Source organism: Cinclus cinclus, chromosome 13, assembly GCF_963662255.1.
Source record: "Cinclus cinclus chromosome 13, bCinCin1.1, whole genome shotgun sequence".
Lineage (NCBI taxonomy): Eukaryota > Metazoa > Chordata > Aves > Passeriformes > Cinclidae > Cinclus > Cinclus cinclus.
Genome location: NC_085058.1, coordinates 8,112,728 through 8,181,123, shown reverse-complemented (window position 1 = coordinate 8,181,123; position 68,396 = coordinate 8,112,728). Strand labels below are relative to the sequence as shown.

Genomic DNA, 68,396 nt, shown 5'->3' with positions numbered 1-68,396 from the left:
TTAGTCATGAGCATTGGGCTATTGGGAAAAAGGTATAGAAATTAATAGAAAGGGGTTTTTGTATTACAGGTTTTTCTTTTAAAATGTAAGAAAGGAAAGACTTAAGAAGAAGGGGAGTGCAGTTCAGCAGACAAGGCCAGGTACAGAAGTTAGTTTGCCTCACCTACCTCAGTAGCAGCATGAGAACCCTTTAATGGTTGGTACCAGTCCATCTTACCTGAGGTCAGCAGAGACTATTTTATGTAAGCTGGAATTTGATCTTTTCTCCACCTCTAATAACAATTTACTGCTTTATTTAGATCCTGAAGCTTCATGCCATTAGCAGAAGAACAGACAATAAAAAATGTACTTAAATTCAGAGCACAGGTGAAGGATGAGAGTTTAGGCTCTCCAAGTTGTCAGTAGGAAAATTGTAGGAGCGCTTCTAAGTGAGCGGAGGGGAGGAACTCATTACAGGTAACCTGAGTTTTGCTTTGCTTTCTGTGTACTTCTTCAGCAGAATGGGCTATCTGCACAATGCTTCATGTGTTCAGTTACAAAGCTATTTTCACTAGTTTCAAGTACTCCTTTCATCTTGGTTGCATGCAGGCTGGCTAGGATGGACCCTACCAAAAGGCATAATGGGAAATAAGGAAGAAATACAGACACCAGGAAAGATTCAACTCAGGATCCAGTTCTGATTAATTTGATTTTGACCTTCCCTTCACTTTTAAGGATCTTGGCACACATCTGAGATTGAAGGTCTGGCTCTGCAGTAACAAGCAGGTTCTGTGGAGTGTCTTTTCTGTAGAACAACAGCCTTAAGTATAGATTTCCTTGCTTTATGGGGAGTTTAAAATCTGCTTTTCTTCAAAGAAGAAAATGGTTTATTGTGTAACTGGTAGAATGGCTATGAAAAGTGGAAAGGAAAAAATAATAAAGTGAGTCAAATAAAACTATGTAAAAGCAGTAAAATCAGCCAACCAAAGAAAGGAAGCTTCCTGAATTAGGTTATGTGTACTTTAAACACAGCCCACTGTGCCTTGCTATTTCAATACATATTGTGTCTGGTGTCCAGCTATTTTAGAGATAAGACTAAATTCATAATTTAGGTCAAAATGTCCCTCCCAAATGTGAACTTAAGTCACAATGGAAAACTGTGGTCTGTGTGGATGTAACAAACCAACTCGAAATGCTTACAAACTTGGAAATTCAGTTTTCTAAATGAAATGGGTTTCATTTAGAGACCCTGCTGGGCCAGCTGCTTACAACACAGCAGCCCTGTAAAGGTGCAGGTAAGTGTCTCAGGACTACCAGTCTGTGCTGTGCTGTGATTTCTAACACAGTACCTGGCTGATGGTCTCTCTTGCCCTTCCCAGCTGTGGTTCTTCATCAGTGACAAGTACAGATTCTGTTGGAAGACCCAGTGCATCAGGCAGAGATGAAGTGACCTGACCACCAGATGCCTGGGAAACAGAGTTAACATTAGCTTATTCACAGCAATTACAGGTTCCCAGATGCTGACAGAAAGCTGTGGCTGTTTGATAGGTGGCTGTTGGAACATTCAGCTTTTTCTAGCAGCTTTGGGATATTGTGGTCAGAGAATAGGAAAAAAAAAAAAAAAACACCCCTGTCCTGGTTATACTCTCCATGTGTCTGCTGGGTCTTCTCTTTCTTGTGAATAAAATCTGTACTATATGCCTGGGATTTTATTTGACTTCTCTTTTTGTTGACCATGTGTCCACAAGTACAGCAAGAGGCAGGCAGTATCTGCAGTCTGCTCTGGTGACATGGCCAGGAAATATCAGGACACACTGTGGCCATGACATTCAACACCTGTCTTTCAGCTTTATTTGGGCAAAGTAAGGAGCTTTTTTAACTTGTGCAATATCTGCTTACCTCACCTCTTGGTGAACGTTTGTATTCACCTGGTGGCTCTTATTTAAAGCCCCACTGTAAAGCCTCACAATGCTTTTGCACGGAATGCAGATGCTTATGGCTCAAAGCCGGATTACCCAAGCCTCAGGAGGCTGTGTCTAAACTGAGCATCCATCCATGTCAGTATGCCATTAAATGACATTTGCAGCTGTAGCTGAAGGGCAGTGCAGGTGGAGGGAGGAAACTACCGGGAAGGTGACTGGGTGGTGCAGTCGGCTCAGGTCTGTTCTGTGGGGTGTCAGCCCCAGTGCTGGGGGTAACCCCTGCACTGAATGGCTCTCCACGCTCAGTGATTAGTCACCTCCTATGCCTGCCGAGCTTAGAGCACTAGATAACAGGTAACTCACCTGTGATTCCACAAACTTTTTAAAACTCTTGTCATTTTAGCTTATCTTCTCTAGTATATAAAAATACTAACCAGGCGTGCTTCTTCCTGCAGTTGTGGTTGTGCCTGGCTGCCAGCTCTGAGCCCTGGGAGGATGCTCTGAGGATGAGCTGAGTGGAGACAGAGTCAGATACAAGCAACACGTTTTAACTTTGGCACTTAGTCTTGTCAGTGCAGTTTTTCTTACCACCTTTACCATTTTTACAAATTAGAAGTAATGTAGAGAGAAAATGGGAGGTTAACACCCAATAACTTTGCTGCTCCTCTGAAGCTATTCTGTGTTTACCAGAGCTTGGCATTTCTGGCTCTTGAGGAAAAAAAAAAAAAAAATGCCGTTTTTCGACGGAAAACGTTTGGAAATCTTTTGGAAGCGCCGTGGAGACCAAGGCGTGTCGAAGTCGCGGGGGAGCGCGGCCCGCAGGGGGCAGCAGAGCGGGCGGCTCTGTTCATCTTGGATGCCTCCTTGGAAACCAATTCTCTACTGAAATAAAGGACACAACAGCCAGGTAGCCCTTCAGGATGTACTCATACAGCTCCACAAAAATCCTTTGCAGTGTAGAACTACTGCAAAGTAGCATTCAAGATGTTCAGGTGCATGAAGTGACTGATCCTGAGGAGGATGATGGTGCTTTCCTATAAAAATGTTGGTGCTGTAAGTACTGAGATACTGTTGCATGACTCTGTAAGAAGACAGAGGACTGTGTGGTTCTGCGTCTCTAGAAATTAATTTATGAAGGACAGAAAAACCTCTGAGTATCTAGTCTTGGCTGTTCAGTGACCCTGTAACAAGGTGACAATCTCCAGAACAGAGCAAGGATAATAAAAATCGTTGGGGTTTTTTTGGTTTTTTTTTTGTTGTTGTTTTTTTTTTTTTTAATACAGCATGATTAGACACACTGGTATTGCTGGTGATATTTATCAAAAACTAGAAGTTCACAGCTGGTAAGAAAACCCATTATTTATGAAAATATGATGGCTGGAGTTATGCCAGACAAAGATCAATCTAACCATACCATCTGTATGTGTGCCTGCGTGCCTTTCCTGCACTGCAGACATCCAGCCTAGAGTTGAGGAAGTTTATGTCAGGTTCCCATCAGGGTCAAAACTTCAGCCAAATATGTTTCAAGTCATCATTTTTCTAGATGCTTCCACTATTGTCAGAAAAATCACCTTTAAACTGGAATGATTCCAAATGATGATGAAATCCTGCTTATGGTTACAGCAGATTTATGCAGAAAAGGCATCCTATTAAACAGGAAGATTTGTTTGTATGGGTAGGATGTGTTCTAGTGTTCTAGTTGTACTCATCTTCCTTTGTAATTTACGCCCACGTTGGGCACTGTCCTTTGCATAAGCCAAGGAGAGGAAAACAATATTCTATTGAGAAATCTACAGAAATGTTCAGAAGAAATACAATTATGGAGGGCATTTTAACATTTTTTTGTCCAATGCTAAATTCTATAGGATCTTTTTGTCTGTGTTCTCTGCTCTTGTTAATCCATCAAAATACTAAATGTGTGTATTAACAGAGGAAAACCCCAGAATTCATAGAGACTCTGTTACTCTAGTCATATGAGAAGTGGGAAATGTACCAACATGTCTCAATAAGACCTTGCTACCCCTTCTGCTTTCAGAATATTTTGGTGTCATTTTCATTCTAATCCTTTAGCAAAAGTACACTGTCAAAGGACAGTGGATTAAGATTTTGAAAGTGTTTGTTACTTTTCCAAATGGTTTACTAAAAACAAGCTAGAAAATGAACAACCATCAGGTGTTTCCAACATATCCAGTGCATGCTATTAATATATCATAACCTCTGTTCTACAGATGTAGAAATTACTGGAATTTGACTATTGATTGCAGAGGGAGGAGGATTGGATCTTGTGTTACTATATTAATCATTGTGTAAATGTTTCTCTAAATGATAGGAATATAGAAATTTCCAGAGGCAGACTGAAGGTCTAACATCCTGTTTTCAACAGCAGCCAATTCCCAGGGCCCCATAGGAAGGCAGATCTCCTTTCCTACCCCCTGTGTCAGTTGTGTCAGAGACTCCTGTCAGTCTCTCTCAGGTAAATCTGGCTGATAACTCAGGCTGACTTCATGCCAGCCAGCTCACCATCCTGCCTGACCTAAACCTGAGCCTGTAAACCCACCCTCAACCACGTGTGTATCAACTTCTTCCTTCAGGGCTTCTTCACTCTGTGACCTGTGGCAGCAATGGATCTCCAGGTTAATTATGAAAGGCAGTAAGATATTTCCTTTGTGCTACTTTAATTCTATTAACCCACATTAATATCCAGAGCATCTCCGTTTGCTTCTCCATTATTATCAGATAGATGCTAGCAAAAATGAGAGCACAAGTAGGGCAATTTTCTTGTCGTGATTTTTGGTATCTTTCTGTTCTTGTTCTGCACCAGAGAGAATTGGTGTTTCAGACAGGTCTGTTCTAAGCACTCATTGCTATCCATACCCCTCTTGTATCTGTTTTCTCTGCTTACATCCAAACTGTCATGCATGTGATTGTGTCTATGTGAATTTTAAAAAGCTTTGTGAATTCTTAGACAAAGCTAACAGGAAAAGAATACCACTTGCAGAAGCTGCATTTGGAAATAAATACAGCAGCCCTATACTGTTTGCTTTCCATGCAAAGATGCACGGAGAAGAATTTAAACACACTTCCTGATATGCCATTTCTGTTTCCCCCTGCAAGGTGATACAATTCTGCCCCAGCAAGAAATATAGGAAAATGTGTCCCATTAGGCCTACTCAAGGAGGCTTAATAGTGTTCCATGTGTTAATCAATCCAGCCACTCAGGTAGCTTTTCAGTCCTTCAGTAACTCCTCTTAAAGATTTCTTGAGGTGGGAATCATGCTCTATTATCCTATAATAAACTTCTCAAAGATGTAACCTGGGTAGGCCAGAAGTGCAGCAAAGTGCCTAAGTATGGTGAGGTTATGAGAAAAAGAATAGCAGCTAATAGTTCAGGGAAATGCAATTTTCCAGTTAATGCTAATGACAGAAGTCTTTATCTCCTTCTGGGCTGCAGTATCCTGAAGAATGACACACGGGAAATCTGGGGAGTGGCCATGCACATTCACAGATACAGTGTGTGACCAAATACGTAAGTGGTCAGGTGTGTAAATCCATTTCCTTCCTAGGACCAACGTTAGAGGGGAATTCCCTTAATTGTGGCTCATCTATTATTAAGTACCTTAACTATTTAGTCCTTCCTACATTCCCTCCTAATAACTTTAGTCCAGTTAGACCCAACATTATCTTCTGTATTGAAAATGAATTTACTTTTTTCTATTATTATGATGACTTAGGCACAGAGGAAATGAGACAGTTCTTGGTGACAGGATATGTAAATTTCATTCTACTGTAGATACAGAGATGTCTGCTAGAATGTTTTTGGTGCTGGAAGGACCTAAGTTTCCTGATGAAGTTCCCCTGATTTCCTAAGTCGGTATGACCTGATATTTTATGGTTAAAATACCTTCCCTTCCCCCTCTTCCACCTTATTTTCTTTTTATATGACTTCTAAAAAACTTCTTTTTAGTATGTAGAAAGGAAATAAATAATAGAACAAACAGAAGATCTTTCACTTACAATTAACAACTTTTATGGACAGCTCCCTGTCCCAGCTGTGTGTGTGAACAGGCAATGGGCTGTGAGAGTCCATTAAGAACTGCTGAATTCCCATGTACCTCATTCTGAGATGAGAGAACACGGATGTCTTAAACCAGATCTGAAAGAAGGAAGAAGCCAAACTACCAAACAAAATTTGGTAGGATCTGTGCAGATGTTCTAGACAAATGCCTGGTTTCCATCGTCCTCTGCCCTGAAGCAGGGCTGAACTCAACCACTTGATATTCTGGTCTTCTATCATAAGATAGAGCTGAAGCAGAATATTGGTTCTGCCCTTCTTACTCTTCTATGTTTCTTTTCCTGTGGAGGAACAAAGATGAAATATCTTCCCCTTTGTAAGCTAAAAAAGTCATTCAAATACATATGGTGACTTCCTGTCCTAAATGCTCGCACTCCCCTGAAATATGTACGTTCCTCACTTTTATGGAAAAACTTGCATTCCACGAATTATTTCTGCCACAAAAATTTCCTTATTTCCTGCCACAATGACAGTGCTGGAATCAGAAGAGATCTATAATTTGCTATTATCTCTAGGGAGTGGAACATGAATTTAAATGCAGCTCCCTGACAATGTAACAGTGGTGCTAATGGTGGGTGTGCCTGTTTTCTACTCTCCTACCTACCTTAACAGGTTCCATTGCATGACCTGCCCACGCCACAACCCTGTGTGAACAATGCTGCTGCTCCTGCGCTGCATATTTTTATATGACATCTATGCTGAACTGTCCTGCTTGCATGACTGACTAAACCAAACCTACTGCTGGAGAATGAGTGACAGCTTCCAGCATTTCACGTAGATCTTGAGCCACATTGCCGTGGGCTGTGACCCAGTTGTGAACTGAATGGGAGACCTACATGAAAAAGAAAACGGTGAAGATGAATCAGGGGGTGGTACTTTTTCTGCTGACTCAGAACTGTATTGATGCCCTATATGCTTCAGCAACATCTGAAGTGATGCTATCTAGATCCCTAAGAATTGTGACAAAAAAAAAATAGAGTGCTATCTTTTCATTCAGATACAGACATATATGATGAAATTAAACTGTCCTACATTTATCTCAATGCATTTCATGTTTCTCAGTCGATTTTAAATTCCAGTCTTTTTTTTCTATGTACTAAAACAATAGCCATGACTATAGAAGTGTAAAATTATGATTTACAGACATGCTTAATGAAAAGCCCTCCCAAATAAAGGTAAAAATAACTGAAAAACTTTAAAAATTTGCCCTTCTAAGGCTTTGCAGCATTCTTTAAAGTATTTGTATTGGTAATTTTTGTTTCTCTCTAAACTGTTTTTAACAGTCTGGCTCTACAGATCACATCTACCAGGTGAAATTTTCATTTTTCCCACTGCTTGGATTACAAACGGTGTGAAGTGCACTGACTTAGATGCATAAAGGTACACAGCAGAATCCTGGTATTATTGTCATTACCCGATTGGCTTCAATGGACTTGCTTGATGGTCATGCCCAGATACAGCTTTTCCTGACTAACCCATTTTTCTCTCTGTTACAGGGAAATTACTGTGCATGTGGCATTGTATTATTGACCTATCTAGCATTTTCTTACTTTGTTGCTATATAATTAAAAAGTATTTTGAGAACTCAACAGGAAGATGGACTTTGAGTAGAAAGTAGGACAAGAATTAAAAGGAGAAGATATTAAAATAAATATTTTCTACAACTGCAGTCTGTGACTCTACATTATCAGTAAAGATGGAAGCAAGGTATTATTGCAGGTAACTCCAGGAATTTAATTTTTATTCCATTCAACCATAACTGAAATAATTACATAAAATACATACTGAGGGCTTCGCACAAATGAAATGTATATTCTGTATTTCAAACTCCTGATATGGGAATTCCTAATTACAAATTTGTGTCTGTGAGATCAGCAGGAAAGGCTCTGAGTTTTTGCAGTAATCTTGCATTAGCCACGTACCAAGAGTGAGAGCAAACAGTTATATCAATAGGTCTGAGAAGTTATTTGATACTTGTAGCTAAACCAAGCTGGACATTCAGGTATGTATTATGTCAAATCAAAAGGGTAACAGTAGCTGCAAATGCAGCAAAGATGTATTTGTCAGTGAAAGACAAAATACTACTCAAGAGAAAAACTGCACAGTATTATATATTGGTTTGTATATTATATATAAGAGCACCTATGGTAACTGACTTTGGGGGCTCTGTTCCTGAGATGTGTCAGGCTGTTTTAGGACCATTAGCAGGCTAAAATTTTCACGTGACCTGTAATAAACAAAAAAGAGAGCCTGATAATTAATTACATGGTGCTGAGCTAAGTGTGTGTTTGTAGAATACAACAGTGAGAGCTGGCAGAAAAAAAAAAAAAACAGCTTTCAGGAAACATTGGTGATCAAGCCTCCAGCCCTTATTAAGTCTGGTTCTGAAATATTTTACACGCATCTGTCCATTTGATAATCTCTGCTATAAATGGGTTTCATGCCTTAGGGATGATGAAAGCAGAATAGATCTTAATCCCCCTGGAAAGTGAAGACTATTAGAAGTTAATTATAACCTCACTTTTGTAGCAATACAAATGGGACTTTATAACCTTAATGACCACAGGTGTGAGTTCTTGTACAATTTGTGACTGCAATTATGCCCAAATCTCATAGGATTAATATCCCAGTTGATCATGTGTTACAGGAACTTTTCTTTTTCCTCTGGACTGTGTCAGGAGTTAGCCTGAAGATGGACAGGAGATTTTGACGAAGGGGAAAAAAACCTCCAGCCTTTTATCACATCTACATTTAGGCAATTTGTTATGGTAAGACCAGGCTACCCACTCCCACTGTTCTAGAAGGCCAAACCTTCTTCCTCCTCCATGTACTGCTTGCTCTATATCTATCTTGTGATCAAGGGCTTTTCACTGAAAGGCCTGTTGATTCTGTGCCATCCCATTTCATTTTTCCCACAGCATAATTGTCTTTGGGCCTCCTGGGAAAAAATATTTCAGTACTGCTGGAGATGGGAAACACGGTAGTTACAAAAAAACCAAAGAAGGTGCCTACAGTTTAAATTTCTTGCTGTTTCTATGTAATTATATTAGCTTTTTCACAATAACTATTGCTTCAGATATTCATACTGTAGTGTCATCGTGTAATTAACCTGCTGTGCCTTTGGACCATTGTAGTTACAAAGCACTGGCAGGTTTTGAACTGAAAGCTCAGCATCCTGGTCAGATTATGTTCTGCCACCATACTGGGGAGTGCCAGATGTTCACTCCATACAACTGGTTGACTCCATAATCCCTGTAGCATAGGCAGAGCTTTGGGGGTGAAGAAAAAGTTGTTTCAAATGTTGCTTTCATGCAAAGAGGGGTCACACAGGCTACACAAGGGATGAAGAGCCTGCAAATGGTTGCATGGTCAAGTAGCAAGGCAGCAAAAAATTACTCTCACTACTACACTTGTGCATCTTGTTGGTGGGAGAAGAGAAGGAGATTCTGAGAGTATACAAAATAGGGAGGCTACTCACCATGCATGTAGGTTATTTTTTTCTTGGAGGATATTAATTTGAGGATTAAATAAAAGATGCTCCTTTTCAAACCAATATTGGTAAATCAAATAAATGTGTCTTTCTGCTATTTTCCAAGAACTGAGGAGAGCTGCAACTAAAGTAGACATAACTGAGAAAACCATATTTTTATTGTCTGTCTATTATCCATGGACAAGTCTTTTGCTCATTTGCACTTAGGAGATTTCTATCAAAATTATCAATATTCTCAAAGTTGATGCAGACCTTGCAAATATTCCCAGAGATCTGATTATTGTGCCTTACTCTCTCATGCCAATGATTATTGTGCATACTCTTATCATATAGGAAGGGAGGTCCTTTTCCATAGTGTAGTACAAGTTTAGTCCCTGTGCCTCTTCTTAGAAAAGCAGTTGTGTTTGCATCTTGCAGTGGCTGGGAAGCCCCCCATACACATCTTGTTCCAGAGGGAAACACAGTCCAGAAAATAAAACTAACCAGGGCAACCTCACAGGTCTGTGAATTCCTTCTCAGCTGAAACCACAGACGTCAACAGCTGTCTGCATACCAGAATTTAAATAGACTCATCAGAATGGTCAGGAACAAGTGCTAAGGGATAGCCCCACGGGTAGGCAACATATGTGTGAAGGAACTCGATTCTGTTGATGATGACACACCTATTATCCACCGGCAAACCCACAAAAGCAGCATTACAACCAGGACTTAAGATAGGGGGTGTAGGAACGAGACACCTTGCCACAAAAGGACTAGTGTGACACTGAATCTTGCCTTGAGAGAAATCCAAATACAAGTCGATGTTCTAATTCATTTGCCTTGGGCTATATTACCTTCCCCAGGAGGAGAAGAGAATAGTAATTGGGGAAACAACAAAAAAGATGCTGAGTACTAAATGCAGACCGTTCATTCATTCCTCTGCACTGGGCAATGATTTCTTTCTCTCTTCCTCAGATCTTTGTCATGTCGATGGCTCAATGCCCTGGCAAAAGGGAGCTGAGAGGCAGAAGTGAGCAGAGGCATTGTACACAGAGAGAGTGAGGCACCCATAGTTCAGTGCAGTTTCCATTTTTCTGATGCAGATTTCCTCTCTTTAACTCTTCGGTCATTAACATCTTAACATCTTATTGCGTTTTCTCGTGGTCTTAATTACATGGAGACAGGAGAGAAATTATTTTAAAAATGCTGTTTAATTTATTTGTTCGGTCATTTCTTTCAAACAAAAGCATCTCCTTTGCTTGTGACTCCGTTGATTACTGAGGAATGTAGTGCTCGTGACCCGCGCCCAAGGCTGCAGATGAAGCTGAGTGCCTAGGCCGCGTAGGGTTATGGCATTCCCTCAGCCCAGATCCGGAAGAACTGAGCATCTGAGATGCTGAAGTCCACACCTGCAATCTGGCTCGGGGCCAGCCGGCTCCGGCAGACCACGCTCAGCTTCTTGGACCTTTGGCACTGAGGCCGACGCTGTCATTCATGCACCGAGCTGCGCGAACTTCGCGCCTGTCCACCCCGAGGCCGGCGGGGATCTGCGTTCTTTCTGATGAGCCGGGCACCCATTCCTGGAGCACGGACATCAACTGACAGAGCTGGGTGGCTCAAGAAGTGCCGTGGGAAGAAGGGGAGGACAGTGTCCAGCTCGCACGGAGCGCTCTCTTACAGCGCTCAGAGGTGCGTTGCCGCAGAACGGGACCGAGCGGCCGCCAGCGGCTCCTGCGAGCCCTCGCCCCGGTTTAGCGGCGCCGGGAGGTGGCTGTGTGACAGGCGGACCTTCCTGGGTCTCCCCTCCAAGCTCCTCTCCCCAGGGCTGCGCCCCGACACCCAACATTCCTGTGAGCAGAGGGAACGCCACGCTGCACTGGCACCTCAGCGTCCCACCCGCACCTCGCCGGGTGTCACCCCACGCGAGGCACTCGGGCACTCCGGCGGTCCCAGAGCCGGCGCGGGGCCGCGAGTTCCTCGGGGCGGAGGTGGGAGCGGAGCGGAGCCCGGCCCGCCCCGCCCGGCCCCTGCGGCCGCCCGCGGCCCGGAGCGCGGGGGCGGAGCGGCGGCGCCGGCCCCGGGAGCCGCAGAGAGCGCCGGCCCGGCGGCCGCGGGGATGCTGCGCTACAGCTCGGGGCTCACGGTCACCGCCACCACCCCCCGGAGACCGCCCGGCGACGGCGGCCGCTCCCGGCGGAAGGTGCGCGGGGCAGCGCGGGGGGCGGCGGGGCGGACAGGAGGTCTGGCATCTTGGCATCTCCCCTCGTGGAGTTACCTGCGGAGCGCCTTTCTCTCTCCCCTCTCCTCCCCTCCTCCCCCCCCCCCCCCTTTTACTTTCTGTGTTTTCCGGTAAAGCTAGCGGTGTGTGCGAGAGCATCTTTTTGTGCGTTCTTTATAGCAGTGGGGAAAGGAAGAGTTTTTGGGGACTCCTACAAGGCTTTTGCAGTTCTAGACCCTGGCCTGTTCTGTAAACTTGCGAAGAAGGTGTGCTTGTGTTAGAGACTTCTCCCGCATCCTTGAAATGTGCCTGGATATTTACAATTGCGATGTTGCCTATCCTGTCCTGAGAAAGCTCGCTGTAATGATTTCGATAGCAATAGTAATTTAATTGTATACTCAATTCCTCAAATGCAGATATGTAATTTGCTGATTTAAAGAAATCATTAATGCACCAAACAATAACCACGTATTAATCTGTTGGGCGTCTAAAAAGTTGTTAAAACTCAGACAGATATGATAGGAATGTTTCTGCAGCCACCCAGCTTTAAATAGCCCTTTTCTTCCTGCTGTAACTACACTGCTGTCATTGTGAATGTTGATTCCACATGTGAAGAAAGAAATCAGAATAAGTGATAATCTCATCCTTTCCAAAAATACATCCATGTGACCATGATGTTTCTTGAATTATGTGGTTATTATTTTGATGCTTCAAAAATACGACATAATTTAAAACCTAAAGAACGTTGCATTGCTCTTGTTTTACATGATAGCAAGAAGGTCAGAATGGTCTTCCTGACAAAACTATCCCTGGTCTTCATAAAAAATGAAATTGCTCATGCACAAGAAAAATTACGATGACTTGAAATTCATAGTTACGTTCCCTTTATGACTTCTGTGTACCCACTGAGTTTTCCTGTTCTAGTATTTCTCAAAGAAGTTACAGTAAGGGAACTTCTGTTCAGGTGATAAGATTCTTATTTTAATCCCCTTGATAGATTTCTTAGAAATTATGATCTGTACTTGATACATTCTCTTAAGAAAACTGGTGAAAATTTAATTCACGACTACAACCCAGTGATAGCTGTTGACCCTATTTTCAGTGAAGTGTGGCTTCCTTATCATGAGTTGTCAGAAGAGGGGAGAGAGACAGTTAGAATAACTGCTGAATAAATGGAAGATGTGTGTCACATTCCCGTGTGCCTGTGGTCACAGGAAAAGTGCCCTTTAATTGTGTGTGGAATCTCATGGCAGAGATCTCATAATTGGAGCAGCCTAATCAACAGATAAATGACCAAAGAAAATACTTGTTTCTTTGCTTTATAGAACTGAAATTAAACATGCACTATTTTTCTGCTTTCACCTTTGAAGGTCTAAAGCCAGCACTGGACCTGAGGCAAGTGATTTTTGGCCACTGAGCTGATAGGGTAGTAGTTACTCTACAAACATGTTATCTCAATTTGTTTTGGTTGTATCAACAGTATTAAATTCTAGCGATGTTGAGCTCCAGGGCTAGTTTGAAGCTAGATCTATATTGAACCACATCTTTTTCCTGTGGGGCTCCTGTAAAATGCTTAGAGACTGATTGCTAGTAGAACATCGTGTATTTTTCTGTTGCTGTAGTAGTAACCTTGATTATTCTGTAACAACATTGCTCATTAATCTAACAATTAATTTTAATGAAAAAATCTGTAATTATTTCAGCCCGTAGTTAATTCTGATTAATGTCTTTCTGGGTGCTTTGTTTTTTGGAAAGGGGGAAGAAGAGGCTGAAAAACATTACTTAAATATAATCTGTCATCTATATGTGTTTTAAGTTGCACTGTAGTGCAACATTTGAGTAGGATGATAAGAATACATGTGGATTGTGGATCTGGGCCATGGATTCTCAACCTTTTAAAACTAAGCTAGATTGGGTTTCTTTTCCTTAACTGCCATTTTGCAGTAGCTCTCCTCTATGCTGTCCTACTAACCTCTTAGAAATTTGATTTAAAAGCATGGTTTCATTTTTTACTTTTTATTGCAGTCAGGAAACTTTGCTCTCTGGTGTCGTGTTGGGGTGAACCTGTCCACTCTTTGTTTTCCTGTCTGTGTCTTTGTTTCACAAATGATGTCGGATGAGCTTTGGAAATACTACTCACAGTTTGTTGGTGTCAAAAAGCCAAGAGTGAGCATAAATATTGGCACAATTTAGATTATTTATAATGTTGACTTGCCAAAGCTACAGATGCTGAAAATTAAGCAAAAGTCACAGTCTTGTAGGATTGTTAGAAAGATCTGTGGTTCTTCTTCTGCCCAGTATTTCTTTTTAAAAGTTATGCTCACAGAGTTACAATGCCAATGACACAAAGGTATGGTGGAAGTCATGTCTGTCCCTGTTTTTTCTCACTTGTTCTTACTGTCAGTAAGCAGATGAAGGAAACTGAATTGCAGCTCTTTCCCTGATAGAGGAGTTCTCATTTTCCTCCCTGTTTTCTCTCTGCATTACCCAGTTCGTTTCTGGAAATTACTTTTTCATCCTCAGTTTCATGTTATCCTGCCACTGTTTGGCACTGAGTCGTGTCTCTTCCTGTTAGGATTTCATTTCCATTTTAAGGCATCACTACAGCAGCATTTGCTGTGGGAGGAGGGCTTGCTGTGATTCCCGTGTGAGCCTGCTCATTGATTTGGTCAAGTAAACTCACCGACAAATGGCACAGTGTGTAGTTCCTTCAGGAAGCCCTGCAGAGCAAGAACAGTGCATGTACAGTGCTCAGAACTGCTTCTGGGCTCTGGAGGAAAAAGCAGTGCCTGTTGTTTTTTCTTTCCAATCTCTGTAGTGTTTCTGAATTTTAGCAGATGGGTCGGTCTGTAGTGCTGTCCCTAGGTAAAATGCATCATCTGGTGCCAGGACTGCATGGCTACTTTATACATTTGCTGCTGTTTCCCCAGGGATGCTGAGGAAGTCCTATTGTTGTAAACAATAGCAGAGTACAGCCTGTGTAAGTTTGTTCTAGCAGGGAACTGGGTGGTACTTTGCACTGCTGTACAAGCCTTGCTGGGCACAACTTCACAGCTGCAATCCTTATGATTGCCAGTTGGGGTGGGGTGAGTGATTTGGGGATAATAGTTAAGGCAAAGCGAAAAGGGCCAGAAAATACAGTTTAAATGATGACAACCTTTTGATTGTACAGTGGTTTGAGTCTCAACAAATGACTGTTGTTAATTTAGATTTCCAGTGTAGTTGTGATGCCTTGACTGCCATCTGCACTGGTCTTCTGTGGTTTCCCTCGTAGTAGCCCTGTAGCACCTGTGATGTGAAGGGCAGTTGTGATTCACTCACTGGTACAGGGATAATCACTTCTTTACAATCACTGCACTGTGAACCTCTGTTGGCTATAATTAGCCTCATGCTGATTAATAGGCAAGTTATTTGCTTCAGAGAACCATATACAACTTCATTTCTCCTAACTTTGAGTTGCCAGTCATTATCTATTTCTAATTATTTCAGGCATTTTTCATGTTTTATCCTAGCAATACATGAATTCCTTTTTATCCAGTTTTCCTTTGTTCAGAATCACTGTAAGAAAAAGTTGGCCTCATCTATCACTTCCTGCACAGCACAAATTCAATTCTATTTCCTATTTATGGCTCTGGTCTTTGTTTGCCTACATGGAGGAATGCCAGTCTATGTTCCCCTTCTTGTTGTAAACAGGAATGTTTTAAGAGGAATGAGCCTTAGTAAGCTAATGGGAGGAAAGGGCACGAGGAAAGGTGATGCTAATTACCTTATGAATCAATGAGTTCCAAAGATGAGGAATTTATTATTCATGTATCTGGATAACAAGTCTGTAAGTAGGAAGTACCACCAGCTTCTGTAGATTATGGGGATAGTCTGGTGTTCTTAGAACAAACATAGCAGCCAATCACTATCAAAAGCCAATGTACCAAGTTTCATAATTTTAAAATGCATTTCATTGTTTCAGTATTCTTTGGCAAATATGAAAGCATAAACTTTTTTTTTTTAAGTTTTGGGGGCTCTATGTCACTTTGTGGCTTCTTCTTCTTCTATATTTTCTAGCATATGGATGAATAATAAGGGAGGAGGCCACTGCACAAAAAATTGCTTTCACAGATATGTTTACAGAATAGTTTATATTTCACCTTGATCTTCTTTTTTCCCCTTCGTATTCTTTATAATATAGACACATCCCACATAATTTATAAGAACTTAATCTGTCTCAGGACACTGTTTCTTATTGGCCTTGCAGACCTGAAAGACCAAAATGAGAGGAAGATGGAAGGCAGTACATAACATTTCTGAAATAATTGACAACATACTAGTAGTCTAAATGCTATTGATTTGTCCTCTCAACATATTTAAAGAAATGCCAGAAGAAAAATAGTGAATTTGTAGATAGTTCTTCCATTTGTTTTGGCTTGGGCAGAAGAAAGAGTTAAAGCCTGATTGAAAAGTTGAAAAAGGTCTTTTGTCTGGAAATGGAAAATAGGGATCCTTTTTGTGATGCTGAATAGTGGTCTCTGAGGATGTTGTATTGTAAAGAGGCTTGAAAATACAGTCAAGGCAGTTGGAATAAATGAATTGTAATATGGTAACATTTGGGGTGTATGGCACGGGCTTTGCTGCAGTGCTCTGAACGCAGTGAGCAGAACATTATTGCCATTTTCAGGGCAAAAGGAGGTGCTGCAATGACCAAGACCTGAGCTGTTAGCTGGGACAAGTGCAGGGGGAAGGTGGGTGTGAGACAGAGACACGTTCAGCATGACTCCAGGAGAAACTGGAGAGATCTAGATCAGATCAGATGCTGGGCTGTAGAAGAACAGTGATGATGGCCCACAGTAATCATGAAAGAGATACTTGAGGTTTTGAGGAAGAGCTTTAAGAGCTCCCTTTGTTGCCAGCAGACAGCTGGGATTTTACAGGAAGGTATTGTGCAGCTTTGAATTTGGACAGCCAGATTTCTCGTTTCATCATTTGCTGTGCTCTGCTTAGGACTTAGAGTTGTTTTCCACAAAAATGTCTCGTGAAGAGGACTAAGACTGAATGTTTTAACCAAGTTTCTTGTATGAAATGTATTGTTTGGAAAACACCATTAAACCAAAGATGTCTTAGTCCAAAGCAAGGCAAACTGCAGCTGGGGACAGAAAGGTATCGTGCCTGCTGGCAAGGGAATGGTTGTTCTAAAATCACTTAGGAAACACCTCTTAATTTTTTGTTAAGTGTTTGGAAGCTTTACAGACCATTTGTATGTAGCAGATTTCAAAAACACTCCTGTTTCACATTTAATGGAGTTGCAGTACTGAAGTATCCTTGCATCAAATACTTGTCTATATGCTGACCAGAAAAGAGGCATTTACTCTAAAATACACTCCAAATTTCTAAATAATTTCTTTTGAAGAATAAAAGTATGCCAAATCAGCAGACAAAACTCAGAAGGTAGAAAATTATGTTCATTGTTCCGTTAGCTCTCAATGTCATTTATGAGTACCTAAGAAGAGTTTGTTGATTGAAGTGGACTTTTGCTATTTCAGGTATGGGGATTATGGGGATGCCCTTGAATTATTTTTTGCCAGCTAAGAACCTCTTTAACTTTTAAAAATAATATTTTGTCAGCTGTGTGCTAGAAAATAGAAAATAGTAAGTTCAAAGTTGAATCTCAGTACAGTTAATTCTGTAAAGCAAATTATTAAAATAATTTTTGTAACACATAAATCTTGTTCTTCTTCCAGATGAACGTGTGTAGGCTACGCTTAACGGTGCCACCTGATGAAGTGTCACAGGCTGAACAGGGACCAAAGGAAACTGAGAGAAAGAAAAGTGTAAGTTTTAAGAATCAAAGTTAAATTCTCCATAAATGAGAAGGAAACATTGCCCTCCACAGATGTTGGTACGTGTTGCTGTGGCAGCCCAAAGCCCAGTCATCTTAGAAGATTTAAGAACAGATGGAAGGTCATCAAGCTGGGTGTGAGGTATGAGCTGAAGCCTTGGGAGTTAGGGATGGCAGAACTGCATGTAAAATACAACAGTGGAAGAGGAACAACAGAGATTGCTGGTGATTTGTGACTGAGGTGCCTTTAAAACTTGATTATTTCATATTTGTATATCAAAGAGCAGGAAACTGTTACTAGGCACAGGGTCCTATATTAAACGGGATCTTGATCAGGATCCTTTTGATCCTAAAAGAGCATTTTATATTTTGTGTAGGCTTAATGGTGTGCAAGATTTGAGCATTAATGTAGTTGGTATGCTGAGGACCTTGATGTTTGTGTGTGTCAGCTAATTTTGGTAGAGTGATGTACAAATAAGAAATTAAAGAATCAAGATTGTTCTGAAGTGAAAGGGATTTTGAAGGTCATGTGTTCAGAAGGGTTCAGAAGGGCATCTGTTTTGCAGAAGTGATTAGTGTGCACGCAGGAAAAAAATTTACCATCTGTTTTGGTGCAGAACTTTTTCTATAAGAGCTGTTCATTGCAAGAGATTATGTTTAATTAGTCTTAAAGAGGAAAACTAAAAAGGGAAGCTGGACGAGCTCCACAATTTCACCACATTTATACTTTGATAAAGCAAAATTTAACAAGTTGATGAAATTTGCCAGACTCAATGTCTGACAATCAGAAGTATGACAATAGGAAGAAAAATAACAATAGGATTTACTAGAAATAATTTCTTAGTGATACTCAAAGGCAAAAATAACTAAAATTAATAAGAAAGACATTCTAAGCAATAAAAATAAATGCAAAGTAAAATGTTCAAGATAAGGACTCCTTATCAATTGTTTTTTGTCCTGGAATCTTCCATACACTCAGGTTTTCACACACTGGTCTAGGAGAGTAATTGATTCTTCAGGATCTAGAAATGTTATTTACAGAATAGTTTAAATAGACCTTAATGCAAACTAAATTTGGGCCACCATTAAATAGTAGTAATTCATTTTGTACAGAGGTGTTTAGTTGTAGCACTTAGAGTAGCTTCTCTGTCAGTCTCTTGCCAGCTTGTATCTGATTGCAGCAACTCAGTCTGGCCTAAGTTTACTGGCCCCTTGTCCTAAGAGGAATCTGAGTTTGCTTTTGAGGAGGATAGATATTTACTCACGCCTTACTCACTTTATGGTTCTGAGTAATGTGATAATGAGAAAGAATTGTTAAGGATTACAGTTGGACAATTTGTAGTGACTTTCTTATGCAACCAGTGTTTTTCTCTGTGGGACCTCGTATTTAATGAGCTGTGATTTTCTTCATAATATAAGTAAAGGCAAGTGGGCTTTATATCAGAGAATGTTAAGGAGAGGATTTGAAGATAATAAATACATTATTTGGCTCAGTGTGCAAAATAGTAATGTTTAAGAGATGGGTCCTTATTAGCTGAACCAGCAAAAAACGTATGAAATTTAAATATTGTATGTTCTGAGTAGTTCCTGAAGTTCAGTACTTTTAGACAATTGAAAGACTTATAAAGTCAGGCTTCAGAGCTAGATGGGATCTACTCAGCCAATTTCATAGCAATTAAAAAAACATAGAGGAATTGCGCCAGCTACTTGTGTTTTGTAGTTTCTGTGTGATTAAGAAAAATACCCCACAGATAGTATAGCCATAGTGTATGGAAGCAGCTACAAAAAAAAAAATCACTGTTCATGAGTTGGTTTTTCCTCATGTCTCTGAAGCCAGACAGCAATATATTACCTGTACACTTTTATTGTCTGTGTAATCGATTGCTTTATTCAAATTAGTTGTACAGTAACTTACAGTGCACACATGCCTCATGACTTGTCATGCTGTGACACTTTTACTGCATAGTTTCATCTAAAAAAATCTCCTACAAACAGTGATCAGGTATCACCCGTGTTCAGCTGACTTCATGTTAATGAAATTGTTTAAAGCACTTTGAGAGCAAGTTTTACAAATGTTAGATAATCCTCACACAGTCCTGTGAGAACTGTGCCCCTTTTTGGAAATAGGGATAATACAAATTAGGGAACTGCTCTACCTTGCACTTTACAATTTAAGGTAAAAAATTCAGCTTCAGCAAGAATCAAATTTAACATTGGATCCCTCATTGGATCTAGAGTTCTGTGCTGTCTTTAATTGCTGACTCCTAAAGAAATGAGAACATGAAAAATCTTTTGCTATTTAAAATATGTTAGTGTGACTTACAGAAATGAACTGTAGAGGTAATCTGTGGGATTGCACAGGTTTTGCTGGAGTGCTCAACTAAATCAGGCAGTCAGAGCCTGGCTGCAGGTGCTCTCCTGGTTGGGCAGGACAAGTCTCTGCCTCTGCTGCTGAGAGAGGAGAAAAAAGACCTTGCAGTGTTGGAGGCAATGCCAGAAAACTATAAATACCATGGTGTGACATGTGGTTGTAATCTCCTTTTTCAAATCTTTCATTAGAAGGAGGTGATTTTGAGCTGCCCTAATGTGACACGGTGATGACTCCCCGTGTTTGTTACTTTTCTGCATCTCTCAGGCTCAGTACCATTAAGAGGTGCTTCAGTTGCAGAATCAGCTAATGAACTGCACAGCAGCTTTTTCTGGGGCTGATCCTTCCAGTAACTTGCTTTGCTGCTTGATGTCAGACCAGAAGTGATTCTTTATCAGTTATGTTGGTAGCTCTTGCCTTGGTCTTTTTTGTTGGAGTCCAGACTTCACAGGAAATTTGTGCTGTATTTCATTCTATCTATATCACTGCAGAAACGTTTCTAGATTAACTTTTTTACTGCTATGAATCCATTGAATAAAAATGAGTATAAGAGATTGAAATGGCATTATGGATCTGGGTGGTTTTGTTGCAAGAAAATTGCTGCAGGCTATACTATACTAGGGTGGCCTCTCCCTGCTTTTTGTGAAAGGTTGGCAGATGGTGCTGAGTTAGAGACTGATCTCAAAAACTGAAGGGGGAATGAGTTTGTGTCAGGTTGGATTTTGTCTACTGATATTTAGAGTATGATACCCTGAAAGAGGCATATAAGAACTTAATTCACAGGTAGAGGTTGGTTTGTTGGGTTGTTTGAATTGTTAGTACTTTAGGTAGAGAAAATCACAAACTATTCTGATTCTGTTCCAATATTTCTGTCCATGATAGACAATGGGTGACAGTAGTGTGAGGCTGTTTACTTCACCATGAAGTACAAAGGAATATTGTGCTTGGCAGATTGTATGCAAAATCTGCATATCCCGAAGCCTCTCTTGACTTGAATAATCAAGGACTACCAGACAATTGTATTGTCCCTGTTTGGGATTGGGTTTATTTTTATCCATCAGTCTCTTTTTTCACTGTCATGGTTAAATTTGGAAGTGTCATTGGAAGTTGCAGCTAAGCTTTTGAGGGCAGAATGTGAAGATGTGTATAGACATACATTTCTTTTTCATTTGGGTATGTGGACAAGAGAATGAAAATGAGATAACACTCTGAAAATTTGTGTCACTTCACTGTCTGTGGCTTTCAGCCAAGTTTGAACAGTGTTTAGTCTTAAATTCAACTTGGTAGTTTGGCTGCATATATCCTCAAACACTTTAATTTTCTTTTTCTTTTTTTTTAAACATCACAACTAAGAAGCAAAATTCTTTTTCCTTCCTAAGCAAGAATACAGAAGCATAGCAAACTTTTTTTTTTCCCAGCAAAAAAAAAAAAAAGTAGGCTGTAAAGAAGCCAGGAGGGGAATTTGCTCCTGTACGTGATGGTGAGAATCAAGCAGAAACTTGTGTCAGGCCTGGTTCAAGAATATGAGTGCAGTGAACGTGGGGCTGTGGAGCACATGGAATCTAGGACAGTGCCTATTTTCTCTGCTGCTGCCAGCCCACTTCTGTCAGCAGAGCAGACCTTGCGCCTGAAAAAATGTGGTTCATCTGATACAGGTGGTGTTAGTGTTTCTCACAGTCTCTCCAGCACTGGTCACTTGGTTTTTGACATGTACTAATTAAGCAGCACCTTTGTTAAAACCAGCACTATGCAAAAAAATGCAGAAAGAATTCCACTGACTACTGAGGTTACTGCTGTATTTGTTGTATTTTAGTTTCCCAATGTGTAAACACTGGCATTCTGTGTACAGATTTCATGGCTTAGATATCAATTTGTGTAATGTCTGGCACTTCTCTTTTGTGATGGACACCTAAATTCTCCACCCAAGGAGCTTCAAAGTTGGGCTGTGTTCAGTGATACTTCTTGCATTCTTCATGAATTTAAGAACACTCATGTCTGTTGTGGCATATTTTCCCTACTGTAATACTATTTTAATGTAAAAAACATTCCCAAATGCACCACGATTTTCATGGGTTGTAGAGGAAATATGAAAAGATGTAAAAACAGAGCTCCCTTTTGCCAGAGCACAGTAACTTTTCTTTTCTTGGTGAGCTTAATGTTATAAATGTGTCATTTTACTGAAGATAAAATATGTAACCTCAGTAACAGCATGGATATGCTTGTTCCTTGTGTAACTAGTGAACAGGTAAAAGATAATAGGATATTTTTAGAATCATCTGGAATGTGGCTGTTAAGGGAAACGATAAAGCGTCACTTAATTGATATAATTCTTGTTAAAAGTTTTTTTGATGGTGTAGGTAAACAGAAGACCATGAGTCAGGAATATTTTAAGGCCACAGGGATACTAAACACAGAATTGTGTTAAGCATTGCATTAGATGTCCTTTCTTCTCAGAAAAAATAAAAGTGTCTTCTGTGCTTTTGCTTTCAAATTTGGGGCAGGGAGAAGGATAAAATATGAGCCTGTCTGACTTTCATTTATAAAACTGGTAGATTAGAAAGCAGATCATCCCTCAGTGTTATTTACATAATAAAACCATGGGCCATAGAAAAAACAGCTAAAACCTTACATTTAGGGTTTGGTTTTATAATGTCGTCGCCTGCTTCATGCTGTTTGTGCTGCCTCCTTGGACAGAGACATAAACAGGATGCATGGTAATTATCAAGACTTTTGCAACCTTGGGGTGTAGGCTTCTGTTTTAAATATTTATTAGTTAAGTAAACACAGTCTGTGTTTCTTTGGTACATTCTGTGTGATCACACCAAGCACAGCTGTCTGTTGCTGCAGCACAGGCAGAACATGTTCCTGGAGGCTGATTCAGGATGTGTCAGTGTCACCTTGGGCTGTGTAGAACTGACTATAGGCACAAAGATGTATTCACAAACTTATTAAGCTAACTCTGACTTTTCAGATCATTAGCTCACATTAGAAGGGATTTTGCTAATATTTTGACTTTAAACAGCAATGGTTGATTAATCTGATGTACCCTTCCATTTTAAAGCTCTATTCTGGTTAGATTTATAGTATTTACTTGCTCTTAAATACTTGCATGTATTTACTTACACTGTTAATCTTGACTGAGGTGCCTCACTATAGATAAAAGTGGAGACTGTTGAGCACCTGCTTGGAAAAATATCTGAGTTCCGAGAATGGGTATGTATGGGACATAGAGGAAAATAATGGGAAGTATTTGATTTTAAAAAACCGTTCTGTAGTTCTTGAGGATGTGGAAAATCCAGGATTAGTGAAAGGAAGCAGGGGAGAGAGGATGTGTCAGAGGGAGCACAGAGTGCAAGGCAGAAATGGGAAAAACAGTGAAGGGACAAAAAGACAAAGGTGGGTGGAAGTAGCTTGAGAGGAGGCAGACTGGTAGAAGTATACTCAGTGCATGCTTAGTGCTGCAGTTCTGTGGAGATATTTGAGAACTGAGGTACTGAGCAAGGCCTTGTTTAGAGACAAAGCTGTATTGAGAAAATGGTCAACAAACAAAGCAACCATGTCACCCCTGCATTCAGAGTTTTCTGTTTGTAACCTTTCTCCTAAGAGGAGACTGCATCAGGTGAGCCCCTTTTTGGCTATTTATACAGAACACTGAAACTAGTGGTCACTGAGAAGAATTTCAGAGTTACTAAACAGAAAAGGGTGAGTAGAAGATAGGCATGGCTGGAATAGAATAGCAATGAAAAAGGTTAAGGAAACATGAGAACAGTTACTTGTGTAGCTGTTGGCTCACACATCTTTAAAACAAGCAAGAACTGAAATTTTAACAGGCACTTGTCTGGGGATTATGATACAAAGGAAGAATAAGGACAGGGTAAAAACAATATCCTGTATTTTAAGTAGCACATGGAACTGGAACAGTCAACAGATGATGGAGAGTCTTTTATTCTTCTGAAAGAGAAGTAACAAAGGCATTTTAGGAGGCTTGTTCAAATACAGATAACAGGCAAGTTTAGCATTGTTGCAAGAGACATGTAACCAGTCTGCCTTTGTGTGTACCTAATCCTGCATGTACTGTCCTTTTTAATGTAAATTTAAGTCTGTTCTTCTCTGAAATATATACATAAGTGCCGTGGGTGATTATCCAGCTGCAAACCCATTGGTCTGAATTTGTAGGTTTTCTTGGGTGGGGAGGGAGAGGGGGAATCCTTCAAAGCATTCCTGAACAATGTGTTCATAATATTCTAAAAATAAAGAAGTTGGTCAGAATTTTTATGCCAGAACTCTGCAAACAGCACTTCAGACACTTTAGACAATTCTGCTAATGTTTCAGTGGCACAAAGACCTTTGTATTGCCATTCAGATTTTCACCTCATTAAAAATGGGTGATCATAGGCAAAGGGTATGGATTTATGAATTCAGTCTGGTGCCTTGGTAACCTCTAAACAATCAAAGTGATTATTCATTCTGTTATCAGGAAGATGGAAACTTGTGTGTAATCCTTTTTTCCAGATGCAGGGGAGGAGCCGCAATGAACTATGAAGGAAACTGTACAACCCTGGAAGCAAACAAACACAAAATAATTTTGAGTCATGTCCCCATCTGGTTTCTGTATTTCTCTAAGTGTGAGGTGTAGGACATTTGTTTTTGCACATCCAAACAGCAAAACAAAACCCCCAATAATACATAATTATGAAACATCTCATTTTGAGGATATGAAGCTTTGCATATAATGTTTTCAAAGTGCAAAATTATATCATGTGTAAGTAGGGCTGGTTGCCCAATGTTTTCTTCATTAAGTGGTTTTAAAGCTTTCTTTTCAAATGAAGGCTTACAGCTTTGCTGTTCTGTGCCTGAAATGTTCTTTATCAGGTGTCTGCCCTGTGACTGTTGCCCTCCCAGCCCTGCACACACACACACCCAGAGCTTCAGCAACACGGTTAAACTGTTAATGATGGGATAAAGAAGAGCATGTAGTATTTACAGTGACAGGATTTTAGGAAAATCTGTCAGTGCCATGGATAGACACAATATAAAACAAATGTCTGTCTCTGTCAATTTTTCTTAATATAAGTAATTTTTCCTTTTAGTTTTCATTCTTATATTGCCAACATGGTTGTGTTGGTTTGGCTCCTAAAAGCTGAGAGTGTTGTTGCTTTAGGCTGCAGATGGTGTCCTCTCTTCACCATGATGGTAAGGACTGGAGATCTCTAGGATGCAGCTGCAGATGGATGTAAGATGCTGATCTTCGTCTGTTTAAGCCTCTCTTTGGTGTCAAAGAGAGTATTTAGACAATTCTTAGAACAAAAAAACAAACCAAACCAAAACATATTCTAAAGTCAATGTACTAAATGTCCTCAAGTGTACCTGTATCTCGTATATGTAGAATAAGAAAATAAGTTCATTAAAACCATCTACATCTGATTTTTCTCTTGATGTGACCTTCAAAATCAATGTGCAAAGCTTATAGGTAACAGCTGTGTTTCCAAACTTTTCATTCTAACTCTCCATTCAGAACTCACTGATTATCTTTAGGTTCCTAGTTTGCAAATATTTCACATTCAGTAAAAATATTTCCCCCTTTTAAAAAGTCATTATGTGGATGTCTTCATCTAAAGTAGTTGTTTAAATTCCTTATAATCAAGAAGAGAAATGAGTAGTTCTGAGGACTGACTAATTTCAGGTGCTTGTGACAGAATGATGTTTCCCTGGGCCCATTAGAAGGGAGGAGAGATGAGCACTCAGGTCAGGTGGTGATTTGACCTTGCAGATATTCGTTTACATGCTGAGGGAAATGATTCCTGCTGTTTACCTGAATATTTTTCTTATTAAGTGTATTGATGAGATAAGCAAGAGGAGTCAGTGAAGAGTGGCTTGAAGCAAGACATGCAATTATTGTGTTTCACAAATTTCTGCAGATCATTCAAATAAAAAATGTTGGCTCTGTAAAACAACCTCTGTTTACATAGTAAGACTTGATTTAGAAGGTTTATCCTTCTACAGTACTTAATAACACTGGAAAACCCACATAAATGCTATTTCATAGCTTTGCTTTAGCTCTTCCGATGTCAGTTCTGCAACATTTCTGTTTAGAAAATGGAGACCTGAAATGAGTTTGATTGCTTTGGAGGTTCTTACTTAGCTTTAAATGCAAACTGGAATTCTGCTTTATTTATCTGTAAGAGAAACAGGTATTTTCTCTTTTAAGGAACACTGCCTAGAAGGTTTTAATTTCAGTTTATTAGAACTTTCTATGTTTTTTGAGTGAACTTGTGAATTTTTGTTTCCTGCAGCAGAGAGTTTGGGAAATGAGGAATAATTCTGTTGTTGCAAGAGTTTAGAGGGAACTAGAGACCTGACAGTGTTCTGCAAGAATGCAGAAAAGTAGCATATGGTGGTGAATGAAAATAAGCCAAGTTAACCTTTCCTTACATGCCTCTACCTCTCCTTGTACAAATCCAGCCTGTTGTCTCTAGCTGTGCCTACAGGACTTTCATTGAAGGCAGTGGTCATTTCTGTATTCTTTATCAGTTATAAGTTGGCCATTGTTCTTTCCAAAAGCATGAAGGCTGACAGGTTGGCTCCAAAATGTTTGATTTGTATATATGTATACATATGTACTGTTGTGCTTTCACTATAATTGGTTTCTCTCCTGGCCCTAAGTTACTGTGGTTTTATTCACAATTTTTTATTCTAGTACTTGTTTTATTTTATTTTATTTTTTAATTTTAGGATCTCTACCATGTGCCAAACGGGATCTCTCCAGGGAAGCTCTCTCATGGGATGGTGTATGGTGTTGTGCACCGAACTGACAACAACCATAAGAGAGAAATGGTGGTTTATGGCTGGTCAGCTGATCAGCTGAAAGAGGAGATGAATTACATTAAAGAAGTGAGTTACACTTTCACCTCAACATTTGTTAAATACCCTTTCCATGTATCCATGTAGAGCTGTGAGAGTAAAATGGGATGACTGATGTCTAGCCCAACATCCCAGTTCAAACTGGGAACCTACTCTGAAGCTAGAGGCTGGCCTTGGCAGCATTTGAGTTGGGAAAACAGCATGCTCTGTACCTGTGAACTGTGTCCCCAAAGCACCCGCTTTCAAAAGGCTTCTAAATTAGGTGACATAGTAAAATCACTTGGGTATATTTTGGGGCAGCCTTAAAATAGTCAGCCTAATAAAGATGTCTTTGTACTACTTTCTCTGTGCCTGCTCATATTTCACAGTTGGCAGAAGACCTCCTGAAAAACAAAAATGTATTTCTGATCCTGCTTGGAATTTTTCTGTTCTTGAAACTCAGCATGTCTTTGCCCATCAGTCTTTGGCTCCCAGGCTGTGGCAGTAAGACCCTCATTACCTCAGGGCAAACAATCTGACCTCTTCCTACCCACCTTCACCACCCAGGATGCTGCTGGTCAGTGCTTATCGTGTTACACCGATTCAAGTGCAAACCGAGTTGATAGAAAAGGGAGGAACCCCGTGTCAAGTGAGCAGCGTAAAGCGCTGTAATCGTGTGTGCTCCTCACATCTGCCGGCTCTGTGGCTACCAGCACTTGCTTCTCTCCCTCGGTGCTCCCACTTTGTCAGCTCCCGGTGTTCGCCGCTCCCAAGCTGCTGAGGCGAGGGCCCGGCAGGGTCTGGCAGTGCTGGCGATGCACACAAGCTGCCTTGGCTGCTTTCTCCTGCCTGGGTAGTTTCTCTGCCCTGCTGGGATGGAGTCAAGGGACAGGTGAATGGGCACACAGCAGGGCCGGCTCCCCGAACTGCACTGTCTGTGGTACCTGGGGATTGCTTGGGCTGCAATCATCTCCCTGCCCCTGTGTGTCCCTTATGGACGGACACGGCAGACCAGGTGAACTGCATGTCTTGCTTGTGCGTTCAGGGTACTGATGCTTTCAGGAAAAAGTGGAAAAGACATGGGAAAAGACATGCTGGCTTTTGGTCTTCCATCTTCTGGAAGCTGTGTTCAGCTCTGCGAATTTGTGATCTTTGGTCGCCTTTAAAAGCAGAGTCTTAAACAAGAGTCCTCAGCTTGTGCTGTGAATGTGCTGACTCAAATAGACCAAAAATGATGGGCCATGTCAGATCTGCTGGCAGCTTCCTCTGCCTGAGTCACGTTTGCATCCTGCAGGAGGGTGTGTGTGTGTGCCTGTGCCTGTGCCTGTGCCTGTGCCTGTGCCTGTGCCTGTGCCTGTGCGTGGGGAGGCACAGGGTGAGCAGTGCTTTCCAGCTCCCTTCTCTCTTCCTCATCCCAGGGGAGCCCGTGGCTAGGGAGCACTCTGCATAGGTTTGGTGGCCAGTGCCCTTCTCTCTGGGAGGCACTGGGGGGGTTCTGTGCAGAGGTGCTGAAAGCATCCCCTGCTGAAGTCCACCTCACCCCAGTGTGCAGAGACAGTAAACTCACTGCCCTGAGTGATCTGCAACCAGCCCCTGTTGGGTAGAGGTGAGGAAAGGGAAAAAAAAAGGTTGAATTATGTAAGCTGTAGGAAACATGATTGCAGTGGTGTGTAAAGCCAAACTGGAAGCCAACTTGGGGTTTTTTTTGAGGTTTTGTTTTTGTTTTTTTTTTTTTCTAGAAAAGCAAGGAATAACTTACATCTGTAGTTCTTAAAATCAAATTGAGTTCTGTGTTCTTCAGATTTGAAATTGAATTGGTAAATGCAAGCTAATTTGTTGTTTAGTTAGATACTAGTCTAGAAGACTGAAATGTAAGGTGTTTGTCTGCAAAGGATACCCAGGGGAAACCAACCACTTTTAAAAGTATGGAGGTATATTAAGTCCATGCCCTTTTTTCCAGAAACAAAGAAATATATGATCAAATTAATTTTAATTCATTTAGTAATCAGGTTAGAATGACTTATGGATATTTAATTGAAATTAATTTATTTAAATTATTAATTTACAAGTGTTTAAGCATGTACAGAGAAATTTAGAACTATTCATAGTGAAAGCTATTTGTATCATCCCTATGTAGACAGGTCTTGAGACTTAAGTTTTTGTCTTTTTCTTGAGAATAGATTGCTGTTATGCAGTGGTAGATTAACAATGGACATTATGGAAAGTAACAAGAACATAGAGAATAAAATAATGTCCTGCTATATATAAATAATATAATCCAGAATTTTGACAAAGGCCTTTGATTTTTATGACACCAGGTGAGAGCAACTCTGGAAAAAGTAAGAAAGAAAATGTATGGTGAATATGATGAAATGAAACGAAAAATACAGCAGCTTACAAATGAACTGAAAGTAAGTATCCATTCATTTGCAGGGGAAGCATATGGGAATAACTAACCCAGTGTTATCTAGAAACTTTTCTTTTGCTTTAACAGAACAGAACTAATCTCCCAAAGCACTCCAGTTCACTGTTTTATGCGACATCTGTAGTTTCCTCTCTTTATTTATTATTCCATCCAGGAAGGTAAAGCAGGACAGGGACGCTTTTGCAAATGAAATTAAATTGGCTGGAAATTCTTGGAAACAAAAGAATGATCTTGATACCTGTGTGTTTTGGTAATTAGAGTGGAGATGGATGTAACAGCTTCCAGGTGAATCGATTAAATAACATTGATAATTAGGAAAACTGATAACTTGGAGTCATTTCAATACTTGGCTCTGTTTTACTGACTATTGTTTGAACACTAAGTAAAAGAAGTAGCAATATTCATAAGTGTTGAAGTGCTAAAAATTACTTACCTTTTGCTTTTTAATGGAACATTTCAATGGTCATTCAGTGATCTGACTTTTTTCTGGCATGCTGCTTTACCAATGAAAGCTGTTGCACTCTGTAAAAATAGCCTTCATATTAAACTGCTGAGTTGTTTTATCCAGAAAATCTGAAAACTTGCTTTGAATTTGTTCAGCATTGATTTTCACAGCCCTGGTTCAGAGGAAGCTTTGGCAATAAAAGTATTCTAAATTCAAGGGACTGGGACCTTGACTTGTGCCCTTCTGCCATCCTTATTTGGAGGCTGTCAGTTCCCTGCATGCTGTATTAGGTACAAAAATCAGAACTTGCTGTAAGCTGGCACTTTCATTCTGTGCAACTGATGTCAAAAAAAGAGAAATTAAAAAAGCCCCCTGTCCTGAGAGGAAGAGAGAGAAAACTCAATTTCTGCAAACTGTGTTAAATAGTCATAATGCTGCCAACAAGGCTCACTCTCCCCCCAGCATGCATGTGGTAAATGCTGACTCAGGTGCAGCTTTGTTGCCTTTGCTGCTGATCTTGACTGAATAGCAGTGATGATATCCTGCACTTACAGAGCTTCTGTCAGACCAGTAGAAATCCTGCATGAGTCAGAAATTCTTCCTTAATTAAGGGTTTCTGACCAGCTCTGACAGAATATCTAGTTCTGCGGCAAATTAGCAGTTCATGAAGCTTCCTTCTGACATAAATGGTGCATTTGGGGATATCCTTCCCTTTTTTTAAATACTCTAGACTGCCTGAAAGGAAGCACAAGTATTGTTCTTCCTAATAACATGAGCTTTTTATTTGGTTAGTTATTTGGGAGCTGATTTTGGTTTTATATGACTGTTGTCTTCTGTGCTCTTTGCTAGTCCTGTTTAAAATCCTTTCTATACTCTTTGCTTCAGCTTTCAATCACTGTGTTTTTTTCTTACCAATTTCCAGGACAACTTTTTGTTCATAAAGTTTGTTTGAAATTTGTTCTTCCAATATCCTGCCCTGGGCTTCTTCACACAAGTTCTTGCTTTGTAACTTTCTTAATCCATCCAAAGCATTTCTGCTTTCATTTGTTTTACGTGAGCAAACATTTTTAGAAGGTTAACAGCGACTACTTGGCCTCTACTCTCTATGCTGACCTAATCTGTGTATAGCTTGGTTACTACACACTTGTCCCCTGTATCAATCCCTGGTGTTCTTCTGCTTTTATCAAGAGACAAATCTGGTCCATCTAAGAATGTGAGCTAGGTTGGCTTCCATTAGTAACACTCTTTTACTCTTTATTATTGGATCATTCAAAATTATTTACACTGTTTGGGTTTTGGTCTCTTCTTAAATGATGTCATTTTGTGTCTTTCCCCTCCCCCCCTTCAGTTTTTAAGCATGTTTGTGTGTACATATCTGAAAATGACTAATTTTCACACAACAGAGCCCTCTGCTTCCCCTCCCTGCTTTGTACTGTTTAATCTTCTTGATGTTGCTTCTTTATGTACCTGATTAGTCAGTTCCTTCTTAATTAAAGCTTTTCTATAATTCACAGTTCTAGATTTCCTTATTTCTTGCATTCTTCTGCTTTCTGCTCTGAATTTTTACAATCTGCCCACTCTATGTATATAGTGTTTCTGAATAGACAGCTGCCAATTTTCCTCTTGTCCTTTCAAAAAGAACAGCTTATACAGTGATTGCAGACTAACAATAAACTTAGATACTTTTGCCTTATTTCTGCTAGATCATTTGGATTTGAGTTTGTTTGTTTGTGAGAATATACTTTTGAGGCCTATACATTTTAAGCATCCTAGTGATGTGAAAACGACCTTGGCTTCTTTCTCTTCTGTAGCTCTCTTGGAAAGAATAGGTAAACTTGATCGTTACTCTATATAAAACTTTTTGTTTTGTTTTGTTTTGTTTTTTTCCCTGCTCAGGTGACAAATGCTCATCAGGAATCCTTAGAGAATCATGTGCGAGTGCAGGCTGCAGCCTTAGATAGCTTTAGTGAAATGAACAGCTCCTTGACATCAGCATCAATAGACTTGCAGGTACATCTTCATAGCTGCTTCCCAGCTCACCGCTGTCTTTTCTAACATGGATTTCAAAGCATACAGAAAACATGGATGACAGATACAGATTCTATCACTAAGCAACACCATAAAGTACTGGCTTGGATATCTAAAGCACCTAATTTAGGAAACAAAATGTTCCAGAAGTTCCTGTTTTTTTAAAACACAGGAAGAATTAAAAATAATTTACAATAAAGAGATATACAGAGATATTGTTATGCAGCAGATTAATACCACAAGTCATTTCTCTGTGAGGGATCTAAGGTGAAAATGTGATTTGGTCTGTGTAGTGCAAAATGGTGCATCTCCTGATTTAGTTCTGCCTTCAATTGGTAACAGAAATGAAGTAGCATGTTTGGATGCTAGACATTTATGAGATTTTACATACCTGTGAAATGCAGAGGGAGGTACAAGGTGGGAGTGAATTTTCTTTTTTAAAGACTTCTAAATTCCCATATATCTGAGCTGAACAACTTAATGTCCCTGCTTTCTTGTACCTAACAAGAATGTTACATTCTTGCACATTACTCTCTTGTTTTCAGTCCACTTCATTTTGTATGCATGGCAAGGCCCTCGGAGAGAAGGGAAGATTGCTCATAATGAAATGTATCCATGTTCCTTTGTTTTTAATAGTGTTCCTGGACTTCATTTCACTGAGTATACTCCTCATGGAAAACACCTTCTAGCAACAACAAAAGCTGTAATTTTAAATGTTAAAACTTGCAAAACTGTTCACACTGCATTAATATGTCAGGAAGCCCTTTAAATGTGCTATTTTATAATTTCTTGACTATATTAATTCATCAAATTATTTCTGAGTTTTAATATGTTCTTTGCCTCTTTCTTCTAGAAAACTCTAGTGGATGTTACTTTGGAGAACACTGACATAAGGGAACAAATAAGGAATTTAAAACATACACATGAGCAATCCATGGAAAAGCTGAGAGAGAAGCAAAAGCAACTGGAAACGGCGCAAATTGAAAATCAGTTACTGAAGTTAAAGGTGTGGTATATAAACTCTAAAATACTGCACAGTAAGGGCATTAGGTGGATGCTAAATGAATTCCTTGGCCTTATCTATAAAGAGTTCTTCATTCTTCATGCCCTCGTCATGCCCTCGAGCTCACTTATTCCTGTGAATCAATACTGGTTTAATAACAAAGAATGTCAGCTGGCGACAGGCAGTCTTCCCATAACATGGGATGTAACATCAGAGATGGTGACAGGTGAAAATTCAAACCATTAAATGGTTATTAGCGTCCATTCCTATTAAGTGAAGGAGTATTACAACTCTTCACATTGCTACATTAATTCTTGGTGTTGATTTTCTTTGGTATTGCACCATTTTTAATAGGTAGTCTGTTAAGTCTTAGGAGCGTGTGGTCAGCAGGTAACAGCAAGCATCTTCAAAAGAGAATTAAGCTATTTCTTTCAGAGAAACGCAGGGAAATAAAACACAAACTGCAAGGTTTAATATGACAGAAAGCTTGAGCATATTCTCCCCTCATCAGCTAATGTATTGCTTTAATCTCAAAAAAAACCAGCCCACAAAAAAACCCAAATAAAACAAACACACCCTCCCTCCCCAGAAACCTTTGTGTCTGTTAAAATTGCTCAAAGTAGACCAATTTGGATATAGTACTAAATCAGAATTTGTAAAGTTTTGAAAAACTGGTTATTATTTTTGGTAAAGTTTCTGAAATTAAGGAGACTGCAGCTATGCTCATGTTTAATTTTGTCAGAGAAGGTGTTTCTTTCTGGCTGTTTTGCTAGTGACTAGCACTCATGCTCAGTGATGAATGGTTAAATGAGAAAACATAAGTGCATTTCATGTTCTGCTTTCCTCTCACAGTGAAGTTCTACAGGCTATCAAGTAGCTGTGTTTTCCACCTGCTGTTGTCAGCAGGAAATAAAGAGGGAAAAACCAAGTAACAGAAGCAAAGATGATGCAACTAAGATTTTAAGACAGAAATTCAGGCTTCACTATAATAGTAAGGGCATGCCCCAGCAAGTCAGGTGTGTCTGCTTCTAAGAGCAGGGAACTGCAGCTGAAGTCTCAGTTCAACTGAATGCATTAAGACTTGTTTATCTTCAAGCATGTTAAGCTCTGCAGAATACATGCCCCTGCATTTACACAGCAAAAGTGTAAATTTTGCCCTCACTCTTTCAGTTTTAGTACCAAGTTAGTGAATAATATACCTCATTATTGTCTTTGACAGTTGAGTACAAAATTGTATTTCAAAAGGTGCCAAGGCATGTGGGAATTGATTGTAGGAGTGAATGTAAGAGGATGGTGTGGGATCTGGGAGGTTAGTGTTGAAAAGCAGTAACTACTGTGTACCATGATTACATTCTGGGTGGTGAACACACCTATGGGTCGTATTAAGGAAGTTTGGTTTATTCATAAATCTGTAATAACTTAGAGTGGAGATGTTGCTTAAGTGTATTTTAACAGATGCCCTGATACATCATACTTTTTGACACTTATTTTTATTGTCCTCATTGCTCAAGGTATAAGGAAAGGAATGATGGAGATAAAAGGCCAGAGATCCCGTTCCAGTTCAGTGTATTTTCAGGAATCTGGGGTTTAATAATTGGCTTTCTCTAAATGACACAATTCTTTCAGGCTTCCTAAAATGTGGAAGGTTCATTTAACTCCACACCCTCTCATAAAGTGCAGGTGCCCCGGGGTTGGCCTAGGTGAGATGACAAAAGGGGACAATAGGAGGACAAGAGGAGTCCTTCAGGGCTCATCCCTTTCCAATAATGAAATACACTGTTGTTTTTCTACGGGGTACTAAACAAGCTTGTTTCTGCCATGCAAGATGAATCCAAGCGTATACTAAACCTTTTGGTCCTTGAAATAGAAAAATTATCCAACCCAAAACCATAATAATCAGAACTCTGTATTTTGTAGCTGTGCTAAGTGTGGTGCTCAGCAGGGAACACTTTATTCCTCCTCTTCCTGTCACTTTTGTAGCACCCACAGCATTTCACTCTAACATTGGTTGATTCACAGCATCTCTAGGAAGAGAACTAAGTCTTGTACTAGCTGTTTTACTTCACTCTTATTGTGGTTTAGGCAGTAGAGGGGCCTAAACTGTGAATATTCTAAATGACTGAGGGTGTGGTTCAGTCAGTGTTTTCAGTCAACAGCAGGAAATGCAGTCACTGAATTACCATCCTGCCCTCTTCCCTGTAGCTCTAGTAAAGTTTATGGTTCTGTTGTTAAAAATTAACCCTTCTACACACCTGAGAATTTTAATTTTCAGTTTGATTGCTTAGCTTCATGGTTACCCCAGTTCTTATGCCTACACAAAGAACAGTATGTGAAAAACCAAGAGAGAGCAGGGAGGGTACTGCAATAAAGTATTGCTTTGAGTGTTCATGGTCATTTAGAAAAAGGAGTTAAGTCTAGTCCATCTCTAGTCCATACTTCAGTAGAGCAGGGGGAGACAGTATTGTTTCAATGGGGAAACAAACTAAGTGGCTTTGAGGCTGTTATGGCAGGAGCAAAGAAGCATGGCCTGATCTTGGATAAGCAATGACTAAATGAGCTAAATTCAGACAACTTGGAATTTGATGGAACAGTAACTTCTACAGATTCAAATTGCATGAATACTGGCAGAATGCTGTAAGTGGTCTTGATGCAAATGGAAATCTACTTTTGCAACGTCAGATTTATAACAAGGGGGAGCTTAACTTCAAACTCCTATTTTCTCATCATGTGAATTCTGTCCTGCTGCCAGCAATACTGTACTAACTGATGGGGCAATCTTCCTCTGTCATAGGTGGAATCATCACAGGAAGCCAATGCTGAAGTCATGAGAGAGATGACCAGAAAGCTGTACAGTCAGTTTGAGGAAAAAATGCGAGAAGAGGAACAGAAACACAAGGCTGAGAAAGAAATGCTCCTGGTATGTACAGCCAGTCTGTAAGAGCAGTGCTTAGCTTGTAGGTCGTTTCTCAATCTCTTCATACTCTGCAATTGATGTGTGTTCCTTCACTTCTGTCTCTGTGATTAGTCGTGCCATAATTACAAAGCTTTCCAAACTTCTGGGGTTGTAGAACTAAGAAAAATATGTGCTCAAACATAGTAATGTCAGTGATAATCTAGATTTCAAAATCTGAAATAGGGTAAGTAGGTTTTTTAACTTCTGATTCTCTAAAAAAGGAAAATACAACGTACAATTTTAAGTGACAGTGTAAGAAGGAGAAAAGGAACAACTGGAGGCTACTGGAGCAAGAACTCTCCTGTCCCCCAATTTCCCTTCACCCCCAAGTAAAACCTTTCTATGAGCAGTCAGTTGTTGCATTTTTAAAAATTATAGAGGCAGATAATGATGGAGATTGAAGATAGATGTTCCTTTTCATTTATATCACTTTACATGTAAGGAAAGTACAAAGCTGAACGTGGCAAACTATGGTGTTCAGAAAGCTGTCTTTTGCAGCAGCGTATTTTTCTCATGCTTATATTTAATAGCATTCTCAAGGGAAGGGAAATCAGCTATCTAAGAAATGGGTAAAAGTTCCTCTTGTATTGTCATAATGATGCTTTACTAATACCTGTGTATTTCAAAGTACCCCCGATCTTTTGCTCTATATAATTCACTTCTAAGGTCTTAACTCTTGCAGACTTCTGAGCAGGTGTAGTGAAAAGCTTTGAGCTCTTTAAGAGCTATTAACCTGGCCCTATAGCTGAAAAGAATAAATATTCCTCATTAATGAATTAGCTGCTAATATGACTGTAAATGTTCTTGTTTGTAGGAGGAAACAAATCGGCTTCTGAAGGCTATTGAAGAGGCAAACAAGAAGATGCAGATCACAGAAACAAGCATACAGGAGAAAGACCAGAGAATTGGTGAGCTGGACCGGCTGATTGAACGCATGGAAGAGGTATTGAGAGCTGATTGCTGCCTTGAGAGGAAATGCACAAGTGCATGGAGGAAATGTCACTTGTTACTCTTCTACTGCTGAGTGACATACCATTGCTGTTTGCATCTTAGTTACTGTATTTATTTTATCAGTAAATGCACCTGGACTGCCATAGAGACCCTGTGATGAGGAGATTCTCTCCTCCTGGTGGTCCCTACAGGGCAGCATTTATTTAGGAAGTGAATCATTATTTTATAGAGAGAAATTAAAAACCATTCAGTGTCCCTTCAGTGCGCAAGGTGCCCTAAGCCTAATCAAGGAACAATCATAAATGACCCAGAATCTCTTAGAAATGTTGTTGTGGTAGGTCTCTAGAGTGCACAGAGCTTTGTTTGGGGATGGGCAAGAAGCTGATGGAGAACCTACAGGGTCAAGATTAAAGGGAAGGCAGGGACAGGTGACATTAGAGTTGGGGGTACCCAGCCAGGAGGACTGAAAGGATGAGGCCCTTTACAGACAATGGGAGCAGCCTCTTGTTCACAAACCCTGGCCCTCATGGGGATTTTCAACCACCCTGATATCATTTGGAGGGACAACACAGCACAGCGTAAGCAATCCAGGTTCCTGGAATGTGTTGATGATAACTTCCTTCTCCAGCTGATAGAGGAGCCAGTGAGGAGATGTTCTGTTCTGGACCTTGTTCTCACCAACCAGGAGGAGCTGCTGGGGAATGTGAAGCTCAAGCACAGCCCTGGCTGCAGTGACTGTGAAATGGTCTTGGAATTACTTTGACATTTCTCATTTCATTCAATAGCAGGCATGTCATTATCTTCAAAGATTCGCGCCTCACTATCTCAAATACAGGAGCAGAGAGTTTTAGTCAATGGAGGGAGTACAATCTTCTGCTCTTTCAAATGAAGTGGGCTTTTTCCCACAGATTTCACTTTATTGTAATGCATATTTAATATAAGTATCTACTGAGAAATACGTTTTTGTGAGCTTGGCTTGTTGGCTTGACTGGTTAGTCTAATGTGCATTGAGCCCCTTTTGTCTAATGCTTGCAAATCCATTAGTAGAATTGATGATTACACTGAGAAATTACTTAGCTTAATATGCCCCTGTAGTGTCTCCATTAACTTCACCTGGGCTTCAGCCTACAACTTTTAAGTATTATTTAGTGAATGTACGATTGCAGTGCAGTTCACTAGTACAGATGAATTCCTTCACGTTAGTTCTTTAATCTGCTCTTATCTGGCTGATACTTACCCAGTGAGACTGAATGCTTCTTAAATTCCCTTCAAGCTGGATAACACACAGTTCTCTGTTAATTTGTTTGACTCAGAGCCCAAATCCTCATAGATCTTCAGAAGCACTGTGCTGATGGGCATTTAAAAATAAACAGGACTACTCTGGAGGAAGAAAATGTAGCAGTGCCTTTTATCTCAGCCTTGGACTGGGAGATCTTTTTGGAGTGATAATGTGGACAATTTGACATTTATGTAGTTAAAGATTCTGATGACTCATATTTTTGTTGAAAAAATTAAATTTCAAGTACATCCATACATCTTCATATAGGAAATTGAAAACTGATCTTGTTTCCATGCATAGCTGGGAAATTGATTTTATTATTACATATTCTGTGCTGCTTGACTATATGAAGCGCATGAATTTTGTTTAATCAGTTTCTATTTTAATTTCACAATGATGTTTTGAATTGCAATGAAATATGCTTTTGGAAGCCTTTACATTTTGATACACGGAGAACTGAATGAGAACTTTTCTTGTTTAGGAACGTCACCAGCTGCAAAAACAACTTGAATTACATGAACTACAAATATCTGGAGCAAAATCTGAAAGCAACTCTGACAGTGAAAGGTGAGATATGACTTGCCTGTGGAACTTCTACTCCAGCTAGGAAACTTCAGGGGTTCCTTTGGTTTTGTAGGCATCTAAATTTTGCCTTTTCTAACTTTAAAGCTACAGTGTGATAAGGATTGTCCATCTGAATGTAGGTTTATTTATATGTAAAATATCAATACAATTATTTTTTGCAACAATGACCACCTTCATGCATCTTTTCTGAAAAGTTGTTTGCAAATGTGCAGAGTCCATTGTAGATGGAACAAGCTGTGGTTTACATTTTTCTTAAATCTGCATTCTCAAATTCAGAGGAGATTGATCCTGACTATGAATGCTTTCACTACCTAAACTCAAGGGTTTATATGGCACTGCTTGAGTGGGTAAAGATGAATTATAACCAGAAACTGAGTAATAATACTTGATTACTTCTTATGGTTCTGTGGCACCCAGAAATTCAGTTTTAAGGTTTTGTGCTTCCTGCTGTTCTTTGGGAAGCATTAATATAAAAGGAGGTCCCTGCTGAGAGCTACTCAGGGCCTTGTATTGATCTGTGACCAGCTTCTCTGGTTTCAGAGTAAGAATGGCATTTCACAGCAGCCTGTGAAAATAATAACTTCAAGTGAACAGATGTCGCTTGCATACAACATAGAATATGGAGATGAAAGATAATTGCTGTTTTCCTTTACCTCTGAATAATACAGACTCCACTTGCTTCAGTGAATCCTTTTCAGTCTGAAAAATTACACTGCAGTAAAAGGGTAAAGGCAGGAATTTGTGCAATGCAAGCAAGCTCCCAGTGGCAATCTGTGCCATGCCAGCAATAAATCTGTGTTCAGATGATGCTGGTTTATTCTTAAGCTCTCTCTACCTGTCTGTACCTTATCAGACACTCGAGCTCCATCTTAGGAAGGATGTCTGTTCCATTTCTCCATTGCTATCACTGCTTAAGATCCTGAATCTTCCAATGAGATATAAAATATGTGCTATAATTGCAGTCACAGTATCAATTAATGTTTTGTGAGATCTTAATATGCACAACTGAAAAACCTACAGTAATGCTTTGATTTTTTTTGAGTCCCTGTCCAAGTGCTGCAGTTCCATTTCTGCAGAGTATTTCACTGTTAATAGAGGCTCTTTTGGGGGGAAACAGCATACAATTCAGTCATTCACTGGAATCATGTCTTACACTTTGCCATCTGCTGCTTAGTCTTAGAATGGTTTTTCTATTTGCAGCTTTAACAGTTTTTTTTCCTGCTGTGAACAGACCAAGATGAAAAAAGCCTTTTTGTTTTTGATTCCCCTCCTTCCATTCTCAAATTCTGTCCAGTCCTGAACCTAGGAGTACAGCAGTTTATTTTGTAAGCAAGCGATTGCTTTCTTTGACAAATTTTAAGAATTGGGCATTCAGATAAAAATGAAGACTCCCATGGCCAAAGAGACAAAAACTTATGGAAAAGCTTCACTGCTGTTTCCTTGCATATTCTAAAGCTACTTTTCTGATAAGCTGCCAACTTGTGGCAGGAGTTCTGTGGGAGTTCACTTTCTGTATTAAACAGATTTGAAGAAATGCAGAATCTATCTGAAGAGTTGTATGCACAAATTTAAACCATTCATAGCATTCCTGCTGACTGTTGAGGAGTTAATGTTTTTCCAGTTAGCATTCTGCTGCAGTTGGCAGCTCTGCCAAATTCTTGACTCAAGGCTCCCCTGCAGTAAGACAGTTTTGAAAGCAGACCTGCTTCCTTTGTTTAGCATACATTTCCAAAATGCTTGCAGGTAGTAGTAAGTAAGTCAGCCTAAATGGGTCCCTCTGAAGCTAAAGATTTAGTTGTCTCAAAGCCTTTCACTAAAGGAAAATACATCTTGAGATGAGTTTTGTCACATTGTTTATTTGTCAGCACTTCAGGCTCTGAGTAAGCATGTCAGTATGCAAGACTGCATACATAAAGGTGAGACAACTTGGGTGGAGGTGGCCACTTGGACTAAGATCTCATTAAAGTGTACTTTGGACAATTTGACATCTGTCACATCTGTCAGTGCAATTTGACTTGCCTGTCCTGATTCTTGGTGGATTGTGGGGGGTGTTCTTGTTCAGCTTATACTGCATAGCTCCCCATTTACAGCCTTGATTCTTGCATGTTTTGCCAGGTCGCAGCATTTGGAGGAGGCAGCAGCCAGCCTGAGAGAGCGGATCAAGCATCTGGATGACATGGTCCACTGCCAGCAGAAGAAAGTCAAGCATATGGTTGAGGAGGTGAGATGTAGTAAAACAACTTGGAGTCTTTGGAGAGCGCTGATTCTTTTAGTACATAATCCAAAGAGAACTGTGTTCTTTGTGCAGTTGCCTTATGCCACCTTTGTTACAGTGGAAGTTAGGCATCTGGAGCCAGTGAAGCTGAAAGAGTAGATGAAAGCAGTTTAATCCAGTGGCTGTGGGTTATAGACTGTGATCTTTAGGCTGACACTAGGTCTGTCTCTCTTCGTGGGTGTCCAGGAAATGTGACACAACTTGCAGCTCAATTTGAACCATTCAGAGGGTACCTCTGATATGATGCTGTCTAATCATTAATGGTCTTCTTCCCGTACAGAAGTGAAAGGCAAAAGCTGACCTTTATCATTTTATTCTTCTGGTTTTGGGAGACTTTGTTTGGGGGTTTTTGTTTAATGTGATTCCTTACAGAAATTGTGAGCAAGCACAGTTTTTCACCGCTCATCTCTTCTTACTCTTCTCTGGGGACATTGTCTTAGCTGCTGCCGCTTCCTATAAAATTTTAAGTGGAATTTTGCTGGATAGATGCTTTAGGTTACCTCTGTGTCAGGAAACTGTTCTGCAGTCAGAAGGCTGTAATTGCAAACATTTCTGTTTCTCCAAGTGGAAAGAATGACATGGGAAATAGATAAGTTTAAATTGAAGCTTTACAAAGCTGACTGACAGCTCTATTAGATGTGCCTCCTACTGCACAAAGGATGGGCGTTCATGAGACACCTTTGATTTATATCTGGACATCATGCACTCAAGATATCAAATGCTTAGAAAACACTCAAATCTAAGGCATTCTTTATTCACAATGTGCTATTACAGGACTTCTGATTAGGCGTGGAGATGTTCCATTTTTGTCAAGTTTGTATTTATATGTATTTATGTATGCTTTGTTTTATAAGATTCTGATGTAGTCCTTCTGTAGGATCAGATGTGTGATACTATGTGTCTTTTACACAGAGGAAATAAAGTTCTTCTGTTGTAACAGACATATCAAGTCTTGAGGTTTTGGTTTTAGTTTTGTTTGCCTTTATCACTGTTTTTAAGCAACATAGCTGGTCTAAAACTGAACTTACAGACTTTATACCATGGTATTTTATTAAGGGAAATTTTTCCAATCCAATAATCCGGTCCATCTAATTAATGCATTATGGGAACAATTATTTAATGTGTTTTTTATCTCTGTACACAAGACATTGTATTAAGAGTTTTTTTTATGTTGGTTCTAAACAAAAGTTCTAAAGGATCTGTGATACATGTGGCACCCTGAATGAATCTAGTAATACATGAGGATGGTGGCCTACATTTTGCCCTTTATTACTAAATATATTTTAAACTTCTGGTTGTAACTTGACCTCTAGTGGGCTGCATTGGTATAACAAGTCCTGTCAGCTCCATGTTTTGTTTTGGACTAAAATCACGTATAAAGCTTGAGCCAATGATTGATTTCATTAATATTAGATTTAATGGGTGAGTTTAGGTTGCTAATTTCTTACAATGTATCTCTGCTGATGCCTTAATATACACAGAAAACCCTTCTAGACCATCCGGTTATCCTATTTAATGAGAGTTAGGTGACCAAGTCACTAGTTCATTGTCAAATTTGTCTGCTTCTAAATGCTGTCTGACTGCCTGCTTTTCAGATTCAGTTAACCCTCTATCAATCTTGACTGCCACATAGCCATAGGGTAGATGTTTTTGCTCTGTCCTTTAGTTCCTGTGTGTTTCAATTTTATTTTAAATACAGCTTCCTTGAGAATTGCATGAACATCTGTGTAGCTGCATCTATATTTTCACTAGTGAGCTAGCTAAAGACTCCTGTACCAGAGATTTGATCAGGTCAGGTGGTACCAAATATATCAGGCACTTAATGTTTGGGGCTTTGTTTCTTAATTTTATGCTATTTGTTGCTTGTGTTTGTACTGTGTTTGATAAAATTCCCTTAATATAGCTGGCATGCTCTGCTTTAGACTGCACTCTTAATTAAAAGCCTAAAAATGGCAGCTTTAATAATGTAGGGAAGAAAGGTAGCTATTCACCATGGGGCAAGAGAAAAAGCATTACAGATATGTATGTCCTCAACTATCCAAGCATATAGTGCTTTTCATGATTTTGTGCTTTTCTCTACATAACATTAGATAAGTACTTTTTGGCTCATTTTAAACAAAAGCTAACTATGCCATAGAAGCTAAAAAGTTGGCAACAAAAATATTGAAAAGGAATGCTATCTGAAGAGTCTGTTTTGAAGTTAGGTTAAAAACTAGTGAGCAGCAGCACTAAAAATATCTGCTAGAGTAAATAGGGAAGATTGCATTACTATTTCAGTCCCGGAAGACATGTTCATCAGGGTATATTTAAACACACATCCTCCCTGCACTAAATTTAACTGATTGCAGAATGTAATGGCAAGGAATACAAAGAAAAAAATGAATGAAATCCTGCCCTGTTACTCATTATTGCAGTATTTTCATGGCTGGTATCTGTAAAATAACATGCCATCTTAGGTTTTTGAGGGTATTATAATAGTATTGATAACTTGTATTTAAATAATTGAGAAAGGAAACCAATAATTAGAAAGCTAGAAATCTTGCTTTCTGAAACACTTAGCTTCTGTGTGGCAGTCATTACAGTGAGAACAGGCTAACCTGGGAAACTCAGAAGAGAAGTGGAAGGAAAGTAAGTAGTCAAAATTAGCAGCAGTGCTTATGTTTGAAGCTGGAACAGAGCTACTGTATGAGCTGCTAGGTGAGAAAGCCTAAACTTGCTTGACTACAGGACGAGCTTTGTTTAGTATTAATCTTTGTATATTGGACACAGATCTGAAGTATAAATAAGGGGTTTGCTCCTCCAGTGTAAATCACAATATGCTGTTACCATCTCCAATTCAGAGGAATTTGAGAAATGAACATCACTTCAAAGGGATGCTGAACAAACAAGATATACTGCTTCAAACTCATATGGAGAACTGTCAAAATTGGACAAGTACTGAGATGAATCTCCTGGCTGATAAAAATCACAAACTAGATTGCTCTTAAGCCCCTTTCTGGGAAAGGTGACAGATCATTTGCAAGTGACAGATGCAGGGCATTCCATAATAGAACAGCAAACAGCCAGGAGGAAGTCAAAGAGAAGTTTTATAGTGGAGTTTTGTGATGCACCAGGCAGCTCTTAACACCTCTGGTGCTATTTTGATGGCATTTAAAAATGTGATAGCAGGTGGTGGTCAGTCCTAATTTAGGCATGAAAGGGGATGCTGGTAGAAAACCGCCAAATGTAGGAGGCCATGGAGGTAAAGAGTATTAACACCTTCCTCTTCATAGATCTCATCATGCTGGTACTGAACACAATGGTTATATAATCTAGGGAATTGAGCCCAGGCAGAGGAAGACACTCACAATTCAGTGCACTTACACTCCTTAGCAAAAATAATTTCCTTCTAATTTCTTTCCTCTGAAAATAAATGCTTCCATCTCAGGCATTAATAGAAGCTTTTTCAACTTGATCTAGTCAAACCAGTCATAATTGAAATAGAAGCACAGAAAATAACTTTCAGAAGAAAAATAAATGGAAGAAATACAATGGAAGTTTTCTAGAGTTGATGACCTTCAACATTTCTGTGTGTTAGCTCTCATGCGCACACATTTTTCATCCTCATAGGGATTCTTTTCTGTGAGAGCAAAAATTTCTGCTCATTAGTGCACCAGCTGAGCAGAAAGTTATCCTGCATAGTCTTAAGGCCTCATGTTCTCATTAGAGAGAGGTTGCAGATGATTTATGGCTGTGACAGATTTATCCCTGTGTTGAACTTGTTTGTTAAAGAAATCTATTTGTTCACAGCTTAGTGTAGTACATTTTAAATGCAGTGCTGGCAGTTGAAAGTGCAGGACTTGCATTTGGCAGGTGTTTAGAAACCAAGCACTTTTCTCATACTATTTGTACATCGTGGGCTTTCAAAAAATGAGTGAGGTGAGAGATGGCCAGAGTGGGTCACCCAAGACTCAGATTTTTTAGCCCTTGCCTTTGTAGCTATCTTAAAGTATGGCTGGGCAGAGAGAGACTTGCAAAGACAATCCAGGAAAGAGACAGTTGGATAAGAGAAAGAATTTGCAGGGAGACTCGCAGGTGAAAGGCAGAGGCACACGAACATCAGGCCCTTCCACTAAGGAATTTCCCCTGCAGAGATGGGACTGGGCAGGCAGATGCAGGCACAGAGGCACCACAGGAGGGCATGGGAAGCTGCTACCACACAGTTCCCTTCAGGGTTGAAATTGCTCTTGTTCTGTGAGAGGGGTAAAAGCTTCTCTTCTAAGCATCTATCTAATGGGTCGACCAGTTTATCCTGTCTGTGCCACTGTAGGAAATGAAACTTTCATGTAAGATAAATTAAATACAAAACATATATTTTAAATTAGCAAAAGAATAATTTTGTGTCTCGATCTCAATTTTAAATCTGGACAGATTTAAGAGAGATTTAGTTTTGAGATTTATGCAATTCACTTTGAAATGGATTGAAATTTCATTGCACAGTTAGTGTATTTTATATGTAATGTTGTTTCATTGCTGAGAAGCAGGAGAGGGAAGGAAATCAGCATTACATTTTGTAAGCAAGGCAAGGGGGTTGATGCAGATATAGGAAGCTGTTCTGAAGGGATCTGAAGAAAAAAGGATATTTGATTTCATGCCAAGAAATTATCTACAGAGCTCAGATTTCATGTGAAATTCCCCTAACTACTGAATTGAACTGTCTCTAGGTCATGGCCCATGAGCTGTTCTCCAGCTTTAGTCTCAGATTCGTTGGATAATAAATGGTGACCAGACACCAGGGAGAAGCTGTCTCCTGTTCTGTCGGGGAAGATTTTTGCATGAAAGGACAAAGTGCTAATGACCAAATTATATTCCAAATACAGAAGATACCTTGTATTGCACAAATGGGGTATAAAAAGAAGAAATTTATCCAAAAGAGACTTAAACATCTGAAAACATCTGTAGCAAGACACTCCAACTTCAGATATCTAGTGAAGTTTCCTTATTTTAATATGGAAGAACAGTTTCAAGGTCAAGTAAAAGAAGCCACACAGAAGCACAGAGGAGGAGAAGATGGAATTGCCAACAACAGACGCCAAACTTTTATTAACCAAAATCTGCATTATATAGTACCTACCATTAAAAAGGAAACAACCACAAAAATGCAGAACAAAAAATGTAGAAAGAGAAACCCACCTTGGGAGCTTGGAGGAAGAAGATAAAACCAGAACATGAATAAGTTGCCACACCCTCCTCCCCCCTCCCCAGTACAAGCATTTGGCATTCCTCAGTGGAGTTGAGCAAGCAGTATATTGCTTATCTGTTGGCAGAAGTAGAATCACTGGTGGTGCTTGGTGAGAGGGTTTATATATGCATAACATCAGCATTTTCAGCTGGGAATTGCTAGGCCAAGTCATTAATTAGAAACTTGCCCATTACTAAGGTACTGCTTAACCAGGTGGGTTGATGTGCAGACAATGAGCCAATGTCTGTAACTCATTAGGACATGTCAGCCCCTGCTTTAGCAATACATGGACATCAACCACTGGATAATGTGTTCATAGAGCTCACTCATTTAGGCAGGTCTCTACGTTGGTGCATTAACCTAAATCAGTCAGTTGTTACTTTTTCTGTAAATGCAATGTAAGTTTAAAATACGAAAAGTATGTGTAATTTGCTTATGTGATTTACTGAGGATTAAAAGACAAGGGTTCTCATTCCTATTCACTGTACTGTTCTCCCTGAAAAAGTTTCAGCTCTTATCTAGCCTCTCATAAACACCAGTTAAGGTCCAGTGAAATACAGGACTGAAGAAAATCCTGTTCTCCTTGTACAGCAATTACTTCTGAGAGTTCAGACTGATGTAGCAATGTCTTGTCTGTCTTGTTTTGTGCATACTGTGTAGCATCTGTTTGTCCTGTGTAGTCATATTTCTGACCAGTTTGTTCATGTCTCTCTATCAGTGTTACTGATTCTCAGTCCATTAATGGTAGATGAATAAGGAAAATATAAGTATACTTGAATAATATGATACTTAAATATATTAAAACTATGTTCTGGTAAATATTTTAAACTAATGGATGATACTGTTAAGTGGTAAATGATGACTGAGTTTACCTAATAGCTGAGCTGTTCCAATCCAGGAGATCACTGTATAGTTTAATGCCTACAAATCTGTGTCTGAGTTACACAGACTAAAATAAAGTTTCCTATTTCAAGCTTTCTTTATAAACACTCTATATTTGAATACAATTTTAGTTTTCTGTCAAGATGCTTTTTCCTTCTGCTTTAATAGCTTTGTAATCCTGTTGACTTTTCATTCTAATACCATTACTCGCATGTCCAGCATTTCTTTAGAGACTCTTCCTTTTAGGTCTTGAAATTCTCCAGTTTTCCTCTTGACTGTTCTTCTTAGGTATTCTGTCCACGAGATCAGTTTGATGCTGTTGACTCTTACACCTTACTTTCCATCTTAGGGAAGCAAAGTTTAGTTGCTTGGTGGTGCAGGGGAAAGTCAGAACTGCAGCTCCTCCTATAAAGTATTTACACAGCCCATTCAAGTACTGTGACAATTGTTTGGTGTTTGGAGACACTATAACAGGCTGCAGTCAGAAAGAAAGAAAGAAAGAGATCTTTACCGATGGGATGGACAACAAAAATCGAATTTTCTGGGAGATGGAGCAAGATAAAGTGATGATCAAGATTGAGGCAGTTTGAGAAATGACCTCAAGGTTTCAGAAGGAGGCAAAAGTATAGAGGTAGTAATAGCAGTAGGGTGGAAACAAGAAGTGTCTGTTAAAAGAAGTGCGTGACCATATTAATCCTGAGTCAGTGGACAAATTCAGCCTGATTCACATTCCATGTTGGACTTTATGTGCTGATTCAGATCATTACAAGTTGCAGTGGGTATGTGAAATGCAAGATGCACACCCTGCACCGTTGGCAGGGAGCTTCATGGATCGTGCCAGGATGGGGAGAAATTAGGTGCCCTTTCTCTGCCCAGCAGGGAAATGCCAGGGATTGAGGTGGGGGTGGGTGAAGGGCTGAGAGCTTGTGATGCCCCTCAGTTGCTGGCACACCAGATAAATTGCAAAGTGGAGCTTGGGCCTTGTAGCTTTACTCTTCCCGGTTTTGGAATAGTCAGATGTCTCCCAGCTGGAGAAGGGAAAGCAGGAACAATGGATCCAGAGGGTTGGGGGAGCTAAGAGAGAATGAAGTGGTAGGAAGAAGGGTGACTGTGTGGCCCAGGGTTGCTAAAGTCACATTATTACTGTTAGCAGAACTGTTTTGAAAGGAATGACTGGGTCATTAATGTAACTGATACTTCTAAGTAGGTTGCCAGTTTTGTTTGAGTGCTTAATGTAGACATGAAGGTTATAGAAATACAGGTAGAAATGTGGAGTCTTAACAGTGTAAATCAGGTCAAGAATTAAGTGCTAGGGAAAGTCTGTCTGGACACTTCTGGAGAAGGTTGGAAGAGAGAGCCTGAAGAATGTACATGAATAGTGCTTGTAGAAAATTATGAAGAAATCTGAGAGGGTAGTTGTGCAAAAGTCCAGTTTGGGAGTGAGCAGAAATCCTGAAGTCTGCAGATGCAGCAAGGATGAAGGTGGATTATGGGCTATGAGTATTCACCAAAGAAAACACAGGAATATCTTTATGATAATTTTATCCTGGAGTCAGTCCAGAAATTACTTGAACACAAAAGTTGGTCCACGGAATTTGAGAGTCTCTGCACTTTGAGAAGCTTGCACTGATTTGTTTCTGACCAGACTGTTCTGGCCACCACTCAGACCTGGAGCTGAGTATAGAGTTTGACCCATCTTGCTTCTCCTCTTCTCCTCCTTACCTTGTATTCAACCTAAAGTCAAAGGCTATTGCTCTGTCACCTGCTAGTAGTTCTCTTGCTTTATGCAGCTTCTAGAAACAAAGGAACTCTCAAGACGTGGATATATGGGTTTTGGGAGTGTTAAAATTTAATATAGTAATATATTGATATAATTTCTTAGAGTATTTCTGTTTTTCCTGGTTTCCTGTGACATACCCTCTCAAAAATTAATCAAGTTAGGTTTTTCATTCCTGGTATTAATGACTCAAGATGATGTGTATTCAAGTCCTTATTCAGTAAATAAACTTATTTTTTTATAGTAAATTACTGTGCTGGGATTTGTCATCTATGGCAAGCCACTTGTTTCAGCCCTTGGACTGCAATAGCTGCTGAGGCAGCTGTTTAGCCCTGAGTCTGAGGGTGCAGCATTCCTGCTCCACCCTGCCTTCTGACCCTGCTTTCCTTCTGCAGTGGCCTCACAGGGTGCTGTGCTGCATCAAAGGAGCAGGACTGCAGGACATTTTTCCTGGTGCTGACACAGCCTCTCATTTTAGCACCTCAAATGCAGCCTCACTGCTGCATTTATTTCTCCTGAAATGTATTCGGGGTGTGTGGCTGTGTCTGAGTTCCTAATGTTTAAAGATTCACCAAAAGATTTTATATAGGTTACACAAATTCACAGCCCGATCATTCTGTAACCTGCAGGGTCTAACCACACCATCCTGTTTGACTGCTACACTGAGACACCAAGCTTGTGATGACATAGTACTATATTCTCTGCAGAAAAGAAGGCAGATTTTAAAGATCCGGTGTAATTCTGGGGCAAGGGCGGGGTTTGAATGGGTTCTGACTAAGTACTATGTAAACATGTTACAGGGTGTCTGGAGGTACTGTTGTGTATGCTTCAGTCTGCTGCTTCCTGGAGCATCCTCACCAAAATGCAAAATGTCTTTTTGGAGTTCAGTTCTGTGTTTGGGAAGGGGAGGAAGCTGTTTGTCCAAGTCTTCCTTTTTGTGTTCTCTGTTGGATTTTAAGGTGTCCATGCTGATCTTTGCTTTCAGACTATCCTAATTAAAATAACTCAAAAGCATGCGTAGGGAGCTGTCTATCTGTAGCCAATGTGAAAAATAAGCAGAAGTTTAATTTTAACTTAGACAAAATCTATTTGTACATGATACTGGTGAATGTAATGGTTCCTGCCAGTTTATTTCACGTCGTAGGATCTTTCTATCATGGAATGAATACAAGTTAAGGTAAATTCTGTGAAACACAAGAGTTTGGTCTTGCTTTGGGATGACAGATAATTTGATCACTTATTTGGAAACATAAATACTTCGTGTTTGATGTCAAAACCAGGCTAGGCAGCTGATGGAGTTGATTATTTTCGATAACAAGCAAGAATGGCTGTGTGTTACTGTGATCACACAGCTGTGCTTGGCTTTGGGCTTCTTTATGTAGCACTGATTATTGGTGTTGGTATTATTTCCTTATATGCATAGTAGGAGAACAGAATATGAATAGTAAAGATCCACTTGAAAATCCTAAGAGAACAGTTTATCTTTTCTGAAGTAGAGTTTATTGGCAGGACTGAAACTATTGAACCAGGGAAGACATAACTGACTTAATTCAGTCATACTATTAAACAAAGTTGTAATTAAATATGAAGATCAAGGCATGTTCTAGGATTTTCTGAAAATCCTGCAAGCTTTGTGTTTCCATGAGTTGAAAACTGAAATGATAATAGCTTTACATGACATGGGTAGTTTTTACATGGACTTTAAAAGAGGAAAAAACAGAAATACCTGATTTTGAGAAAGATGGATGATGATAGCACTCCTGTATTCTGTAACTGTTCAGCTGAAAACACTGTATGGCATTTATGTTTCAGCTTTTCCAAGTAACAGCTGATCATTGTGTCAGTGACATGTGATACTTGAAAGTCATGGAGACTAAATTAAATTTCAGTTGGTGTTATAACCTTTCATTTTTCAGTTCAATATGTGTATTTGTTTTGCTTCATTTTTTTCACAGTTCTGTATATTTTTGTTTAAATATTTTATAATTTCTAGCAGTAAATGTCTGGGAGGGTGGTAGCACTGCTGTTGTTTTCATTATTGTGCCTTAAGTATTTTATCCTTCTCTTTTAGCACAATGGGAATATTTCTATTAATCGCTGTTTCCAGATTTGCTGAAAAATTTTACACTGGTGGTTTTGAAGGAGATGTTAAGTATTTGTTCACAGCTTTGATTTTAATATACAGAATTAAAAAGTGACTGGTGAGAATGCATGGAAAATTTGGCCAAAGTATTCAGAAATGGCCATTCTTGCAGTGACTGCCAGAAAAAAAAAAAAAGTGTTCTGAATGTTCCTTGATTTCAGTTTAGCTGTTCTGCAAAATTAATCCACTTTAGTACAAGTCCACTAAATTTGGTAGACAATCCAGGGATTAAAGCAGTTCGTGAATACTTACAGGTATTCTGTTGTTTCTGAACAATAATATTAAACACGTTTTCTTCATGGGATACTTAGACCATTTTCTTCCTTTTCCCATCCCCATCAGACTAAATGTCTTTGTTTTTCTTCATAGATTGAAATGTTAAGGAAGAAAGTAAAAGAAAAGGAATTATTTATAATACAGCTTTTAGACAAAATCTCTTTCTTAGAATGTGAGGTAAGGCATTACCTTTTAAACTTACATTATTGTGATTATTTTATGAAACCAAATTAAATTTGAACCAATGTCATCCAGTCCTATCTGGATGTATAATTGCTATATGTATTTGCTGTTCTTCAAATGGAAATTAAACTTATGACACCAGTCATACAGTCAGAGTGTATATAATAAAGTCTCAATATTCAAGCTAAGTTTCTTAATTTACAGTTTTATAATGGTTTTATAATGACTTAAACCAGAAGCTTCTGAAAGCATGGTTTAATTTATATTCTTTTTAGAATTAAGGATTCCTTTATTTTCTCAATACCTAGTTTTACACCATTTCCTGTAGGGAAAGGGCAATGTGCAATTTTATTTCCTTATTTATTTACTATAAATAAAATGAATGTGTGCTGAAAATTACTGTTTCCCAGAATAAAGAATTACAAGATAAACTGGACTACTTAATGGAAAACCAACCGAAGACCAATATAGAGACCAGAGATACTGGTGTAGAATGCGACCTTCCGTACAGGTATTTACTTTTTCTGCTTGTTTGTAGGAAAATTCTTCAGAATGTTCCCTTATCAGTGCTGTCTTAGTAAACCACTTTGCTAATAAACTGTTTGAGTGGTTTGTGGAGCTTAAAAGAGCACTTCACTCCTAGGTGCAGTTTACTTCAGTGACTTATGGTTTAGGATTTATTCTTTTCTTCAAGATGCAAACATACTGCGAACCCTTGGGGAGTAGTTATCGCCAATAATGCAATTTAAGTCAAGAAGTCAGAGAGGGGACTGTGAGGTGTGGGAAGTTCTGGTGCAGAGTGGCTGCTGGCAGTGCAGGAGATGCAGGACAGTTCTGACCAAGGCTGCTCAGTGCTGGCTTCAGGCACACTTCACCTCTGTGCCTGGAGGTGTGACCAGGACCACTGGGAGAGCAGGTAACACCGACAGGGGAGGGCTGCAGTAATTCTGGAGATCTCCTGGCCCAGGATGGAGGACTGCCAGGGAAACAGTGCTGTGACATTGCCAGGTCTGCACTGGAACGCTGCTGCTGCTGCTCTGTGGTTCTAGTGACTCTGGAGCCTGGCTTTGGGAAGATCAGGTGTGGTGCCAGTGGCTCTGGAGCCTGGTTTGGAAAGCTCAGATGTAGTGTCTCCCCTTCTCCCTTGCTTTCTTTGCCCTGAGCCTGCAACAGGGCACTGAGCCCTGGGAGCAGGGCTCTGCACTTGCACTTCAGTATTCCCTGCAAGTCCCCACAGGGAAAGGAAAAACAGGAAACAAACCAGTAAAATAAGGAGGTTTACTTCACATTACTTTTATTACCAACAAGTAAACTTGTTCACTGTAACCACCCTGCAAATGGAATAGTTTAGTTTGAGGAATATAAATTAGCATATGAAATCAACAAGCCAACTAAAATTTTCTTCATAACTTAAAAATACACCCATTTTGAGTTCCACCTAGAGCATATTTTAATGGCATGTGTTTTGGGACCTTAACTAGAGTGTTTTTTTGCTCAGGTTGTCAACAGAAACCTATCTTTGTTGCCCTCTCTTGGGCCCCTCTATGTAAGCACAACCCCTACTTCTGTGATATTTTTCCTCTTTTTGAGATTTATCTCTATGCAGGAATGCACTTCTGTGCAGTTTAGATTTCATGGAATTACTCTTAATGATTAATTGTGTTCTTAAATGCAATATCACTATATTTTGTTGCAGGATTTTTAGTCCTAATAACTTTATTGCTGGGCATTCCACTGTGAGCATCAGCAAATGCCAGCCTATAAACGTGTCAGTATCTGCCAGAGTTTTTATCAAATACTCTTTGTGGCACTACAGAAAAGAAATATGGAACATACCAAATACACTGATAAGTTTAATTTTAGCTTGTTAATATCAACACCAGGGCACAAGTTCATTGCCATGGCATTACCAGCCCAGCTGTGTGATACTCCGACCTTAACTCTCTAAGCTTTCTCTTGTCTCCTGAACAGCACAAGCACTGAGAACAGACCTCCCGAGAGTCCGAGGCCAGTGAGGACATACACCCCATTCAAGAGAGTGCTGGAGTTTAGCACAAAGAGCAGCACATCCTGAGCATTCAACTCATCCAGCTTTCTAAATACAAACAGATATCTTGCGCCTTTGCAGCTTGGTTAGATAAAGTTTGATTAATTCATAAAGAGCAGCAGCATGGAGTCTTGCTAAAGTTATCCTGAAAGCAGCTCTTTAGTAACTTTTTACCTGAAGTTACTACTGATGTTAACTGTGAGGGGAAGGGAAGCAGCAGGCTGAGTGAAGCAGCAGTCAGACAATATTGCTTCTTTAGAAGCAGTCTAGTGCACTGTGCCATTTCAAATGCTGTAAGAAGGACTTGTATAGCTGTACAGTTGCTTTTTTTTTCTTCAATTGTGTTGTGATTCTGTTTGTGTAATGAAGCTTTAATACATTCTGTTATCAATACTACTGGAGCAGTACCTGAAGCTGTGCTGGCAGAGGGCATTAGTGTTGGAAGCTCTGAATCTGCCCAAACTGAGGGTGGCTCACACCTGTCCCAGAGACCTGGTGCAGTTGAGGGCTCTCTTCACCTGGGAGCAGCTCGTTTGTACTCAGCATTCTTTGTCCCAGAGGGAGAGATGAACTGGGCTGTTTAAAATGATTCCCTGAACACATGGCAGATGAATGTGTTTGCTGCTCAAAACAGTAAGGGATAGAGCAGATTATAATGGAATTTGCTTTGTCGGACTGAGGCACTGGTTTGCACTTCCTCAGTCATGGGACAGAGTGACCATGGGTCATTCAGTAATAATTGTGCAGGAAAATCCCTGATGATTTATTTATTTATACTTTTCTATTCGAGGAAGTTTTCATTAAAGAAAAGTATGCCTACTGCAACCTGCAGCAGTCCTTGCAATTCCAACAGTAATAGCAATCCTGAATCAGGATTTGAGGTTTTGAATACTATTTGTTTTGTCCAAAGCACTTAAAATATTTGGCTTCAAAGTAGCAGCAGGAATGACTGCATCTAGTACTGAACTAATTTAAATAATATATATAGGGTATTATTTACATCTTGTTTTGATTTTCTACTCTTAGTGAATTTTAAATTAATTAGGGCTATTTAATTTTAATTCTGTTAACATGAATGAAGGACTTTTTTTTTTTTTTTAATTACAGTACCTGCAACAGAAAACAGTTTAGGTTCTGTATGATCAATATTGTTCTTGCATGCATTGTCAATCCCAGGAGGTGCTCACCTTGCCACAGAGCTTCACAAAGGGATTGCTTTTATTTCCAACCTAATGCAATTTAGTCCTGTCTATTCAAATCAAGTACACTTACTAAAGTTGTATTTAAAATAATAATGTTGACCTCATATTGAACACACAAGAAGATGAATAATAACTCTGATTTCAGGGATAAGCTTTGTACCTGTGAAATCTTACCTCCATCTAGTGGCTGATAACAGCAAATAGTTGGGCAGGATCTGTTTTTGAAGAGAAAGACACTAAAAATGAATCCCTACAGGTATATTAATGCCCATTAGGGACGCAACTTTAGGTCTTACAGAATGTCTTTTAGTATTTCTGTGCCCAAACAGTCCCTCTGTGATTCAGGACTTGAATTCTGAACCATGGTTTGTGAAAATTACTTTCAAATTTAAAATCAATGGATAAAGGTGGTATTTTTAGATAAAAGGAAATGCATGTTGTTGTAAAAGACATTAACTGACAAGTTTTAAAAAGTGAAAATCCTTTACCCCTCTGATTCTGGCCAGAATTCACCAAATATTACTTGATGACTGTGAGGTGCTCAAGGAATGGTAGTATAGGGCAGGGTAAGTATCAAAATGCTGTTTTGACACAGACTCAAACAAAGTTTATTCTACTTTTAATATATTCCTGAGGATCTCCTGAAAATGCTGCAAGCTGTTTTAACTCTGAGACTTGCAACATTATCTGCTCAGGACTTTACCAGGAATGCAGCAAGGCCTTAAGTTTTTACTGTAAAGGTGTTCTGTGTAAATTTTGTCTTGACTGTTCGATGAAATAGAGTATTTTTTTCTAAAGCAAATAAGGACTGAAGTCAGAGCTGTATTTTAAGAGCATTTAGACATGCAGTGAGCTGGATGACCATCACTTGTTTGGACTACTGGTATAAATTTGGTAACTGAAGAACAGGAGAGGAGCTGTGTTTATAGCATTGTGTTACATGAAAATGTAGAGCTTTCCAGTCAAATGAGCAGTAATGTAAATTAGCATAGATAATAACAAACCTGACTGAAAAGACTGTAACACTTCTGTGTAAATTTTCTCAATTTGAGACTGAGTTAATTAGTACTATCACATTAGAAACTAGTAAAATTTCTGTAAACAACAAAAGCCATATAGGAAGGTCCCAGAAAGTACACTAAACACAAGTCAATTGTATGACTACGTTTGTACCATGATAAGTATTCTTTTGTGATTTATTCAGAATACTCTGGAAAGTATTTTGGGATACACTTTTCATATATGCTGTACAAATAATGTATTACATTGTTTGCTTTTAATACATCCTGTATGTAAGACATGAAAAGGATAAATTGCAATAAACACTGTCTTTAAACTTGTTCTGTTGTGTCAACAGTCTTTTAGAAATAAACTTACCTTAAAATGTTGCAGACTCTTACTGTTCACAACCTTGTTTGTTCCAAACACGTGGGAATGGAAAGCGACTCTTGCGGAGCCTCGATGTTCTCGTCGCTGTTTCCTCTGGCAGACAGGCTCTTGAGAACAGGAAGGCACTCCCTGGCTAAAGACTTTCTCAAAGCCAAGTCACAAAAGTAGATGAACTCTTTTCATGAAATAAAAAAAAACCTGTTGACTTGTACAGGATAAACAAAAACTGGGCAGCACAGCTCTTGGAAAAACCCCAACAGCTTCATATCCCCCAGATAACATCTGAATCCATCTGGGATGATGCTCTCCAGCATTTAGTCATTTTTATGACTATAAAAATAAAGCAATCTATGTGTCAACTGAAGTGGTTGTGCAAACATGACAATCATAGTATCACAGGTTTGTAATGCTCAGAGGAAGAATGTCAAGTTTGAAACTCAAATAATGCTTCCCTATTTCTGTGTATTCAGCTCAGATTGCCAACAAGCCCTGATAAATCTTGTTGAGATCGGCAGTGCTTGGTGCTGACCCTGCAACATGGGATTCTGGGAGCTGGATACAGATGCTTCTGAGAGAGCTTTAAATAGCTGACATCTGAAAACCTCTGCATATGGACAGATGAGAAGCAAGTTCTCTGTGCATGAAGTCTGTAATTCTGCACAGGAAATCCCTGCTCCACAGAAGGGAGATGTACATGCTGAGACTTTCATTCCACTTACATTTTTATTTCATTCTTGTTCAGCCCCTGGGGCTATTTGCATGTGTAAAGGAAGAAAAGTGCACGAGAGACCCGAGTTAAGGCCCTTCCAGCCCTACCTCAAGCATGAATTGGAAGGAACACAAGAAAAGGAGGACACAGAAGCCATTTAAAACTCAAGGTATGTGAATATTTTCAAAAGAAAAAGGGACTTGGTGATTTAAAGAGAAAGTACATAGAAGGGAACATAAAGCATAGAAGTGAGGTCACAATGTTCTGTAAAGCCATGTGGTATGTAGACAATGCAATGATCTGATGATTGCTTCCTAGTGTGTTGATAGGTATAAATACATATAGGTTTGCTTTTAAAGTACTTGGGGCTTTTTTTTTTTTTTTTGATAAGGTTAAAGGGAGGTGGTTTTTTTAGGAAAATAAAATGAATTATTACAAAGGTGCATCATGCTAATAAGAAAGGAGTTTTTTTCCTAAATGAAATAAAAATTATTCAATTAAATTCCAAAAACTCATACCATTTTTCTTCTTGTTATTTTGGGGGTGATTTACATTGTATGTGTAGCTTGTTTCCTCTCCTCCTGCTTCTCAATGTTTCTGAGCAGAGAAACTGGAAAGGTAGTTCCCCACCAAAAAAACTACAATCTGAAGTTTCTTTTGCTCCTTTTCCTAGTGAAAAGAAGTAACATTTTATAAAGTTGAAGAAAGCAAAAAACAACTTTTCTTGTAGAAATAATATGAAATTACTAAATCTATATTTCCTTCAAATTTGTACTGAAGTTTATCCTAAGTTGTATTGTAACTAGATACTGCAAACTTGTTTATAATCAATAATATATTTGTTCCAGCACCTTCCAAACTTCAGCTACTTGTTCATCATTCTGGATCTGTGGGTTACCTGTAAACAGAAAATGTTATTCCTAAATTTATCACTCCCAAACTGTAAAGATAAACAATATTCCTTCCCAGTGAACTTGGACCAATAGACTTAGTGAACAGTATTCCAACTGAGATATACAATGATCAGCTGTGAATCCCAGAAGCCATGTTATTAACACTTTATTCTCTTCATCTTTTGCACTACTTTTTTCTGTGCTTATGCAGTTGAGTACATAAATTGAACCCACTGTAAGTACTGGCATTGCTTTTCTGTACATGTCATTAAGCAGTTGAACATTTTTGTGAGAGCAGTGGTCTGATGAGATTATTCCGTCTAGATTCTCATTTCTCTGCTGGCAGCAGCAGTTTCCATGCCCAGTGTTCCCACACTCTCCTATCTGCAGGATCAAGTGTTCCTTCTTGCAAGATGCAGAAATGTGACATAGATGCATGATTTAAACCTTCGTAACAGAGGCAGCAGTTCAAAGAACTTGTGTCCTGTAATTGTGGGGGATCTCCCAGTGAGAAAAACTCCAGTGATTTCCTGAACTCTTAGGCAAAACTCCCCCAGGGGCTCGTCCATAGCTGATCCAGGTAGTGCATAGCAGACAGTGAAATGGTCTCTTCAAGTAGTCACTGGATGGTTTTCTCACCCTGACTGGTGTTTTTTCCATGGGGAGCTGCCTACTTGATTAATCTCATTTCCTCCAGCTCTCAGCCTTTCCCTCGGCCGTCCAGCTGTGCAAACAAAGGGGCAGGCAGACATTTCAGAACGCTTCCTTCTCCAGTCCCTCAGCTTGGCCCTGCCTTCGTCCTGCTCATAGAACAAGGCCTTTAACAGTCCCCAAGAAACGTGCCTCTCACTTCTGCTCGGGTCCAGAAACCTCCACTGGGATCAACTAAAAAAAAGTGCCAGCTGCCTCCTGGGAATCACCATTCACTAACGACCCACTGCTGCTACCAGGAGAGGCTCACCGAGGGTGTGTGTGCAGCTCAGGAGCTCTGGGGTCAGTGCTGTCCCACAGTGTGCAGTGCAGTTCTGTGCAGCTCTGCAGTTGTTCCTGGGATGCTGTGGCCTCCCTGGAGCCTCACACAGCCTGCACTGACACCACCACGCCAGGCACGTGCGACCCCACAGTAAAGTTTTGCTGATGTGATAATTGATAAAAGATTCCTGTTAATCATAAAAGCATTGGGGTTTGTATAAACCAGAATACTTAGGTCTGAAATGAAGCATGGACATTAGATAGAGAAAAATTATTAAATCATTCTGTTTAAATCCTGTTGCTATGAATATTGTGTTTTGTAGTAAATTGTATTTGATACCAGTTTGTAAAACAGAGGTTTCCCCACGGCCTGAAAGATATTGCAAAAGCAGATTTCCTGCCTTTGTATAATCAATTGCAACCTGAAAGATTTTGCAATACCAAATTTCCTGCCTTCATGTAATCAATCCCAACCTATCTGTTAAGACAAGACCCCCCATGTCTTCTGCTCCTCATCTACCAAGACCACATGGCTGCTTGACAAACTGTCCGGAGACTACAAGGAAAACCATCCTATAAAAAGGAGCTGCAAACCAAGGTTCGAGGGAGCGTGGAGTGGGCGATGACTCCTCACGTTCCCCAGCGCTGTTTGCTGGTCTATATCAAATTAAGCAATCTAAATTCTGCTAAATATCGAGACTTTGTTTCTCATTTATAAAACTGATTATTCAGTTAAAAAATGTGGCTGGAGTATATCCATTGAAAGATTTGTATTTCACAAGAAAAAGTACTTAGATTTTAAAACAAAGTATAGTAAATGTAGGATAACACAGGGAAGGAAAGATTAACCCCCTGGATTTTAAGAGTTATGCATTAGCCAAAAATGACAGCAGAAATTCCCAGAATTTTGAAGTGAAAAACTGTTTTAAAACTTTGCTTAATCATTTCCACAGACAGAAGATGTCGAAAAACTTAGACAGAATAGCAGATTGGTCCCTGGGGATGGGGGAAAGTCAGAGTCTGCTATAGGGCTGACCCAAAACACTGCTAAAAGGTGTCAAATTGCTCTCAAACTCAAACCCACAGCCTTTCAGCGCTGCTCCGCACGTGTCACACGTGCCGTACGGGACACAAAACGCAGCTTTCCCAGCTGTTGTTGCAAGTCTCGTACGATGAAGGCGAGTCCCCAGCGCCGGGCGAACGGGCCCCGGTCCCGCACCCCGCCTCCCTCAGGGCTGTCCCGGCGGGGTGCGCGATCCGCGATCCGCGATCCGCGCCGCCCTTCGCGTTCTGAGCAAGTCTGGCCCTGCCGCCGCGCCGTCGCTTCCGGCAAGATGGCGGCGCGCAGTGCGCTGCCGGGTGCCCATGGCGGCGGCTCCGGGGCTGCGCGGGCGGGCGCTGCCCGAGCTCCGCGAGATGCTGAGGCGGCAGGAGCGGCTGCTGGCAGACCGGTGAGGGCAGCCGGAGCGCGGGCGCCGGGGAGCTGGCCGGGCTTCCCGCCGGCTTCGCCCGTCCCTGCGCAGGCGGCAGAGGACGAACCGCTCGCTCCCGTTCAGCGCCTGCGGGGCCCGGAGAGGGCGCGGGTACTCCCGCGGGTACCCCCGCTCTGGGATGCGGGGCAGCGCTCGGGCTGTACGTGCCCGTGTGGCTCTGCTGCCTGCGGGCACAGGGATGGACACCTGTCCTATGAGGAAAGGCTGAGAGAATTGGGATGGTTCAGCCTGAAAAAGGGAAGGCTTTGGGGTAACCTAACTGCGGCCTTCCAGAACCTGAGGGGAACTTACAGGAACGATGGGGCAAAACTATTTGCAAGAGTATGTAGTGATGGACAAGGGAGGGAACAGGTTCAAAGTGAAAGAGTAGATTTGGGTTAGATACAGAAGGAAGAAATTTTTTCCCTGTGAGGGTGGTGAGGCACTGGAACAGAAGCTGTGGCTGCTGCATCCCTGGAAGTGTTCAGGGTCGGGTGGGGCTCTGAGCAACCTCACTTGGAAAGTGTCCCTGCCCGTGGAGGGGGTGGAACGAGACGATCTCTAAGGTCCCTTCCCACCCAAACCATTTCATGGCTCATATGTTTCACTGACAACATGTAGTTAGTGCTGTGCTGCAAGTGCTTTGCATCTTGCTGTGTTTCAGAAGTTGAGTATGTAAATCAGAAGCTGATGTTGCAATGTGAAACCTGTCCCGTTAGCTATTCTAATAAAGCTTCTGTATCTCAGGTTGAAATAGGATTGTTTGTAATAGTTTTTGCTTGTTTGTTTTAGGAAGTTCATTGCTAAGCTTCCAGATAAGGGTAAGAAGATCTCTGATTTTGCTGAAAAGCTGAAGCTTGCCATTTTCCAAGAGGAAGAAGTAGCCAGGACAGCTGAGCTGTTATCTGCTGTCAGGTTGGAGTTTCGGGCAAAACAGGAGGAGATTAATACAAGCAAACAGGAAGCTGTCCTAACTGAGGACACAGTGAACAGTGTAGATTCCACAGTCTTTAATGAAAACTCTAATATTAAAGACAGTATTGAAGACATTGCTGCTGAAAGGCATGAGGCAGAATGTATTGAAGAAGATGCCACAAATACAGCTTTGGAAAATCAAATGACTCAGAGGAAAAACGAAGTGAAGACTGTTATAAAGGATCAGAGTAGTTTCTGTGAAGCTATTTCTAAGTCATCCACAAGCAATCACCTGAACAATGATCAGCAAGTCTCCCAGAGCAATAGCAAGGATGGTACAGAAAGTACAGCTGATTTGGATAGTAGTAAAGAAGCCTTGGTTGATGCCTTTCAAAGAGTTACAATTGCAGATGGGGAAAATAGTGAAAAAATACTGGAAAAAGAGCAGGATGTGGCAAAACATAAGGGCAACATATTTGGAAGCCAGCATCCCAAGACACCACATTACATTGAAGTTCTAGAGGCCAGAGCCAAGAATCCAGTCATAAAAAAACCCAAATTTAAAACAAATGCGTAAGTGTTATGACATAGAGAAACCTTTTGTGAGGTACTTGATGTGCATAAAATTGGAAATGGTACAGAACAAGCATGATGGCTTTATTTTCTAGTGATGATTAAAGAGATTTAGTCTCATGACACACAAGATTCATATGTTGGCTCTTTAGCTTTAAATGCCACGGAATCTTAGTACTGAGCAGTGGTTTAATTCTACCTATTTGAAATAATTGTCATGAATCTTCATAGAATTTCATAGCTTAAGGTGCAAAACTATTAAGCAATTGGCAAAACTTTTGGATCAGTTCTATAACATGCAGGACTTTAATAGCTGGAAGCCTTTTGCTTTTTCTGCCCTTTTAGGGAAATTACAGTTTACGTTGTCTGTTCTGGTAGCAGTAACGGTTTGTACCTTGTGTGACTCCCAAAGCATTGCTACTTCAGTTTGCTAATAAATCAGCAAACCAGTTTGGTTCATGTCAGGAGTAACTTGTGATATTCTCTCTGCAGAGAAATAGTTCTGTTTTTTCTGAGTGCTGTTTACTTTTTATTTGTGTTTTCATAATACTTCAGATTTATTTTCAACTCTTACATGTTAAAAATAAGTTTTGAAACTGGAGTTGTTCAACCTTGTGATGCAAACTTGGGTCACAACATAGGTGTTTTATGTCTTCCAGACTATCAGGAGAGCAGAGTGGATCATCTCATGGTTCCTCATTGAGTCGATCACCTGGGGGATGTGGCTCTCCAGTTCCTCCAGAAGAGAGACGACTCAGAGATAAGAAACATTTGGATGACATCACAGCAGCTCGACTGCCACCACTTCACCACTCCCCTGCCAAGCTGTTATCCATAGAGGAATCCATAGCAATTCAGATACAGCAAAAAGAAGCTTATGAGGTATGAATTTACAATTTGGTCTGAAAATTATATAATCAGGATCACTCCCAAGAAAAAAAGATAAAGCAATCTTTTCATGATGGTTAATTGTGATGGGCAGACTTTGAGAAAAGGCACTTTGTCTAGTATTTGATTCTTTGAATGATGTATTGGCCTCTGAAAGTATTAGTCCTACATTAAACACAATCTCTGTGGGTTGATATGCTGACCTTGTTGCACTTTCTTCACTCCTCTCTTCATTAAAGAGTTTTTATCCCTTGAATAAATGAAGGCCTAGCAGTATTTGTTATTGTTAAAATATGCAGGTATCTACATTTGCCTTTATTTATGCTGTCTGAAGAATCCAGGTTCTGAGGTTCTTCAAACTGTGTTGTAGTGGATTTTGACTTTCCAGGTAGTGCCAGGCTAATATTTAAATTAGACACTGTTGTAGAAGTGTTCTGTTAAAACTCACATTACTGTGTCACAGGTGGGGGCTGCCACATGGAGAATTTCAGCTCTTAATAAAAAGAGTCAAATATTAGCATAGTTATGCATAAGTGTGAAAAAAACCTTGAAATTTCTTTGCTAGTTACTAAAGCTTTTAATTAAGCCCACTTTGGAATTATTGATATTATGATGTCAAGTTTATATTTTAGTATATTAATTTATTCATGAGAATGAAAACCAAACACTTTTTCTAACCTGTGTCCTTTTTTTTCTAACATAGGAAATGCAAGCCAAGCTGGCAGCACAGAAGCTTGCAGAGAGACTGAATATAAAAATGCTCAGGTTTGAACCAGAGGGGAAGGCCTCAATGCAGTACAGAGAAGTGAGAGATGAAGATTATTTTTCAGCAGAAGACTGAATACATGGAAGGGTGTCTGTGGATGAGCTGTGTAACTGATCTTTATGTAGTATTTCTTAAAACCCAAACCTGAATATTGAGAATGCTTCATCTAGTCAGCTCCAGGAAGGGTTCAGTGTAGACATCATAAATATACATGTCAAAATCACTTATCAGTCTTCCTTGGGGACTGTTTTTGAGCACTTGGGGCAGTTATTCCTTGTGGAATGCCCCACAGTTCTCAGCTTTAACAAAGTGAGCTCTCTAATACAGTTTTGCAGGCTGTGAGGGTCAGCTACAAAATGTTTCTTCTCTGCAGAAATGTAATTGAAAGGGCTTTGGCACAAAACATATCCATAAAGTAAGCTGAGGTGCCTGTGAACTGCTCACATGTATGAAAGTTCTTGTCTTGTATAAATGTGAACTACTTCTTTTACCTATTTAATATTACCTTGCTTTTATGATATGGTGAAGATACCTGTCCAGAGAGTTACAATAAATACCTGATCTTTAGGCTGTAAGGTAACTCCTTATCACATGAGAACTTGTTCCTGTGCCTGCACCTTAAAATAACTTTTGCTGCCCTTATGTTGTAAATAGCTAAGAATTTGAAGTTATTTTGTTACTCTGCTGTTTGATTTTTGGAAGAGATCAAGTTAATCTGAAGACTTTAATATTATTATTATTAAAGATTTTTATGTTTTCTGTATTTTTGTACACTGCTTTCATACTTTGGTACTATTTTTTCATAGTCCCATACTGTAAATTAAGAGATTCACCCTCTGGTTTTCTTGGAGAAAGTGTTGTGTGTATTTTTAAGTTTTGGCTGTTATTTGAAGACAAAAAACAACTTTCCTTGCACGACCATGAATAATAATACAAACTTTGAAAGATAAGGAACACACCTGACAAGTATCTCACAATGGTATATTCACTGTGGACTAGGATTTTCTGAGCCTAGTTTGAGTTCAGTTCTTAAAAACAAACCTCAGAGATTCCTTGTATGACCTGGCAACACTTGTTTTCCAAGGTGTTGCCACAGCTGTGTGTGCAGGGCTGTCCCTGGCTGTGTACATGTTCCTGCAGGAATGATGTCTTTGGAAACCAAGGCTGCTCCAGCTGCAAGTCATGTAAAAAGCTGCATGGGATGAAAATGTGGGAGGAAGGTCTCAGCCACTTCTTGAGTGCAGGCAGCACTTTCCTAACAGGCAGTAACTCTCTCCCAGGTGCTCCACAAGCCCTCCTGGGCAGTCCCTGTGGCACAGACCATACCCCAGCACTGCAGCTGGACAGGTGGAACTGCTGCTAAGATAATTATGGTAATAATTATTTTTGACTAGGTCATCTCTTGCTCTTTCCTGAACTCTTTCCTCTTAACAGCCTTCTTGTTCTCATTGTTCATTGTCTTCTCATCAGCTGCTCTTCCCTTTCTCTCACTAGGCTAACCTGCTGTCACTAAACCCAGTCCATATTCTGCATCCCTGCACCACCCATTCCCTTTCCTATGACATACTGCTGTGTGTGTCAGTGTTTGACTCCTGCTGTGTGTCATGCATCCTCCTGCCACTGCTATCTTACCTTGCTTTCTGGAACTCCATCTAAATAGCAGCTGTGCACCTGGCACCTCCTATGTTCCTCAGTCCCTTGAATACCTCACAGAGACCTCAGTATCTTTGTGGTTCTGCCATGACTGCTCTCCTGAGGCTTTCCTTATTTCCTGTTTTTCCTTATTTTCCTGTTTCAGACTCCGCAGGTGTTTGTCATTTCTAGGCCTTCTCACCTTTCTACTTTCTTTTTGTACTTGGGTTTTTTTCCCTCCTCTCTTGTCTATGCTCCTTCCTCATCCTCCCAGTTTCTCACCATCACTTGCCTTTGTCAGCACCGTTCTTTGGCTTGTTCTCAGTCATTCACATTCATCCCCTCAGCATCCCTGTTGATGACCCAGTGGATCTCAGTTGTATCTATTTCTGTTCAGCATGTGACTCTGACTCACAGGCCAGAGGCGTGATCTCCTCTTGTGGATGCAGCTCATCTCTCAGACCAGTGCTTTGCATGCTGCCACCTTCTTGTCCAGCTGCATTTTGTCATCAGCCCTCCCATCACTGCAGTCTGTACTGCTCAAGGACAGGCAGCCTCAGAAATGTATTGGCTTTCCCTTTTCTGTTTCATGAAACATGAATTACCACTTCCAGACTGGCTGTTTGCATCTCTTCCCCTGGTTACCATCATCGCCCTTATCCTGTACTGACTGTGCTGTCACACCTCTGTAAGGTGCTGTGTGTGTTTTCTCTGTGCTGGCTTTTCTGTGCTAAAGGAATTCACACAAAGATATACAGTTAGGGAAACTGAAATACACAGAAACTGAAATTTACCTCTACCTAGACTTCTGCTGACTAAATCAACTCTTTTCCTTGTGCTATTAACACATTTGCTCTCTAAACTTTGTAAAGCAGAGGCAGTTTTTTGATCTTTATTTTGATAGCATTTAACACATTGGGGCTTTGCCAAAATGATCCCTGAACTGGCAAACTTCAGTCTAAGGAGACATAGGGTGGGGTGGAAATCACTGTGGTAACAGGTGAAGTGCATTATGTGTTTGTTAAACAATTAGTGGCTCTTCAGTGCAGTTTTGGGGAACTCGTGTGAATACAAAACCAAGGTAAAGGTATGAATTTTTAGTTATTTAGAAGTTTGCAAAACCTAGAAGCTTTCCTGGGGGCTGTTGCTTCTAAGCAGAGATATGCACTTTGAATTAAGGTTCTGTGAATGATAAGAAAACAAAGTCAGGTTTAAAAAAGAGTCCTATGTTAAGGAGGATATGCAGTCTTAAAGTCTGTGAAAGGTTAGAGTACAAGAGGATTGTGAAAGGATTTGTTGGATAATGAAGGGATGAATCATTAAATGGTTTAGTCACATGGAAAAAAGTTTCTGATTGAGTATGGTATTGCTGTTGTGTATTTAACTGTTTTCCAGATAATTTCAAAATGTATGTTGAGAGCTGAGGAGCTTGTTCTCTGTTTTGCTAACAGACTGTTATATTGGATTGGGCTGTTAACACAGTAAAAATAAAGAATGGATAATATGTTTTTAAGTTGTTCATGTGAATAATATTTTGTTTTGACCATGTAAAATTTAGAAGATAATTGGAACTCTTTTGCTTCAGTGCTTTACAAAGAAAACATGGTGATGAAGCTAGGAAATTACTTCTATATAGGAAAAGAAAACTAGGAATGCAAATGGATGAGAAACGATCTGTGAGACCTAAAGCTGGCCAGTCTTGCAGGTCTGAGAGATGGCACAGAGACACAGCTTAAATGTTACTTGTGAGTCAGAGAGCTGTAGCATGTGGGACAGGGATCTGTGCAGTACCAGCTGTAGTCCCTTGCTTTCTGCATTGCTGGGAATACCTGATTCCCAAACTGCTCAGAAGAAAAGCCCTGTAACAGATTTCTCTGTGCAGCAGCTTTAACCTTTCCTGAGGGAGAGAACATGCAATCTGGTTTGCCTGCCATGGTGATAACATAATCTAGAGGATTTAGCTACCTAAAAATTTATGCTAAGTATTTAGAAAATAACATTTGAAGAAAAACCTAAATGCTGCTAGTCTTTAATTATTTTTGGCAGACTTTGAGAATAACTAAGGGTAGAAAAGACACAGTTGCTATTCCTGTTTTTTAGAGTTCTGTTGATAGTGTTCTGTCTGGCTTGTGGCTACTACTAAGGGCCACATGATCAAAAAGTCAGGGACAGTGAGCTGTGAGCTCCTGTGTGGAGCAATTGGGGCTGGTAAATTGAGAGAACTTGGAAACTGTGGCTCTGCGCTGTGGAATTTCTGAACCTGCCACAGGGACACAGTATCAGCACTCAGGGAAAACAATACCCAGACACTACTGATTGATGAATCAAAAGCTGAGTGGGAAGCCACGGCAAGAGCCGGTCATGTTCCATGAGCAGTATTTGTGGGTCTGTGTGTGGAACTCGCAGACACCACAAGCCGGCAGCCTTTAGCAGCCTCCGGGCGGCCGGACCCGAGCAGCCCGGACTGGAGCGTGCTTGTGGCTGCTGTTCCTTTGTGCAGAGCCAGCTCCCTGCATCCAGAGCCTGCAACCTCAGTCATGTGCCATGCTGGGTTTTGCCAGTGAAAATTATCTCTAGTGGGACCCAATTCTGGCACGTTTTGGGTGGTGTCTGGCTCATCCTCTGCCTTTAGCGAGTTAGTGCCTGCAAGGAGTGTACTTGGGCCAGGGGAATTGTAACTGGTCGTCTATTACAGATGAAAATGAATGGCATAAAGAGGACAAGCTGAGGGAGTAGTGTGTTGGAAGAAGCTGTGTCCTGCCCTGTGGACTCTAGTGTAGGAAAAGGCAGCTTTTCTCATCTTTCCCAGCCCTGCTTTTTTTTTTCAGAGCAGGGTAAGAAAGAAGCATAATTTCTCCAAAGTATTTTGTAAGACAAATTTTTCATGGTGTAGGTGTTGCATGTTGTGGTCTTGTTCCAGGAGGTGCTAACTGACTGTATTTTCCTTTAATTTGTGGTTTTCGGGTTTGTTTTTTTTTTTTTGCAAATTCACTGCTTTTAGGGTGGTATTTGTGGAGATCACCACTGAGATTTCCTGGTCTCCTAATGTTTGGGTTTAGGTTGTGAACTCCCACGTTCTGGGAGGGAAAGGGAAGTAGAAAAGACAGCTGTGTGAAAACATTTATTTTGTTGTGGTATTGTTTGTTTTTCAGTCAGCTAATAATTGTGTTTTGTTCTCATTCTCTGCATTGCTATGTCACTACTGCCACTGTGGTGGGCAAGTGTTAGCTGCAGCCCAAACGTTTTCCAGTCACACTGGCTTTTCATGGGATATGGATGTGCAACTGCATTTGATTCCTTTGTAAATCCATACTGTCTTTGTTGTTGTTATTATTATTATTAATAATAATACAAAGCTTTAGAGGCATTTAGTCATCTTTTTTAAAGTAACTGTTCTGATCACTTGGTTATTATGCTTTTACTAAACTGTCCCTTGATTTGTTGAAGCATGAAAGCTTCACTGTAATACTGAATTGAAGTCAAAGCTTGATTCCTCTAGGAACATTTATGTGCAAATGCTCTGTTGAACTGGAATATTGGCTCTGTGTTTTGTTTAATGTCTGTGTGCAAGGCAATTTGTGAATAAGAGTTGTGAACCAGTTACTGGATATGAGGAGACACAAATGAGCCCAGTGAAATCTGTGTGGGAAGCAAATTGATTTTCAACTTGCTAGAATCACTGAACTAAGCATTTCACTTCTAATCACCTAAATATGAGTGAATGTGTCCTCCAGCAGTAAGTTTAAGAGCAGTTTCTTGACAGGAAAATTTGTAAGAATTTGTACTGACACCCTTATTGCTTTTCTTTCAGGTTTAT

The 68,396-nt window shown here is 40.0% G+C and overlaps 2 protein-coding genes across 2 annotated transcripts; both read left to right on the top strand.

Annotated features, from left to right (window-relative positions):
- The first annotated feature begins 11,526 nt into the window (after positions 1 to 11,526).
- MYZAP (myocardial zonula adherens protein) lies at positions 11,527 to 53,195 on the top strand. The gene is made up of 13 exons (XM_062501256.1): positions 11,527 to 11,642; positions 17,390 to 17,479; positions 26,588 to 26,746; positions 29,014 to 29,106; positions 31,462 to 31,575; positions 32,447 to 32,599; positions 35,388 to 35,513; positions 36,364 to 36,492; positions 38,261 to 38,346; positions 40,480 to 40,585; positions 51,032 to 51,115; positions 51,532 to 51,632; positions 53,093 to 53,195. The coding sequence occupies exons 1-13, from the start codon at positions 11,559 to 11,561 to the stop codon at positions 53,193 to 53,195; spliced, it is 1,428 nt and encodes a 475-aa protein (XP_062357240.1). The 5' UTR covers positions 11,527 to 11,558.
- Positions 53,196 to 59,698: 6,503 nt separating this feature from the next.
- On the top strand, positions 59,699 to 63,699 carry POLR2M (RNA polymerase II subunit M). The gene is made up of 4 exons (XM_062501704.1): positions 59,699 to 59,784; positions 60,598 to 61,293; positions 61,953 to 62,175; positions 62,885 to 63,699. Exons 1-4 carry the CDS (start codon positions 59,699 to 59,701, stop codon positions 63,020 to 63,022), a joined length of 1,143 nt encoding a protein of 380 aa, XP_062357688.1. The 3' UTR covers positions 63,023 to 63,699.
- The last annotated feature ends 4,697 nt before the right edge of the window (positions 63,700 to 68,396 follow it).

Coding starts and splice junctions, on each gene's coding strand:
- MYZAP (XM_062501256.1), top strand. CDS start 11,559: ATGCTGCGCTACAGCTCGGGGCTCACGGTCACCGCCACCACCCCCCGG. Junction 35,514..36,363: donor CTGAGAAAGAAATGCTCCTG/GTATGTACAGCC, acceptor TCTTGTTTGTAG/GAGGAAACAAATCGGCTTCT. Junction 51,116..51,531: donor TCTCTTTCTTAGAATGTGAG/GTAAGGCATTAC, acceptor ACTGTTTCCCAG/AATAAAGAATTACAAGATAA.
- POLR2M (XM_062501704.1), top strand. CDS start 59,699: ATGGCGGCGGCTCCGGGGCTGCGCGGGCGGGCGCTGCCCGAGCTCCGC. Junction 61,294..61,952: donor CCCAAATTTAAAACAAATGC/GTAAGTGTTATG, acceptor TATGTCTTCCAG/ACTATCAGGAGAGCAGAGTG. Junction 62,176..62,884: donor AGCAAAAAGAAGCTTATGAG/GTATGAATTTAC, acceptor TTTCTAACATAG/GAAATGCAAGCCAAGCTGGC.